This window comes from Xenopus tropicalis, chromosome 5, assembly GCF_000004195.4.
Source record: "Xenopus tropicalis strain Nigerian chromosome 5, UCB_Xtro_10.0, whole genome shotgun sequence".
Taxonomy (NCBI): Eukaryota; Metazoa; Chordata; class Amphibia; order Anura; family Pipidae; genus Xenopus; species Xenopus tropicalis.
In genome coordinates, this window is record NC_030681.2 from 41,567,081 (window position 1) to 41,617,576 (window position 50,496).

At 39.3% G+C, this 50,496-nt stretch overlaps 1 protein-coding gene across 1 annotated transcript; it reads right to left on the minus strand.

Annotated features, from left to right (window-relative positions):
- Nucleotides 1-590: 590 nt before the first annotated feature.
- Nucleotides 591-42,018, minus strand: hnrnpll (heterogeneous nuclear ribonucleoprotein L like). Its single transcript, NM_001127432.1, is given in 13 exon segments — nt 591-2,794; nt 3,968-4,066; nt 4,278-4,335; nt 5,836-6,037; nt 13,857-13,978; nt 16,119-16,336; nt 16,593-16,664; nt 22,970-23,042; nt 23,122-23,218; nt 26,175-26,260; nt 26,364-26,601; nt 29,988-30,106; nt 41,847-42,018. Coding segments are annotated over 13 exon segments (1,596 nt in total). The 5' UTR covers nt 42,003-42,018; the 3' UTR covers nt 591-2,738.
- Between the last annotated feature and the right edge of the window lie 8,478 nt (nt 42,019-50,496).

The window sequence follows — 50,496 nt, forward strand, 5'->3', positions numbered from 1 at the left end:
GCTGCCCCATAATGCAAAGCTGCATATACCATAAAAAAACCACTAGTGATTAGTTAGAGTTGCCAATTAACTTAACATTCCTATAATACTATAAAGATGATAAGCAATAGATTTACATTAATGCAGACAACCACACCAAAGTTTGCTTTATTAATGTAGGAATTAGTTCTGCATTACAACTATGCAGTCCAGACATTTTCTCATACTCTCTAAAGCCTATGCATAAGTCCAGGGATCCCCAATCTTTTTCACTCGTGAGCCACACTCAGATGTAAAAAGTGTTGGTGATCCAAACAAGCATTAAAAAGTTCCAAATAAGGACTGTGATTGGTTATCTGGTAGCCCCATTGTGGACTGATAGCCTGCAGGCTATATGAGAAGAACATATTAGAAGCTTTTAGTCAAACAATACCTAACCTTCAGAATGATACCATTGTATGATAATGGAAAAAAGGTGGATAATGGGAGATTCCAACATAACATGTTATTATTGTCATATAAAAAAATACACAAAACTTAATTAACAGAAGAATAAGAATTGATAGCACATTATGTAATAAAAAAATAATTAAAAATGAATAAATGCAAGGTAAATGTATATATGTTTATTAACATATATAAGTATGAATACAAATTCGTACTTGTATTTATACATGGCATGAAGGGGGTGACGGACTGACAAGTGTCCTTCTATATAATCATTTGTAACGCACAAACTACAGAAACATTGATTCTACTGATTGATGTAACAATATTGACATAACATTGATGTTATTTATTCTAAGATCAGCAGTTGTCCAATTCACCTCACAAATATCTGCCTTCATCCTGAATTTCCAGCATATATGTAAAGTTTTTCATGGAGCCTGCTTACCTCCCATTTCTATGCCACAAACAGCAAATGCCCAGAAGAAACAGCCTTATGCCCTGCATTTCACCTAATAAGTTTCTCCCAGCAATTCCTAGTACACCCCTGCGAGTGGAACTGCTATGATCCACGATGGTGTGGCTAGGAATATGACAGCAGGAGACAAGGCTTATAAGAGGCAGTTTCGAAGAATATGGAATGTATATGGATAAAAAAGGACTTTAGTTGGGCAACAATGACTTGTCTAATGTGGTAAAATTCCTAATGTAATAAACTGGCTTTACTTTCCCTGTTTTCCTTGTTAGTATCTAAGAACCTAATACTAAAATATTACTATAATTGACAGGGATGCATGATTTAATTTACAAGAAATTGCGTTGTAGGTAGTGCTTTTCTAGACAAATACAGTATTGATGGTAACTGAGCTGCATGAATCCATATTGGGGTAAAACAATCCTATTGGGTTTATTTAAAGTTTCAGATTCCAGATCCTGTATACTATAATTCCAGCATATCCACCTCTAGATTCTGTGAAGGTAAAAATAACTCAGGCTGCAGTTTAGCCTTCCCTAGGCTGCCACTGTCGGGCCACTGTCAGACTGTCTTACATGTTACTTCCAACAGGCTTTCAATTGTAATATAATATCTGAAAAAGAAAACAGAAGGGCGTGTGTTCTGACACTGCACTAAGTTTGCCCAGGTGAAGTAACACATAGCCATGAATCTGCAGGAAGTATTTACCAGTCACCTGTTAAAATGCAAACATATTACTGGTTGCTATGGGTTACTGCTCCTGGGCAAACCAAGAACAAGTATGCAGGAACATTTGAAAGTAGGGTGGTTAGTATTATCTGGTTTATGGTGGTGACAACTCCACTCTCTACTTTCTACAAAAAAACCAAGTGCATTCATTTGTGTGCCTTATTATGCCTATAAGATAGCAACGGACTAAAAACAAATCACTTTTTTGTGGCAATTAGAAAAAGTCAGAAGTGGTTGTTCAATATTAGTGGCACATTGGCCAAAAGAAATAAAAAACAATTTGTATATTACAAATACAGAAATTGCAAATGTCCAGATTAACATTCTTAATAAAAGTAGCTGTTCACATTCCATTCAATCAATGCTACAGAAAGTTGCAGTTTGACACTATATTCATATTTAGCTAGTAAGCTCTTCTAAAACAAATAAAAAGAACACTTTGAGGGCCATTTATTAAGTGCAGGGCAGGGTGCTAAGTGTTCTGCATTCCAAAAGAGAGCACAGACCTGCAGTCCACTGCTAAATGCAGGACTGCCTGCTTTTGGTAGCACTGTATTCATGAGAAGTATGCTGGGGAGTCATGTAGGCATCCTGCCCCTCACCCCAAACTTGTGTGTCATTCAGATGCACAAGTTAGGGAATGCCACCAGACGCAGGCCACAACAAGGTCCTGGACTTACCACCTACCATATGGCAGGCAGTAAAAAAAGGCTAACTAACCTTATGCTAGGCTTTTCAATCAAAGCAGCAGGTCCAAAGTAAATGCCCCCCCCCCCCCACCCCTTACTGCTCCTGCACTTGGAGCAGGGGAAGTAATAAATGACCCTTTTTGTTCATTACAGTATAGCTTCCTTGAGTCTCAATTAATGTGCACTTTAAAAAAATACAGACCTCAACTATATTTAAACATGAGCTAAGAATAAAAACTGAGTTTCATTTTAAACATGTAGTGCTGCTTTAACCCTGTCAAAAGGCAAGAAATCCACCCAATGACTGGTATCCATAAAATAATTAAAAAAAACACAACATTGTTACACATGCACATTATGAAATGATGAAAATGATAGAAACACTGTTCAGTTCCCAAGATGCTTTTCCTTGCACGTAGTCACAGATGGGATGAAGTGGAGAAGCAGAGCTTCAGAGTGTAGGGATTAGAACCATCTGCAGGAAAGAAAAATGAACAGACTTTTGTTAACTGGGGACGGAGTAAGAATCATGGGCAAGCATTAGCAGAATGTACAATGTGTTCACATTTTAAAGGAACTGGAAGTGAAATGAGTTTGTTTACAAAAAGTCTGAACAGACAAGAAGACTAGCCAACCCTGGGCAAAGCACCAAGTAATAAGGAAGTAAAGTACACCAACATCAGACTGACACTGGGCTAGATGAGCAATTATTGCTGTCTAAATTCTTGTAGGGAATGATATAGAAAGGATACAACACTACTGGCGAGCGGTCAGCAAGGGACATTGGGGAGCAGTATTTTGCCAGCAAGTGTTGTTGTCTCTTAGGCTGATGCCACACGAGGCGTAGGGCTGATATTTTCGGCAAGTGGAAAAACGCTTGGCGAAAATTCAGCCCTACGCCTGCTACTTGTGCCTGCACCCGAATGAATGGGATACGCTCGGGTGCAGGCACATGTAGCCGATATACGCATGAAAACTGGAGACTTTGCATTCTCATGCGTTTTCATGCGTATATCGGCTACATGTGCCTGCACCCGAGCGTATTCCATTCATTTGGGTGCAGGCACAAGTTGCAGGCGTAGGGCTGAATTTTCGCCAAGCGTTTTTCCGCTTGCCGAAAATATCAGCCCTACGTCTCGTGTGGCATCAGCCTTATCTCGACTGTTATCAGGTGACATTTTCCCACTTTCTCAGCTTTTACAGTTCAAGCGCTAAAGGTGAGGGCACACTGGGCATACAGTCCGCTTCCCCCCACCTGCATTCTGTAGACAGGCTCCTGTGTCTAGCTACATAGGTACAGCATTTGCCTGAGAGCAGCTACACAAAGTGAAGATTGGCCTTAAAGACACAAAAGCATGCATTTTTGGCCTAGTCGCTGCTCTATGTAGCTGCACTCAGGCCGACGCTGTGCCTGTCCGTGCAGATAAATATCGGAGCATATAGTAGTGGATCTGCTTCTCTCCACCTATCTACAAAATGCAGGTGGAGTGAAATGGACTGTACACCAAGTGTGCCCACACCCTTACCTTCTTCCAATCAAATTCTGGGTTTGGGAAAAACAGAAAATATACTATATTTAGCTTCACTAATGTGATTTGTAATTATGCACATATTGGCCAAAATCTGCTCTAAAGAATGAAACACTTACTAGGAACTCTTATTTGGTAGTGATTTAATACTGTGAGTGCTTCTACAGCTTCAGTCTTGGATTCCCACTCTAGCAGTCCAGAGAGTGTTTTAGATGATGCTAGAGGACATAGAAAAGGAACATTCATGACTACAGTTAATAATCAAAATATAAACATTATATAGTTATATATAGTTTATATATATATATATATATATATATATATATATATATATATATATATATATATAGTATAGTATAGTATAGTATATATATATATATATATATATATATACACACACACACACAGACATATATTTGTTTTACTTACGTTTTGCATCAAACACTTTAAATTTAATAAACGTGGAAACTTCATGATCTTCACATAGCTGCAATAAAATGAGAACACCTTTTAGATAATATGACCAGTTTTTATAATAAAGCTAAATTAATGTGCAACTAAGTGTCCTGCTGTATTCACCTATGGGATGTACATGACTGACTATAGCTCAGTTTGCCCTGGGTGCATATATAATCCCCCAGGCACTTTGTGTGACTTTTTTCTTTCAGTAACTAAGGAAATTGTTTTTTTTTTTTTTTTTTTTTACACTAGTCTGTAGTTCTGTTACCCAGAAGTTAGGGGTCTGGGTAAGTAACTGAGCAGAGGGTTTAACAGACTATTTGAATTCAGGCTGAACTGAGCAAAGCATTCTGTTCTGTATTTCTAATGGAAATCCCTTCTCTCAGCTTCTCCTCATCCCTTCTTTATGTCACATCTATGTTTCCTTCAGAAAGTCAATTTCAGATAGTGCTCAGGAACGGAGAGCCATGGGATGGGTTCAGGTAGCACAAGCAAGTAAATATGAGAGTACATTGTCAGCTGTAGGTCAACCAAATTAGGATCATTTATGTTCCTTAATTCTATGTGGGGATAGCAAGGATATTGGGCTTCATCATTTTAAAACTCATTTGTGTGGCACCAAACTAAGCAGTAAAAATTAGCAAGGAAGAAAAGGCAGCTACAGAAAACATAGCCACTTTTAAGAATATATATTACTTATATTAGCCACAGTTTTCCTTTTAGCTATGGCTTTCGCATGGATGTGTAGTATTGCAGTTAACCTGACAGACTCCGGTCACTTAAAAGACTTTTTCAAAGGTTTTCAAGTTGTAGCGAGTATTTCTGCACTGGAAAACAGCTAACAAGTACAAACACATCTGATAATACATTCTGTACACTGGGAAGCATTATAGGCTCTATTAAGCAGCCAATGGGAGCAGTAATGACCACCCCCACCCTAGAACTAAGGGGTAACTACATAAACTCTTGCCACTCAAAAATATTTAGAGAGTTACATAGTTTATTTAAGACATTTTCTATTAAATCAAAAATGACATATGAGTCAATGGTTTTTACACGTTTTGTACCCTTTAGTACTTATTCATAAGGAGCTACAATGCCATAATGATGAAACATGTACAGACAAATCCTAACTATAAGCAAAAGCAGCAGTCATTTGGATTGACTGCTCTAACATTTGGAAAGGTTAAGAGCTCAACAGAAATGCACCCAGACACAGTACATGAACGGCCTCCTGCCTTCTTACTATGCTTTTAACTCTTTATAGGAGTAACATGATTCCCTCCCAAATATGTTTTCAGTTTGCCTCGCAGCGCTTAGCACAATGCTGCAAATAACTGTAGGACTAGGTATTCACACATGGTACTAATTCACACACCAGCAAAGGGCGTCATTTTTTTTGCTTTTGGGTCAGAGCACTCTGGCATTCACTGTGAACCATATGGAGCAATGCAACGCCATGTCAGAGGCTAATTGGCAGACAAACATTCAAATGCCATAGTCTTGGCGTGCCCCTGATCCAATTTACCTTTTGGAACATTTCTTCTTCCACTGACAAGGGAACATTGTAATAATGCAGGACACAAGATGGAGGCTGGATAATATTCTTGGAAGCTTGGCCAGCGCTGGTAAACCGGTTGTTTTTGCTCATAGCAAAATCCTTATAACTGCTTGTACCATCCTCCAATTCAAATATCTGGCTGGGAACAACTGAGTGCTGCTTGGAAACACTAAGATTGTACAAACAAAACAATTACACAACAAAAAATACACTATATATGTTTTTGTACCACAGTACAAAAGTTTTCAGCTGCACGTGAAATATTCAGCATTACTTTTCTAGAGTAATGTTGCCTTGTCAGGCACAAAAACTACCCACCAATAGTGGTGACAGGCAATTTTCATTCATCTTAAAAGATTTGTTCACCTTCACAAAACTGCTTTGTACATACATATTTACACACACACACACACACACACACACACACACTCTGCACTCCTGGCTCTGATGCTTTGAAAACATTATTTGAAGCCAGCTGAGAAGAACCGACTCCTATTATTTTAAGAGGCAGACCCAGAGAACAGAAGGGAATAAAGAAACTGCTTATAATAGTATTTATATTTACATTTAACCCTTTTAAGCATATAACACAGTTTTAACATGTTTAATTAAAGACAGTTCGCTAGCTTCAGATACCTGTTGTATTGTGCCAAAACTGTTTACATAAATGCAGCAAGGAAAAAAAAAGAAATTAACAGCGCTGCGGAATATGTTGGCACTTTATAAATAAATGTTAATAATAATTTTTACCATTTAGTTTCAGTTTTTGCAGAACAGTAACCATTTGCTGCCATCTTATGGCTGTTTATGGTTTTACAACCCTTGCATTCTGTTTTTCTTGTTGGCTTTTTTTAATACATTTTTTTGCAATAAACTCCGTTTCTGGTATTTCTTTTGAGAGATATATATATATATATATATATATATATATACAGTGGCTTGCAAAAGTATTCGGCCCCCTTGAACTTTTCCACATTTTGTCACATTACAGCCACAAACATGAATCAATTTTATTGGAATTCCACGTGAAAGACCAATACAAAGTGGTGTACACGTGAGAAGTGGAACGAAAATCATACAGGATTCCAAACATTTTTTACAAATAAATAACTGCAAAGTGGGGTGTGCCTATTATTCAGTCCCCTTTGGTCTGAGTGCAGTTAGTTGCCCATAGACATTGCCTGATGAGTGCTAATGACTAAATAGAGTGCACCTGTGTGTAATCTAATGTCAGTACAAATACAGCTGCTCTGTGACGGCCTCAGAGGTTGTCTAAGAGAATATTGGGAGCAACAACACCATAAAGTCCAAAGAACACACCAGACAAGTCAGGGATAAAGTTATTGAGAAATTTAAAGCAGGCTTAGGCTACAAAAAGATTTCCAAAGCCTTGAACATCCCACGGAGCACTCTTCAAGTGATCATTCAGAAATGGAAGGAGTATGGCACAACTGTAAACCTACCAAGACAAGGCCGTAAACTCACAGGCCGAACAAGGAGAGCGCTGATCAGAAATGCAGCCAAGAGGCCCATGGTGACTCTGGACGAGCTGCAGAGATCTACAGCTCAGGTGGGGGAATCTGTCCATAGGCAACTATTAGTCGTGCACTGCACAAAGTTGGCCTTTATGGAAGAGTGGCAAGAAGAAAGCCATTGTTAACAGAAAACCATAAAAAGTCCCGTTTGCAGTTTGCCACAAGCCATGTGGGGGACACAGCAAACATGTGGAAGAAGGTGCTCTGGTCAGATGAGACCAAAATGGAACTTTTTGGCCAAAATGCAAAACGCTATGTGTGGCGGAAAACTAACACTGCACATCACTCTGAACACACCATCCCCACTGTCAAATATGGTGGTGGCAGCATCATGCTCTGGGGGTGCTTCTCTTCAGCAGGGACAGGGAAGCTGGTCAGAGTTGATGGGAAGATGGATGGAGCCAAATACAGGGCAATCTTGGAAGAAAACCTCTTGGAGTCTGCAAAAGACTAGAGACTGGGGCGGAGGTTCACCTTCCAGCAGGACAACGACCCTAAACATAAAGCCAGGGCAACAATGGAATGGTTTAAAACAAAACATATCCATGTGTTAGAATGGCCCAGTCAAAGTCCAGATCTAAATCCAATCGAGAATCTGTGGCAAGATCTGAAAACTGCTGTTCACAAACGCTGTCCATCTAATCTGACTGAGCTGGAGCTGTTTTGCAAAGAAGAATGGGCAAGGATTTCAGTCTCTAGATGTGCAAAGCTGGTAGAGACATACCCTAAAAGCCTGGCAGCTGTAATTGCAGCAAAAGGTGGTTCAACAAAGTATTGACTCAGGGGGCTGAATAATTACGCACACCCCACTTTGCAGTTATTTATTTGTAAAAAATGTTTGGAATCATGTATTATTTTCGTTCCACTTCTCACGTGTACACCACTTTGTATTGGTCTTTCACGTGGAATTCCAATAAAATTGATTCATGTTTGTGGCTGTAATGTGACAAAATGTGGAAAAGTTCAAGGGGGCCGAATACTTGGGCAGTCCGGAAAATATTATATATATATATATATATATATATATATAAATAAATGCCCAGGGTGCTAGCAAAAATATATAAAGCAAGACAGTGAGCTGCACACACCAGGACTTGGCAAAAAAAGTTTATTTAAGCAAAGAAATCCAACGTTTCGAGCAACGACAAGATATACATGTCGGGCATCTAAAACATCCTAGTTTGGCATCATTTAACCAGGTAGAAGGACTCTTGACCGGCAAATAACTCCGGAAAGGGTCACTAGTAACCAGCATATCTCTTAGGTTCTTGCCTCTACGATAGCCGATTAACGGGGGCTTCTGGCACAATCTACCCAGTGTCATGTCAGCCTTAACAATCGCCCAATTAGTGCTCAAAGATTTGCCCAGATATTGTGTTACACTATTATACTGGGTGGAAAAGATCAAGTCCCTCTCCTTGTGTTTCTCATTCTCGCCACTTACAATCTTTCTTGCTTTCTCTAAAGCAATCTGCAATGCTTTTTCTCCATAGCCACGCTGTAAAAATCTCTCTCTCATCTCTAACAATTGTTGATCACGTATACAGTGGTGTGAAAAACTATTTGCCCCCTTCCTGATTTCTTATTCTTTTGCATGTTTGTCACACAAAATGTTTCTGATCATCAAACACATTTAACTATTAGTCAAAGATAACACAAGTAAACACAAAATGCAGTTTTTAAATGAGGGGTTTTATTATTTAGGGAGAAAAAAAATCCAAACCTACATGGCCCTGTGTGAAAAAGTAATTGCCCCCTGAACCTAATAACTGGTTGGGCCACCCTTAGCAGCAATAACTGCAATCAAGTGTTTGCGATAACTTGCAACGAGTCTTTTACAGCGCTCTGGAGGAATTTTGGCCCACTCATCTTTGCAGAATTGTTGTAATTCAGCTTTATTTGAGGGTTTTCTAGCATGAACCGCCTTTTTAAGGTCATGCCACAACATCTCAATAGGATTCAGGTCAGGACTTTGACTAGGCCACTCCAAAGTCTTCATTTTGTTTTTCTTCAGCCATTCAGAGGTGGATTTGCTGGTTTGTTTTGGGTCATTGTCCTGCTGCAGCACCCAAGATCGCTTCAGCTTGAGTTGACGAACAGATGGCCGGACATTCTCCTTCAGGATTTTTTGGTAGACAGTAGAATTCATGGTTCCATCTATCACAGCAAGCCTTCCAGGTCCTGAAGCAGCAAAACAACCCCAGACCATCACACTACCGCCACCATATTTTACTGTTGGTATGATGCTCTTTTTCTGAAATGCTGTGTTACTTTTACGCCAGATGTAACGGGACACGCACCTTCCAAAAAGTTCAACTTTTGTCTCGTCGGTCCACAAGATATTTTCCCAAAAGTCTTGGCAATCATTGAGATGTTTTTTAGCAAAATTGAGATGAGCCATAATGTTCTTTTTGCTTAAAAGTGGTTTGCGCCTTGGAAATCTGCCATGCAGGCCGTTTTTGCCCAGTCTCTTTCTTATGGTGGAGTCGTGAACACTGACCTTAATTGAGGCAAGTGAGGCCTGCAGTTCTTTAGATGTTGTCCTGGGGTCTTTTGTGGCCTCTCGGATGAGTTGTCTCTACGCTCTTGGGGTAATTTTGGTCGGCCGGCCACTCCTGGGAAGGTTCACCACTGTTCCATGTTTTTGCCATTTGTGGATAATGGCTCTCACTGTGGTTCGCTGGAGTCCCAAAGCTTTAGAAATGGCTTTATAACCTTTACCAGACTGATAGATCTCAATTACTTTTGTTCTCATTTGTTCCTCAATTTCTTTGGATCTTGGCAGGATGTCTAGCTTTTGAGGTGCTTTTGGTCTACTTCTCTGTGTCAGGTAGCTCCTATTTAAGTGATTTCTTGATTGAAACAGGTGTGGCAGTAATCAGGCCTGGGGGTGACTACAGAAATTGATATTGAAATTGAAAATTGAAATTGATAAACCACAGTTACGTTATTTTTTAACAAGGGGGGCAATCACTTTTTCACACAGGGCCATGTAGATTTGGAGTTTTTTTTCTCCCTTAATAACGTAAACCTTCATTTAAAAACTGCATTTTGTGTTCAATTATGTTATCTTTGACTAATAGTTAACGGTTTTTGATGAGCAGAAACATTTAAGTGTGACAAACATGCAAAAGAATAAGAAATCAGGAAGGGGGCAAATAGTTTTTCACACCACTGTAACTGGGTCAGAATTATTGCGAAACACTCTGCAGAATTGTGAGATAGGCAAAGATCTCTTAAGAGCAGGTGCATGTGCACTCGTAGCGTGCAACAGAGTATTTCGGTCTGTAGATTTCCTAAAGAGAGAATAATCAATAGTCCCTGTACCAATCGTCAACTGCAAATCAAGAAACTGTACCTCACTATCGCAAGTTGAAGTAAACTTAATTTCATCCATACACATATTCAGGTCATTTACCATTAATTGGAAGTCTGTTTTCTCCCCCAACCAGACAATACAGATATCATCGATGAATCATCTCTTATACAAAAGAAATCTATGACCATATTTCGGTAGAATATATCTGTTTTCGAATTGGTACATGAAGAGATTGGCATATGCCGGAGCCATCGATGCCCCCATCGTCGTACCTGTTAATTGCTGGTAATACTGGGTTTCAAATCGAAAGTAATTAAACTTCAAGCATACTTCAAGTAGATCTAGGACAAACTGAACTGGAGGCCCCGTATAGTCACTGTAACATTCAATAGAACTACGGACTGCAGCTAATCCTCCCATATGAGGTATACTGGTATACAAACTTACCACATCTATGGTTGCCAGATATACCTCTCGATCACGTGGTATTATGAGGTCTCAAATGATCTTCAGAAAATGGGGTGTATCCTGAAGGTACGAAAATGTAGACTGCACCACCGGTTGTAGTATCTTATCTATATATACACCTAATGGCTGTAACAAACTGTTCCTTGCTGACACAATAGGTCTCCCCGGTGGTGCAGTCATACTCTTATGCACCTTGGGCAGTGTGTATAACACCGGACATTTGGGATGCAAGGTAGTTAGATAATCAAATAAGGATTGAGAGATCCACTTATTATTCAATGCCCCCAGCAATAACTTATCGATACAAGTCTTAAAGCCCCATACTGGATCGCCATTAAGTTTTTTGTACACCTTATTGTCAGAGAGCTGACTTAAAACCTCATTTCTATAATCCTCATAGTTAAGTAACACTATGCCCCTTCCCTTATCAGCAGGGCGAATAACTATTGAGGTGTCATTGCGTAGAGAATCAATGGCCAATCTCTCAGTCCGGGAAAGATTGCTCCTAATTCTTAACCCCTGGGATGCTTAAGCTACAATGTCCTTCTCCACAGCGCTTTTAAATAACTTAACCGCAGAATTTTGTGTAGGGGGGCAGAATTGACTTTTTAGTTTTAAATTCGCCTCATCCACAGCACTATCTGTCAATTCAGTTCCAAAATAGTCCTTCAAGTTCAATGTCCTAATAAATCTGAAAAAGTCAATGTCCCACTGAAATTTGTTAAACTCACTTGTAGGCACAAAGGTAAGTCCCATACCTTATCGGAGGCTGAGCTAACGGTATTGCAAAAGGGACTTACCTTTGTGCCTACAAGTGAGTTTAACAAATTTCAGTGGGACATTGACTTTTTCAGATTTATTAGGACATTGAACTTGAAGGACTATTTTGGAACTGAATTGACAGATAGTGCTGTGGATGAGGCGAATTTAAAACTAAAAAGTCAATTCTGATGAGAGAGATGAGAGATAGATTTTTACAGCGTGGCTATGGAGAAAAAGCATTGCAGATTGCTTTAGAGAAAGCAAGAAAGATTGTAAGTGGCGAGAATGAGAAACACAAGGAGAGGGACTTGATCTTTTCCACCCAGTATAATAGTGTAACACAATATCTGGGCAAATCTTTGAGCACTAATTGGGCGATTGTTAAGGCTGACATGACACTGGGTAGATTGTGCCAGAAGCCCCCGTTAATCGGCTATCGTAGAGGCAAGAACCTAAGAGATATGCTGGTTACTAGTGACCCTTTCCGGAGTTATTTGCCGGTCAAGAGTCCTTCTACCTGGTTAAATGATGCCAAACTAGGATGTTTTAGATGCCCGACATGTATATCTTGTCGTTATATGACGCCTTGTGCGACTTTTACGCATCTGCATACTGGACGAAGGTTTTCAATACGGCACCGCATTACTTGCACTACAACACATGTTATATATTTGATTACATGCCCATGTGGGCTTTCATACGTTGGCAAGACGGATTTGACGTTGCGCCAGCGTATGGATGCCCACAGATCGGCGATTAATATAGCGTTCAGGGATAATGCTACCATAAAACCTGTTGCTAAGCATTTCCTAGATGTGGGACATCGGTTGCCCACTTTTAGTTATAAAGCCATTGACCATGTACCTATGCCGAGACGGGGTGGTGACAGATCGAGGTTGTTGCTCCAACGTGAATCCTTTTGGATTAAGAAATTAGATACACTCTCGCCAAAAGGACTTAATGAGTATTGTTCTCTTAATTGTTTTCTACCTGTTAGGTGATTTTAAAGTACATTATGCACTGTAATATTACTGGGATAGTTTATGTGTAAATATGGGATTTGTTTACTCTGCTGTGGGCATAGTCTATGTCTGATTGGAGTAGGGAGGCTGGTTGACTGATGCGTCACGCATGGGTGGCGTTAATTATGTATATAAAGTTTTATTGATTAGATTGTGTGTTGAGGGTATAACATTGTGAACAAGGTCCTAGACCCGGACCGAAACGTTGATGTAATAACCATGTAATTGCCTAAAATAAAGACAAGCATTTGGCATTGGAGTGCGCATAATCTGTGGAGTATTTTGTATATATATATATATATATATATATACACATATATATATATATATATATATATATATATATATATATATATATATATATATATATATATATATATAATATATATATATATATATATATATATACATACATACACACACACACACATATACATACATACACACATGTGCATAAATAGTGAATAATGTATTGTATTGTATTATACAGGGAAATAAAGTCACAGAGGAGTACCGAAGGCTTAGTGCTTTTATAAAGGTCATAGGACCCCGAGGTGACTTCCAATATTCATATTTTACAAATTGGTGGAACATTATTTATTATGATAAAGTTTCAGAGAGTCATGTGACAGAAATTACATCACTGCGCACCGATTATAACTGGTTGAATCATTAAGCACCTTTTATATAGATATAGTTTAAAGAATATTCATGGCTCTTTATATATATATATATTTAGATAATATATAATAAATCCAAATCTGAGATCATGGTGACTATATAAATTACCGAGATTACTCATCTTGATTCTATATGCATTATAAATGTATAAGTAGAATTTAGAAGCAAAAATTGATTTACTAAAATTATTCACTAGCTTACCAAACGTTTAATCTCTTTCCAAAAAGTTTCACATTATTTAAGTGCGTTACTGCTCTTTCTACAGCATATTCATCTCCCATTTCTACAAGAGCTGTACCAGGAATGGTCTTCATAAACTTTACCTGTTGGTTTAACAAAATGAATAATCCTGTGTTGCCACATAAGAAACAAACCTACAGCATGTATATGTTAAAGTCATCAATTCAACATATCATTTTTCTAATTGTGCTTTAAGAGTATCAATATCAAAGTCCTAATCAAAATTAAAAGCCCTGTGTGCATACTGAATGTATAAAGCTGGCCATACATGTGGCGATCTGACGATGTTTTCTGCGACCATCGGTCGCACGAAACATCGTCAGATCCGCCACACACCATTCAGGGCTGAATCGGCAGGTAAGGAGGTAGAAACAATAGGATTTCTACCTCCTTCTGCCGATTCAGCGCTGAAGGGAGATTTTGGTCAGCGCCTTCTATGGCGCCCGATCAAAATTTTCAAACTGGTCTGATCGGCGAGTCGGCCGATATCAGCAGCTTCCTGCGATATCGGTCGACTCGCCGACATACCATACACGCACCGAATATCGTACGAAACGAGGTTTTGTACGATATTATCGGTGCGTGTATGGCCACCTTAGGGCTAATTGTCCAAACAAGTAGAAGCAAGCCCTGCTATTTAAGCTAGAGGCTTCAGTAGTGAAGCCAAGGCAATTTATGTTCCAGAAATATTTCTTGCTTCCCAAATCCTAAGGCAGGGATGTCAAACTGGCAGCCTGTGGGTCATGTTTATGCAACAAGTACACTACAGAGAGGGTATGATTTAATCCTCAATTACTGTGGGTGCCAAATGCAAGGCACCCCAACTGATTGCAATCACTTACCTGATATCCTGGGCTGGTAGTCCAGTTAGCAGAAAACTAGACTGGCCCGGGGTACATCTGTGCGATACTCTTTCTGCTTCTTCTTTCTTTGCACGGGCACGCATGCACAGTAGTCTAAAATGCCAAACTTACAAAAGTGCATGCATCAGCCATGGGATTTTGAAGAAAGAAAATGGAGAAGAAGATGATCGTTCTGTGGTGCTCACACAGAGGTATCCTGGGGCCGATGCACTGGACCAAGTTATTGATTACAATAAGTAGAGATTGTCTAACATTTGGCATCCCCCAGTGATTGAAACTTTTCTTCCCCTTTAAAGCAACAATCTGTCAACCAGACACTTAAAGGAACAGTAACATCAAAAAATTAAAAAGTGTTTTTATTAAAGTGTTTTTAGTGGTTTATCTGTTATCTGCTAAGTAACCTGTGCCTTTTCTCAATTGAAAGGCTGCCCCCATGGCTACACAGCAGCTAACTTATATAAACTATAGTAGTCTTTCTGAGGCAAACACACCAGTTGTAGCAATGCAGGGCAACAGTACATTATATTGTTATTACTTTTATACACTTTCATTTTTTGGTGTTACTGTTCCTTTAAGATAAGCTCATAAAAAAGTATATTTTACATTTAGTCACACTATAAATGAATATAAAATATGCCACCCCTTTACAGCTGTACAGAAATATTATGTCTTTAGCAGGGATAGGCAGTCTTTGCCACTCCTTCTTAAGTATCCCCGCATCACCATCTAACTTTATTTCCAAAAGGGGTCACCTCTTGTATCTAGTGACAGGGAATAATACAACTGATAAATAGGCTCCTAACGGACAAAATTGTTTTTAGCAGGGTTTTCTCTGGGAAACCAACTAAAACCAGATACTGAGTATAGAACTAAGAGAGGAGCAATGGCTAAAGATTCAGCAAATGAAACAAGAGGGTAAAGTTGTGGGACAGCTGAATTTAAAAAGGGTAAAAGAAATAGAAAAGCCAGAAATGTAAAGTAATAGACAAGCAGTATATAAGAATAACAGGGAAACCGAAGATTGCAGAAAACAAAAGAAAAGGGGCAGGATTCAAAACGGAGAGATAAAAGGGGCAATGGTGAGAGCAAGAAAAGGAGAAAACACCTAATAAATAAACAGAAAAGAGTATGACAGGAGGATAAGGTGGAGGGACAGAGAGGATGGAAAAAACAGATGTAAAGGGGGATGAAAGAGCATAAGGCATTACTGTAGACATAAGTATATATTCTAATTTGGGAAAAATACATATATCTATGTATGTGAAGGTATCGGCCTTACTTTTATTTGGGACCTGAATAAATATTGGTTTGCAGGTGTAGCTTCAAAGAACCTTGTAAGACTTAATTAGATCTAGTTTACCTTTTCAATGTTGCCATATAGGCAAAATAGGTTGAAAACCCGTGAGCAATTCATCTTTTGCTGATGTAAGCCACTAACCATGGCTACTGAGCCTACAGGTGGGCCCCCATGCATGTATGAGGAGGAGGCCTGGGGTAGAGGATAGGCAACAAGCTCTGGAGTATCTCTTGATCCCATCCTGTACAGGTTAGGCAAAGGCAACAAAGGGCCATGGTTTCCTAGGGAGACAAGAAAAGGGTTAATTAAAAAAAACTCTTATCACCCCCCCCTTACACTTGACACATCTATGAGGAACTGTACATTAATCACTTTCCTGCCATTTAAAACATGTTCAGCTTGAGCTGTAAAGAACCAGAGAAACTGAGGTTATAGTGTATGTGTGGGCAAATGATTCCCCAGTGGCTAAAACATCTTCATATACTGTAAGTCTCTAATAAATACAGGTAGGTAAAAGCTATCTGTTTCTGCACTTACCATAACCATCATATCTGTAGGAAGATGGGTGATCCCCCAGAATGGCCTGTCTCTGACGCCCTTTGCCACGATCTAAGAGGAAAATAATGAGAAAGCAGTACCAGTGAGAAGTCACATTAGACAGAAAATGTAGAGCATAAACTGATGGTTGGCTTGATAGAACTGCATGAGTTCTTAAAAGGGTTAATTCACCATCAAAGTAACTTTTAGAATGTTACAGAACGGCCAATTCTTACCAACTTTTTAATTAGCCTTCAGTTTTTGTTTTTGAGCTATTTTTGCCTTCTCTTTCAAGCCTTCCAATGGGGGTCACTGACCCCGGCAGCCCATAAACTATTGCTATGTGAGGCTACAATTTTATTGTTACTGTCATTGTTTTTGACATTTTCCTTTCTATCAATGCACTCTCTTGTTCATATTCTAGCTTCTCATTCAACCCAGCCTTGTTGCTAGGGTAATTTGGACCTAGCAACCACATGGTGAAATTCAAAACTGGAAAGCTAACAAAAAGCTAAATATTTCAAAAACCACAAAGAGAAAATGAAGACCAACTGCAAATTGTCTCAGAATATCATAATTTAAGTTAATTTAAAGGAGAACAACCGCTTTAATCATAGGAAACATCACAAAACAACCTCAGCGCTAACCAAAGGCCAGAAAATTAGCATGTCCCCAGCAATACCTGCAAACTGATGGACAAAAGCTAAAGTGGAGAAAAAAATATGTGACTAAGCTACTGGATTGGTGTCTGTCAGAACTGATATCTATTGTATCCATTAGTGACGCACCAAACCCAGTTTTTTTGGGGTTTGGCCAAACCCCTAAATCCATGTTAAGAGATTCAGCCGAATACAGAACCGAATTAGCATATGCTAATTAGGATTTCAAAGGGTTAAATGTTGCCGTGCGTGAAGTGAAAAATTTTACACTTCCGTGTTTATGCAGTGACATTAACCCTTCCAAACCCTAATTAGCATATACTAATTAGAATTCGGATTCGTTTCGACACTTTAAAAAATGTTATTTCTTTGATATTCATTACTGCTCTTTCACTTGGGAGAGAAAGTATAATTTTCTGAATCAATTATTTGTCAGTATCATATATTAAATGAAAGAGTGCATGGAGGAATAATTAGTGACTGGTACAAGAATTAATTTGAGGCTGAGCCTGTTAAAACATTCATCTAACTAAGAGTCTCAAGGACATCAAAAATGTCCTAAAAGGGGCTGTTCAGCATTAAACCATGATGTAGAGCAGGAATCCCCAACCTTTCTTACTCGTGAGCCACAGGCAAATGTAAAAAGACTTAGAGAGCAACAAAAGCACCATAAAAGTTCATAGAGGAGCCAAATAAGGGCTAAGATTGGCTATTAGGCAGCCTCTATGCACACTATCAGCTTACAGGGGGCTTTATTTGGTAGTTAATTTTTTTTCAACCAACTCTTGCCACCACTACATTATAGAAAGTGCTATTCTAAGATAACATGCAACTGGTCTTCATTCAGCAGCTGACTGGTTGCTTGGGTCCAATTTAACCTAGCAGCCAGGATGTGGTTTGAAGCAAGACAGGAATATGAACAGGAGAGGGCCTTAATAGAAACATAAGTTATAAAAAGTAACAATAACAAGAGAATTGTAGCATTACAGAGCAATAGTGTTGGCTGCTGGGGTCAGTAACCCACATTTAAAAGCTGGAAAGAGGGAGAAGAGGAAGGCAAATAATTAAAAACCATAAAAAAAAAACATGAAGACTGGTGGGAAAAGTTGCTAAGAATAAGCTATTGTATAACACACTACCACTTAACCTTAAAGAAGAAGGAAAGGTAAACACTAAGTAAGCTTTATCAGAAAGGTCTATGTAAATACAGCCACAAGCACTTACAGTAATGCTGCACTGTCCTCTATCAAAAGAAACACAGGATTTCTTGTCTCTTTTTTTGTAAACATGATGTTCCAGTGTCTGACTCCCTCTCTCAGAAACATCCTTAATTCCCGTGGCCAGAGTATGAGCATCTCTCTCCTCTCTTGCTCCTCCCTCCCACCAAAATGCTAAGAACTCCCCCCTCCCTTAGGAATGTGTGATCTCAGCTATCATGGCTAGAGCTGCAAGAAGGAAGCTACTTAAAATGGCAGCTGCTATCTTAAGCAAATGGAGAAAGCCTCTAAAGCTGTTTACTCAGGTATGGCAATGGTTTCTGCAGAATAAATATAGTGTTCTAGGTGGCATTAATGTGGCAAATCTATTGGCAGTAAAATGCCAAAATGACTTTCCTTCTCCTTTAAGATGAAGCACCCCTAAACATTAAATGCATGGCAATAAGTAGACATAGTGCTATGCAACTGCAGTGGGTTGCAGGAGGATAGGGGTTGCAGCCACTGCACAATCATAAAATGCTGCAGAGCAGCACAACCTCAACTCCTGCTTCCCAATCCTTCTGGTTAGCAATCTTATGCAAATGCTACTTGTTATGTCTCCTTCAACAATCGATTTTGTACAGACTTGCTTTCAAGTCACAGGAATAACATTTTAATATAATCTAAATAAATGATGTGAAAAATTAAACTACATTCCCATTCAAACTGGGAGATTACTTCCTAGAACATAGCCAAAAAATCACTGGCCCATGAAAAATATGACAGTGTGGTCACAGTTCTACACAGAAAAAATGTATGGGATCTGTTATCCAGAAGACTTATTAAGAAAGCTCCAAATTACAGGGAAGCCATCTCCCACAGACCCTATTTTAATTATTCAAATGTTTAAAAACTATTCCCCTTTTCTCTGTAATAATAAAACAGTACCTTGTACTTGATCCCAACTAAGATATAAATAATCCTCATTGGTGGCAAAACAATTCTCTTGGGGTTATTAAATGTTTAAATAATTTCCTAGTAGGCTTAAGGTATGGAGATCCAAATTATGGAAAGATCTCTTATCTGGAATACCACAGATCCGGAGCATTTTGGATAACAATTTCCCATACTGTATTACTGCAATGCAGTAGGAAAATGCACAAACCTATGTTGTAATTTCCAGAACAGTATATTCTACATTACCCGGCAGCTGCACCATTCTACCCAGTTATCCAACTTTTTATTTATAAAGAAGTTCATAATATATCAGTAGAGATAATACAACATATACACCTATAATTTACACTGGTGGCTGTACACTGATGAATTGCACCATACTTTATAAATATGATTCAAAATAATACAAGCTATTAATGCATTATATTGTTGACAATAGCAGACAGTACAACAAAGTTTACCAAGGAGTTCAAAATACTGTTGCATACAACACAATATGTAAAGAATAAAAGAAATGAAAAATATCAGAGCATGTTATTAAGACAGTACCTGGGTCCTACTAATAGCTGCACCAGCAACACACTGGGTCTCCTTTCAAGAGGTTTCTGCATAATCCCAAAATTAGCTGTATAACATGGTTTCATAGTTGGTTAACACAGCAGACAATGTGGAAATATAAATGAACATTCAACTGAGTCGGTTACATGCAAAGAGAAAAATAGCAAGACTGTACATTGCTGTTACATGCTATAAGTTCATAGATTTCTATTTTACACTTAACAAGTTACAACAGCATTACAAAAAAATAATATGTATCCGAAGAGCAATATGTCTGAAAACAGATCTGAAAAGGGACTGATGGTATGTTCAGCAGCCATAAAAAAGGACTTAAATTGGCCATACATGGGTCGGTTAAAGCTGCAGACAGACCCAGCCTGTGTACGGGCCCCTCCAAAGAGCATTCCCGACAGATATCTGGTCAAAAATTGTCCAGATGTCAATTGGGCAGGTGTGATTTTCCTATTAGATCAAGGACCAGATCTGTGAGTTGATGCAGTCCTCAATCTGGCTGCCTGCACAACAGCAATCATGATCCGATCGTTTGGCCACCTTTATCATAATATACTGTAACACTTATATAGTACAAGCAGAACAATATATTGGCAGACCTACCCTGACAACATTCAAATATAGTTCAATGCTTACATTTCCATATTGTGATGATGTGATCAAAACTAAAATATTAGATAGACTTTCTTGCTAGTGAACAGAATAGATGAAAGGAAAAAAAACAATCTTGCTGAATTGTGTTTAGTGGGAAGATATTCCCATATTAGAGAATGTTTTATGAACAGAAGGAGGGGGTTGCTATTCTCTGAAATCTCATACAAATCCCTACAAAATATATAACAGACATAGCTTTTTCAGGTCAGAGAATATGCCTCAGCAAATACAATTGCTTATAGGATAGGTAAACTTTAAAAAAATAAATAAATCAAACAAAAAACAAAATGTTAATCAGGCTGCTATTCTAAGCACTTTTGCAATTTGCATAACAACTGCGCCACCTGCTGGTCAGTGCCTATACCTGTATGGTTGGAGAGATAGCCCTGTCTAGCAGGGTACTTAATAGCCTGGCAGGAAATCTCTCTTGTGGGCGGTGAAGCACCAGACAATATCTGCTCCACATAAATTGGAATCACTGCATGCAAAACAGATTACAGGTATGGGATCTGTTATCTGGAAACCCATTATCCAGAAATCTCCGTATTACAGAAAGCCCGTCTCTCCATAGACTCCATTTTAATCAAATAATTCAGAATTTTTAAACTGATTTCCTTTTGCTCTGTAGTAATAAAACAGTACCTTGTAATTGATTCCACCTAAGATATAATTAATCCTTATTGGGGGCAAAAGAATTATATTGGGTTTAATTAATGTTTTATTGATTTTTTTTTTTTTTAGTAGACAATATATGAAGATCCAAATTATGGAAAGACCCCTTATCCGGAATACCCTTGTACCCAAATATTCTGGAAAACAGGTCCTATACCTTTATATGCAGCAATCCTGGGTAATGGACTGAAAATACATGTAATGTGCTTTACATTTTCCAAAACAGGCAGATATTGTTAGCCGCGTCATTACCTGTGGGCCAGGAGATTTCTTGTCGGATAATAAAGCACCCCCTTGTGTCAGCACCCATATGTTTAGAAGGAAAATGGATAACTGTGCTGATCTGCTCTTGCTCTGCTCCTGAAATAGATCAGAATCTCAGAATACTTTTGCCGTGATTTTTCTGAGCAGAGCAACATCCGAACAGTTGTCCGTTTTCCTCCTGAACATCTGGTATGGCTAGACAGCCAATTGCAATGCTGAGTTCATAACACCTTTTCAGAAGCTAAGGAAAACAGAGCAAGGGAGAAATAATTATACATACACCTATAATGTTTCCATTACAAAGGGAAAATTAATAAGATATAGTGGCCCTTTAAGATAAATATAGTAGAACCTTTCTGTGCTTTAAAAAAAACTGGCAGAAGGGACAACAGTGCATTTTGTGACACACAATTTCCAGCTGGAAATGTACCTCCATTTACTTGAATGGTAATCACCCTGGCCTGCAAAGTGGGGGTGTTTCCAAATGATAATCAATAGGCCCACCAGTGCACCATGTGGGTCCAGGTAACAATCATTCAAGTAAATGGAGAGACAATCTGGAGTATTTTGCTACCTGTCCAAGTGGGAAATTATGCAGGCGTCACATTGTCAATGTTAACGTGTCAGTTTTCTTTGTATTTCTAGTAAATGTGTGCTGTACAGTGTTTCCAAAGAGAGTACTAACCAGTGGTTTTCGGTGAAAAAATGGAAACAAATCACATTGATATATACAGAATTCCTGGAGTCCTTATAAATAAATGACTTACTTCTAAGTCTAACTATTGAAACGAGTGTCTTAATATCCAGTAATGTCTTAACATCCAGAACCCAATACAGAGTAACTTTTAATCCATGCAAATAGGCAGAGGCCTTGCAAGTGTCCTCCTCAGGGAGCCTGTGGTGGTGATGATGCATGCAGAATGCAGTCAAGGTGAATTGCGAGTCTGTGGTTCTAGGAGGGCTTTTCGGAGCTGTTTTGCTTGTGCCGATATGGTGCATGAAGAGGTGTGCAGTCAGCATGTTGAGTCCTCCTCTAGACTTCTCAGTGCTTTTTCCAGTCTTAATGCATGAGAACAAAGTCTCTTCCGTTGAGATGCAGTGTGCAAGCTTACAGTTTTTTTAAATAGAATCCTCCCACTCAATAATTAGAGAGAGAGAGAGAGAGAGAGAGACAAAGAAATGATAGATGTCGAAAGAACTGCTTGGAGAAAAGAAAGTCCTTGGTGCTGTGAGTATGTTTGCAAGTATGAGCTCCTTTTCTGGAATTTGATCAGGTCACCACAGAGAAAGCTACCAGTGTAGCCTAAACAGAAACCAACCAATATCTATGTATACACGTAACGTATTTTTTTCATAATGCGGGCAGTTAGAGGCATTTACTAACAGGAAGGAATAAAAAACTTACCTCGTCTGCTTAAGTAGGGCTTGCTGTAATCCCAGCTATCATTATCATTCCGAATTACGTTAAGGCGTGTGGGCTGTGTAGAGATTAAAGACAGAGCTAATGGCACACTTAGATAAAAATCCAACCTTAGAATCATTTAGATTATGGTTTACCCTGGCATATTCAATCTTTAGCGTGCAGCATCCAGCATATATGTCCGCTCCATTTAGAGAAGATTTAGCCTTTTGGGCACTATGAACGGAATCAAATGTTTAATAGGGTTAAGGAGTAATTTATTCAATGTACATGAATACTATAAGCCACTTGGAAACTTTAGAATAGCAAACAAAAGTGTTCTATGGTTTTCTAAAGCCTGTTACGCTGTATTGTTATTATGTTACGAAAATCAATTTAGGCCAGAAACACAGGTTAATACAGATTTATGTACTGTGATATTAATAAACAGAAGTTCACAACCTAGCTAGTTTAATGCCCCATCTAAGCAATATCTGGATTACTCTGATTTACTGCTGATCATTTACTGATAATTGTCTCTGCAAGTCTCTTAGCAGAGGCAATTCTCACTATTGTCTATGGCAGGATATTTTCTGGGGTTTAGTAGCCGTGACAAGTAGCTGTTACTAAGTAGCTCCGTGTGTCTTTGCCCTAAGGCAGTCTACATACTCTGAAGAGGGAAAATTCATGATTAACAGAAAGCATTTCATGCTCATTCATATCAACATGACAAAAAGTATCCAATATTTTTTCATGTCTGCTTTCCTCTGAAGAGTAGGTGTCTGAGGTCCCCCATCCTGTTGCTTGATACCTGTACGACTTCCAACACCTTGATTGTGACATGTTGCAGTTATTTATGGCAAAGAGCCATGTTGGAAGTGATAACAGCACGGAACATGTAGTGCAGTGTTCCCTAACCAGTGCCTCGCAAGCAACATGTTGTTCACCAGCCCCTTTGATGTTGCTCTCAGTGCCCCCAAACCAGGTAGTTATTTTTGAATTCCTGACTTGATGGCAAGTTTTGGTTGAATAAAAACAAGATTTACTACCAAATAAAGCCCCCTGTAAGCTTATAGTGTGCATAGAGGCTGCCTAATAACCAATCTTAGCCCTTATTTGGCACCTCCATGAACTTTTATGGTGCTTCTGTTGCTCTCCAAGTCTTTTTACATTTGACTGTGGCTCACGAGTAAGAAAGGTTGGGGAAACCTGATGTAGTGTGAATAAACGCACACATTTTGTGGTGTGATCCTGCTGTGCCCAAGTCATATTGTGAACTGAAATTTTTCAAATGAACATGGCTAAAGTTGTCACCACAAAACTATTTACTTCTTGTTCTAAAGAGACACTTCTCTGTAGCTGAAAAACAGTTAGAGGAACCAGGTCCTCCATCCCTGTCATCCAGCAGCAAAGCAAAAGTAAATCCTTTATGGTAAAAACCTTGAAACTGAAACCTTGATAGTGCTGTATTCAATTTCCCCTTCTTGTTTTTCAGGTGCATGCATGCAATTGCAAAACTGATCTGAAGCACAGCCACACAAGTCTGGGTAACTAAGCATTTACACTGCATGCTTATATTGTAGAGAAGTTTTGTCTTTATGGGTTAATTTATTAAGCTGCCTATAATTGGTATTATTACCAAAACCAGGAACCCCAACAGCTGTACAGTTACAGTTTCTATGGGCTCCGTGCTGCTGTCCCAGAAGTTCCTAATTATACTTTTGACCACTTCCACTTTGTATTTTAGCAGACATATTGTGCAGGAAGCCAGGCCAATCTCCCCTGTGGTTGCAGCAAACCACTACCTGTCCCATTAATGAGTGTCTTAAAGGAGATGTCCAAACCAAAAGAAAAGATTATTTTTTTTAGATTAACATTTTATGTTATGCATTTTATAAATTTAATGACATTTACTCTGTTCACAAATCTGTTCTCTCCCAGATGAAGTAGTGTGAATTAGCACAGTATAAGGGGACAGGGCAGACAATGATATCATTGTCACTAAGAGAAACCATTAGTAATGACTCATCTCCTCTGCTAAAAGGATACTACATTCCCCACAATGCATTATTAAATTCACGCTCTCTCTTATGACTCAAAAGCCTGTGACACATTTTGGCTGCCACTGTCATCCAGAGGAGAACAGCAAGGGTTAAAATGCCCCTGCCTGTCTGTCACCAATCATACACAGAGCAGTGACAAACCAACCTCCAAGCACCAAAAGCTCACTTGTTTGCATGGAGGTCCCTCTGTCACCCCTCCTTGTGTGTGAGTCAGGGTGCTTTCTATTAAATAACATAACTAGCAGTGACAGGAGGATAGGGATGATTTATTCTCAGCTGTTTTCCAAACTTTTTTAAAGCATGGAATACACTGTACATGTCTGCATGCTAAAATGAAGCTTTACCTGTAAGCTAAATACTTTAGCCACAAAAAGTATTGGTCAACCTTCAAGTCTAACCATGTCTTTGAATAAGTGACCAGCAAACTTTAGAGCAGGGGGTGACAGACACTTATTGCAATATGCTGCTTACTGCATTATATACCACAGGTAAGGCAGACATTTGCCTGGTGGGCAAAAGATACTGCATCAGAACTCACACAGCTGTGGCACTCATTATTCACATGTATGTGCCCCAACATGGGGACGCCCTCCCAGTGCAGGCAGCATAGTGCTCACCAGTCATACTCATGCAAAAGTGGTATTGCAAAGCATGCACTTAAGTGTTTGGAAGTAAAGCATATCATATCCAAAAATCCACTGCTACAGCTAGCGAATGTGCACTGATTTGCAGCACTCCAGTAGTAGTTCAGATTGGTAGGACTTTCATTATACTTCAGTTAGTACTGGGTGCTCACCAAGCTCCTTGTATCTTCCTCATTACCACACAGCTTCTGACCCTACCTGCAGTGGGTTCCTAGCTCTTTAGACTAAATTCTAATTATTATGATTAATGATGAGCAGCAGAATAAGGAAGCAGGAAACACCCTAGAAGCTTCAATAAATTAAAACTGAATAAAATAAATGAAAATATGATAACATAAAATCTGCCATCACCCTCTTGTGGGTAAAATTCCTGGAATATTGCAAAACCGTCGATTCTACTTCCTTTATTTGACTTTCTAGTTAGAATGTACAACGGCTGGGAATTTTAGAATTTCTTAGAAAGTATATTGTAATTTAAATAAAAAGTAAAATATAAAAGGATATTCAACCATAGCTTGTATTCCATTCCTCTTAAAGATAACTATGCGCTCCACCTTTCCAACTGGATTGCAGACTGAATACAATACATCCTATAAGGGGAAAACAGATGCATTTAAAATGTATTATACACACAAACATATCAGTGTGTAATTAGAAATGCACACAGCCCCAGCCCCCAAAATAATTACTTACGACTGTGATTGGATAGAGAGGATTTTGAATGGAGAGAAGCAGAACTTTATTTCCCCCAGATGGGTCTTCATTATTTGCTGGCCTAGTGATGCGCTTGCTGGTAGAGTAGTTGAAGAAAGCTTGCTGGCCTGCTATGTACACTGGCTCACTGGCAGCAAAAGCCACACATTTTTTAGAGAATTCTATGTCTTCAAATTCCACCAGTGCTTGTCGTTTGAAGGGCATCATCATCACATAACTAGTTCAAAATAAATGTAGCAGTTAACAGTCATCTGTAATTGTTTTCTGCTTGGGTTTAAAAAAGAACTAAACCTTAAAAATGCCATATTTTATATACTGAACTTACTGCACCATCCTAAAGTTTCAGAATCTCTATAACAGTAATGACCCAGGCCCTGTGCACAGGGAGTTACCATCTGGATTTTGTTAGAAGTGCCAGTGACACTGCAGATGCTCAGTGTGTCCTGGGAAGCTGTTGGGAAGCTAAGCTTAGGGGTCATCATAAATTATCAAGCAGAAAGTGAGGCTGGTCTGCTATAGAAGTTGATGCTACAGGGCTGATTATTTAATTCTGATGCTAATTGCAGTGGTTTTGTTAATTGAGAATCAGAATTAATTACCAATCAAACTTGTAAAGTGACTATTATATTCTATACATAAAGTATATTGTGAGTCGGTCTCCAAGCTCAAATAAGTGGCAACAGCACAGAGCATGTGCAGTGAATCAGAAGAAAAGAAGATTGGGAGCTACTGGGGCATTCACAGATCTACACTGCTGAAGGGCTATGGTCGCCTTAGGCTGGTACAACAGCCTTTAACAAAACACGTTCCATGTAACATACCTTAGGGACAGCCAAAAAAAATGATGCACATTGCCTGTTACAGTGACTAAAGTATAAAATAGAGGTATTGGATCTATTATCCAGAATACTTGGGATCTGGGATTTTACATAATTTGCACATCCTAACTTGCTGCACACATTTCCCAAAAACACCCATATATTTGTGTATATCATTTGTTAGGACAGCATGTCTTGGCCCTCTGTAAATTATATAAATGGTATAATTAATATATAACTAATAACCACTTCAGATTACTAAATGGCTTCAGATAAAACTTTTTCATGTACAATCGAAAAAATGATGTTTTTGAAGGTAAGGTAGAAAGGAGAAAAACCTCTCTAAAACACTGTTAAAACATCTCCAAAAACTTCTGAAAGAGCACTTGAACTTTTTTTACATACCATGTCTCAAAGGGACAATATTACTTCTTTCTTTAAGAGCTGCAAATAATATTCAATATAAGCAAAATTTATACACATATATCCATTAAGAATAAACCTCTATCTTGATTAAAATTTGTTTATTATTTCTGCTTTGGCAGCTGATGCTGCAGCATGAAATGTATAAACAAATGTTTAAAAATGAACAGTTTAGAGAGTAGGTGACCCCCTTTCCACCTTACTGAGCTGCTCCTGTAAACACAACTGAACTTAAGTGTTTGGAAGGTGAACTACTAGGAAACCTTGTATAAAATGAAGACAAAAAGGAACACCAAGAGCCCCAATAGTGTAATATGTTTTTACAAGGAGTAATGGTAGAATAAACAAATAAATACTCACAAGCCAGGGTTACCAATAGGCAACCACTGTATAGGCAGGTGGGGAGATTGTCCTGACCCCACTCAGGAATAAGAAGTCGCTCTCTGTAGAAGGAAGAAAAATGGGGATGACACCCCTCCACTCGGGGTGGACTCGGTATAGTGATAAGACAAAACAGAGGCGCCAAAAGGATAAAATTAGCTAAAAACACTTAAAAACCCAATGGGTAATTCAGAGGAGGTAGTAGTAAGCTTACCTCCTCCAGGCAGACACCAACAAAGGTGGTAATTTTCAGTAATAGTTTATTCACAACAATATTGCAACGCGTTTCGCAGGCATTTCCTGCTTCATCAGGCAATGTAGAATAAGCACAAAAAAAACAGTGTCTTTGTATATACACACCAGGAGCCTCTGTTAACAGAGGCTCCTGGTGTGTATATACAAATTACCACCTTTGTTGGTGTCTGCCTGGAGGAGGTAAGCTTACTACTACCTCCTCTGAATTACCCATTGGGTTTTTAAGTGTTTTTAGCTAATTTTATCCTTTTGGCGCCTCTGTTTTGTCTTATCACTACTAGGAAACCTATTCATCCATGGTCATTGCTGCCACTCACAACTAGGAATATGCAGGTATAGACCCCTTACTAAGAAACCAGACATAAAGGGAATTACGGCATTTTTGGCATTTTACTGCCAATAGATTTGCCACATTAGTGCCACCTAGAAAAATATATTTATTCTGCAGAAAGCATTGCCATACCTAAGTAAACAGCCCTAGAAGCTTCCTCTGTGTGCTTAAGACAGCAGCTGCCATTTTAAGTAGCTTCCTACTGCAGCTCTAGCCCTTATAGCTGAGATTACACATTCCTAAGGGTGGTGTGAGGTAGTTCTTAGCATTCTTATGGGAAGGGACAGAGGAGAAAACTGTGCAGACTCTGGCCACTGAAATTAAGGATTTTTCTGAGAGAGGAAGTCAGACACCCCAACAACATGTTTACAAAAAAGGAGACAAGAAATCCAGTGGATTTTTTTTGATAGAGAAGTCAGTGCAGCGTTTCTGTGAGTGCTTATGGCTGTATTTACAAAGACCTTTCTGATAAAGCTTACTTAGTTTTTACCTTTTCTTCTCCTTTAAAGACCTTTGAGTTAGCTTTAAGTAATTTGTCTTCATTTTTTATTATTAATGTTTTATTTTTTTAATTATATTTTTTTGTTCAGCAACTCCCTAGCTTGTAATTTCAGTAGCTACCTGGTTGCTAGAGTTTATGCAGCCAGGTAGTGGGTTGAATGCAAGACTAGTGTATGAATAGAAGAGGACCTGAATAGAAAAACAGAATAATTACAATAAAATTGTAGCACACAGGGCAATAGTTTTTCTGGCTGCTGGGGTCAGTGACCCTCATTTGACAGTTAGAAAAAGAGTCAGAAGAAGATGGCAAATAATAATAACTATTAAAAAAAATTAGACCAACTGAAAAGTTACACAGAATTGGCCATTCTATAACATATAAAAAGTTAACTTTAAGGTGAACCACTCCTTTAAGATACGGAGATCTAAATTATGTAAAGACCCCTTATCCAGAAAACCCCAGGTCCCAAGCATTCTGGAATATAGATCCTATAGCTCTATTACCATTATTAACATGTATTTATAACATACCAGCATATTCCTCAGTGCTGTACAATACAAAGCAGTGTTATGAAACATACAGGTAACTTACATGTACTGACTGACACAGGGCGTAGTGTTTATATATAGTTGTTTTAGTTAAATTTCTCATTAAAGTAACAAATGTAATTAAAGACAAACCAGGAAATCCTCTGGTTTGTCTGTTTTAAATGTAAAGCTGTGCGTTTGATTAATATTTAAAATGGTTTTTCACTCAAGTGGAAATGTTAATTTAATTTAGTGAAAGCTTCGGGGAATTCCTTGCAGTACTTAAATATTTTAGCATTTATTCCCTTAACAGCGAGTCTTAAAATAACTGCAATTTACAAAAGTCAACATATAACACCACATTACCATATCGGCCCAAACTTGGTAAGCGCTTCCACCAAATCAGCCTCCACTACTGATTCACAGAGTCCTCGGACATGGACGACTGGAGACACCGACACCTTGTGATGGTTTCCCCCGCTATCCTAAGAATAAAAATTCCAGTGTCATTATTTTACAGGTATATATTTTTTTTTTCTTTCCTTTTGTAAACTTTTATTGACAATTTCACAGTTATACAGAGAAGTAAGTTTGTTAAGAAGATTGTTTTACAGCAAAGTTTCATAAAATAAACCGGTGATTGATAACCAATTTTGTATCCTGAGTCTCTTTATTAATAAACTACTTGTGGGTAGGCTGGATTCTTTTTACAGGTACATTTTATAGGTACATCCTAACTAGAGGTCTGCCCTGTTTGCTTCAAACTGTATAGTAATACTAAGGTTATTTTTAAAAGTTTTCCAGGTGTTACACATTTTAGGTTACATAACCATTGGGGTTTTTTAAGGATATTGCTCAAGCGCATTGCGTTTTAAGATGTAGCAGGCAGGCCATAAACAAATACAGAGCAATGGGCAAAGCAAAACTGCCACCTGTATCTGCTCTAAGGTTCAGATCAATCAATGTACAAAGTTACGTTTTTACACAAAAAAGCTAACTTGAATTTTAAGTTTTCAAAACTTGAATTTTCAGAATTTATAAAAAAAAAAAACAGGAGATGGTAAAGTTTTATTTAAAAAAATCCCTCTGAGGGTTCTAAAACACATATTCATGTGTTTCCATGGGGGTGCGGAAACACATAAAAAGACAACCAAACTGGAAGGTCTGACTAAAAGCTCAGCTTGTGCATAAAATGCTCATTTAACTAAAATCGATAGTAAACGCTGGTCAAAATCATGTTGAAACAGAGTAGATGAAAGCTTCGCAATAGGGTTGCACCTGTCTGGTTTTGACCCTGACAGCCCAGTTTTCGGAAGGGCTGTCTGGGTCAAAACTGCCTGCCCGGTTTCCCAAGTAAGAAAAACCTGGCATGACTCGTTGCCCACATGACATCACTGCCCCGCCCAGTGACGTCACACCCAGTCCCCCAGTTAGAGAGGGGGAAAGGTGGCAACCCTATCTGGCAAGCAGTAGCTGATAAGGGATGTTGGCTTGATCATGTAAGAGAAACAGATGTGGCAGTCTGCATTCTGCACTAATCCACAAAGAATGAGAGCATAAAACAGCAGGTACAAGAGAGAACACAATCAGTTAGAATTTGATAGAAATTTTTATTAAAGTCTGAAGAACCTTGTGTAAATGAGCATGACAGAGAGAACACACAGGCTTTGCCTCATGTTCCAAAGTTTGAGCACCAGACATGATGCCTGGATGTTACAGGTCATGTACCAAACTTTGCACTTATTATTAAAAAAATTAAATTTTTCAACACTAACAAAAAGAGGCAAATTCCTTCATTTTCATGATTGCAAAATAAAATTAAGACAATGCTCAAGTGCAGTTCTTTCCTATGGCTAATAACAAACAAGCAAACTGGAATGGGTTAATCACAACCGTGCAATGTTGCAAGAAAAAGGTCACGCTGGTCCGTTCGTTTTCAATGAGGCAGAAAATAAACTTGCTTGCAGGTACACTTCCCACTGACTTCTGTAGAATCTCAGCAGGTTTAATGTGCAGCAAGTTTCACTTCAATTTGACATTTTCGTTTTCTTTCATAAATGTAAAAAACTGGCGTTTTAAAAAATTCCAACTTGAATACATGCAAGATTACGTTATTTAGGCTCGATTTTCTTGAATTTTAATAAACTGGCCCAAAGTTGCTCTCTTTGAAAAAAACAGAAAAAAAAAACCAGTAACTGCGTGTTTCATGATTTTACACAGTCCCCTTAAAGCGTAAAAATTTAGATTTAGCTGTATATTTATTTTCTGCCCCCAGTCAAAATCTTTATATATGGTGCCTAATTTTATATTAGATATAGTGAAAAATGTACCCCCAGTTGTTAAATATAGGGATATTATAATCACCGAGGCGTTCCATGACCATATTAAAGCACAAGGCCGAAGATTTATTGAAGATATCAGGTTACATAACAATGTTACCAGCAATGCATAGCATTGTATACAGTTGCATCAATAAACTTATGTTAACGGTAGGTGAAAATGGGAGGGAGAGGAAAAATGTTGAGGTCTTTCTTTCTCAGAGTCCCAACTTACAGGGTAATGTAATGCAGTTAACCGATTGAAAGTATTATTAAGTCACACATGTTCAATCAGTAGCCCTTGTATAGTCAATTATTATGTAAAGCAAGAAACATAGGCACAGGTATGGGACCCATTATCCAGAATGCTCGGGACCTGGGGTTTTACAGATAAGGGGTCTTTCCGTAATTCAGATCTCCTACCTTTAGTCTACAAAAAAAATTATATAAACAGTAATTAAACCCAATAGGATTGTTTTGGTTCCAATAAGGATTAATTATATCTTAGTTGGGATCAAGAACAAGGTACTGTTTTATTATTACAGAGTAAAGGAAATCATTTTTAAATTTTTAAATGTGAATTATTTGATTGCAATGGAGTCTATGGGAGATGGCCTTTCCGCAATTCAGAACTTTTTGGATAGTTACATAGTTAGTTACATAGTTACATAGGGTTGAAAAAAGACCTGTGTCCATCAAGTTCAACCCATCCAAGTAAACCCAGCACACCTAACCCACACCTACCAATCTATACACTCACATACATAAACTATAAATACAACCACTAGTACTAACTGTAGATATTAGTATCACAATAGCCTTGGATATTCTGATTGATCAAGAACTCATCCAGGCCCCTCTTAAAGGCATTAACAGAATCTGCCATTACCACATCACTAGGAAGGGCATTCCATAACCTCACTGCCCTCACCGTGAAAAACCACCTACGCTGCTTCAAATGGAAACTCCTTTCCTCTAATCTAAAGGGGTGACCTCTGGTGCGTTGATTGTTTTTATGGGAAAAAAGAACATCCCCCAACTGCCTATAATCCCCTCTAATGTACTTGTACAGAGTAATCATGTCCCCTCGCAAGCGCCTCTTTTCCAGAGAAAACAACCCCAACCTCGACAGTCTAACCTCATAGTTTAAATCTTCCATCCCCTTAATCAGTTTAGTTGCACGTCTCTGCACTCTCTCCAGCTCATTAATATCCTTCTTAAGGACTGGAGCCCAAAACTGCACTGCATACTCAAGGTGAGGCCTTACCAGGGACCTATAAAGGGGCAAAATTATGTTCTCATCCCTTGAGTCAATGCCCTTTTTTATACAAGACAGCACTTTATTTGCTTTAGTAGCCACAGAATGACACTGCCTGGAATTAGACAACTTGTTATCAACAAAAACCCCTAGATCCTTCTCCATTAAGGATACCCCCAACACACTACCATTCAGTAGATAGTTTGCGTTTATATTATTTCTACCAAAGTGCATAACTTTGCACTTATCAACATTGAACCTCATTTTCCAGTTTGCTGCCCAGTTATCTAATTTTGTCAAATCGCTCTGCAAAGCGGCAGCATCCTGCATGGAACTTATAGTTTTGCACAATTTAGTGTCATCAGCAAAAATAGAAACAATACTGTCTATGCCCACCTCCAGGTCATTAATAAACAAGTTAAACAGCAAAGGCCCAAGGACTGACCCCTGCGGTACTCCACTAACCACACTGGTCCAATTAGAAAATGTTCCATTTACAACCACTCTTTGTACTCTATCCTTCAGCCAGTTCTCTATCCAATTACAAATATTATGTTCTAGGCCAATATTCCTTAATTTGATCATTAACCTTCTGTGAGGTACTGTATCAAACGCTTTAGCAAAGTCCAAGTAGATGACATCAACTGCCATTCCAGCATCAAGGTTCCTACTCACCTCCTCATAAAAGGCAACTAAATTAGTCTGGCAAGATCTGTTACGCATAAAACCATGCTGGCACAAACTAATAGTATTGTGAACTGCAATGTATTCAAGTACCCTATCCCTTATTACCCCTTCCAAAAGTTTTCCTACTACTGATGTCAGACTAACAGGCCTATAGTTTTCAGGCTGAGAACGGGATCCCTTTTTAAATAACGGCACCACATTAGCAATCCGCCAGTCTCTTGGCACCATGCCAGACCTCAATGAATCCTGAAAAATTAAGTGAAGAGGTTTGGCAATCACAGCGCTCAGCTCATTTAATACCCTGGGATGAATCCCATCCGGCCCTGGACCTTTGTTTACCTTTACATGTTCGAGTCTCTTTTGAATTTCCTCCCGAGTGACCCACGCGCCAGTAGCTAAATTACTAGAACTGGGCATATTACAAGGGAAGCCTTCATTATCTGGCTCCTCAGATGTATAGACAGATGAAAAATAAGAGTTCAAAATTTCAGCTTTTTCCCCGTTTTCATCAACCAACGTACCCCCCCGTGATAATAAAGTTCCCACCCCTTCTTGCTTCATTTTTTTACTATTCACATAATTAAAAAATAATTTTGGATTCTTTTTACTCCTAGCTGCAATATCCCTTTCCATCTCTAGTTTAGCTTGCTTGATAGCTTTTTTGCATGCTTTATTTGCTTCCTTGTACCTGATGAAAGTTTCCGCTGTCCCAGCTAACTTGAATGCCCTAAAAGCACGTTTTTTCTTACCAACCTCGACAATAACACTTTTATTCAGCCATAAAGGTTTTGCTTTGCGATGCCTCTCCTTGCTTACTAGGGGGATATACTGTTGTGTATACCTACAAAGCAATGTTTTAAAGATGTTCCATTTTCCTTCTGTGTCTAACCCCATGAAAAGCCTTTCCCAGTTGACACATTGCAGAGATGCCCTTATACTGGCAAAGTCTGCACGTCTAAAATTGAGTGTTTTAGTTACTCCCTTATAGCGCTGTCTCTGCAGCATTATCTCAAAGGAGACCATGTTGTGATCACTGTTCCCCAAATGCTCACCCACACAAATGTTAGAGATAAGTTCATTATTATTAGAAATCACCAGGTCCAAAATAGCGTCATTCCTAGTGGGTTCTTGAACTGCCTGAAATAAAAAGTTGTCATTTAGCATATTTACAAACCTACTAGCTTTTTCTGACTTAGCCACCCCATTACTCCAGTCAATGTCCGGATAATTAAAGTCCCCCATAACAACAACTTGACCCAGTTTTGAAGCCTCCTCCATAATGGGTTTCCCGGATAAGGGTTCCCATACTTGTATAAAGGATAATAACATTGCAACAGATAGAAATGCTGGGCGGCTTGGTGGCTCGTATCTACTTAGTTCTAAAATTTAGAATTCGAAAGTTATAACTCAAGGTGAGGAAATAATCATGCCTTAACAGATCAGTGCAAAACAAAGCAAAGGGGTGCCTCGGCTATCTCACAGAGTTTACGTGTGGGATTAAAGGTGGCCATACACGCTAAGACCCGCTCGCTTGGTGATCTTATTCCGATATCACCACCTACAGGTGGGTGATATCTGGCTAATTCGGTTCGATCAAATTAGACAACGGGTATAGGCATCTGTCGGTTCGGGGACTGCAATCTGACTAATTTTCAAACCTGCCCGATTTTAGTAATGACATTACTAAGCACCGATTATAATCAATGACACCAATAAGCACTGCTTATAAGGATATAATTTAGAAAGATATTCATGGCTCTTGTGTATTATACAACAATAACTAAATATGGCATTGTAAACTCTAGATTATAAATTCAACTACTGCCTGCTACTATCCCCCCCCCCAAAGAATATAAGCACCCTATTCACTGCCCTCCATCAGCCCCACAGCCCCATCTCCCCAAAGTGCCATCCCAACGACTAGAATGTAAATCGCCAGTGGGATGGCATACGCGGCACCACTATTTGCAGAAGTCTTGGAAGTTTCCCCTCAAGGCAACTTCCGCGACTTCAGCAAATCTTGACACCGCGTATGCCATCCCATCAGTGATTTACATTCCAGCCGGTGGAATGGCATTTCGGGGAGATTAGTCGCCCACGACAAGTGAGATTTGTCGCACGGCGACTAATCTCCCCGTGTGTCACAGCCCTTACATAGAAAAGAATCTCAATTTGTGAATCTGACATACAGATGCAAAGCAGCAAAGTGGCAGTTCACAGACATGGAGCTTGTAGGCGCATGTGCAGTTGGAGCTTTAACTGAGCAAGATCCATGTTGGCACACTGATTCAAAGAAAATCAGAAGATACAGAAGATGGCGCCTGTGAACTCTGGTGGGCTACTTTGCATCTATATGTCAGGTTCACAAATTGGGATGCTTTTCTATGTAATAGACTCCATGGAGAGGGAGAATGGAGGAAAACAATAGAGGGTTTTGGATGGGGGCTTTTGTTCACTGGGGGGATTTAGTTAGAATTCTCTTTTTTTTCATTTGCAAATACAGTGAATCCTCATTTGTACGTACCCATAATTTACACTAACACTTTTTATTAAAGTTTTAAACATCCAAATAAAGTTACAGCCCATGGTGCATTAGTTATACAAAGTGGTACAGATTTGCTGTACATAACAGTTTTATATATTACCGCATTTCCCTGATTTTACATTCCCAAGATTTTTACCATTTTTTCTTGTCCCCTGAAAAACTTAAAATTGGGTTCTGCTTTAGTAAACTGTGCTAATGGAACCTGAATTCTACTTTTCTAGCAATTGAGTGATTTGGTCACAGAAAGATTTATATTAAAAGCAACAGATATCACTAATGTATAGGGGAACTAAGGCTAAATAAAGAATTCTGTACAAGACGACAAAAGCTCTTTGGCAGATCTGTTCCGCTAAAAATGCCCACAGAAGTTACCATCTCCTGCTGATTTACAGGACTTGCTCTAGGATGCCCCTGGCTACCTGAGCTCAGGGTACTGATCAGTAATTCAGACTGACATGACATGACATGGCAGCATAGAAACCAGTGCTACATTTCCAGGTTCTATTTCCCCTATGGGAAAAACAAATTGCTGGCAGTCAAAAGGTTAAAATACAGGATTTTCTTTTAAAGATACAAAAAAGTACAGTATATCACAAAGAAAAAAAACTATTTCTGTTTTCCTTTCCAAAAGAAAACTGTGATTTCCAATAATGCCCAACAAAGCGAATAAAAGCCTGCATCTACAACCAGTTGTAGTTCCATTCTAAATGGGAACTAAGACTCTAATATCCAGTGACAATTAACAGCTGTATGATCAATGTCTGCATGGATGGGAAGCTTAGCAGCCTGGCCATACATATGGGTGGATGTACTGCACTGATCACACAAACAGAAATTGCATGTGCTAATACAGACTGAGTAGACTTTATCTAGACATTTGGTACAGATGGCTCATCATATCCAACCATGTCACTCAAATTAAAATATAATTTTAACTGAAACAAACATCCAGACATGCTGTGCTGTGGTGTAACCAACAAAGTCACAACTAAATTTGCCTTGTATATGTTAAAAGAGGCATCAACAGATACTTTCTGCCTGTAGTCTGATCACAGTATAGTAACCATACATGTACCAAAAGGAATGAGACTAAAATCAGGCATCTGATTGGATTGTGCATCTCTTGTGTGCATGGTCGCATTTTATGTCTGTGCCTGATTCTTAAGGTGCAAATACACTGTGTCTACTGACAGAGGCCATTGTGGCTCCAGGTTGTCCCTATGTAAATAGACACACTGTATATAATTCTTCTAAACAGACAGGCACTTTGGCAAGTGCAAAGAACAGCTATATTACCAAGTACCTGTAATGAATGGTGTTGATTCACACAATGACAGAACTAAAAATTGTGTGGTGACTTATTACATGAGCTCTATAATCTCTATGTTGAGTTTCATAATGGTAGAGATTAAAACAACACAAATCTGCCGTGGCCGTAGGCAGTAGCCAATCACCAAGAAAATGTCATTCTCCCACCTGAGGTATACTGATTAACGCTATGTGGTGGTTGATAAGGGTGACTACATTGGGAACCGTGAGCCTAGTGTTAATCTGTTTGCCCCCAAAATAGTTGGGGGAACACTGTATTATATCAAAAGACTAGATAATTACATAGTGGCACAGCCAGTACAGAAGGTGCACCGCATCTAAATATACACAGAACCTACTTATGGGGGATGATTAATGCACTGACTGCAGCTGCCATGGGGAGCTGCTATAAATTGTTAGGTAAACTAAATAGATTATTGTTTATCTTTCATTTTAATATGAAAATACTTTACACAGGGCTACACAAACAGTGATGCAGAAATCCAAACTAGCACTCATTATCCGAAACTCAGTTTTTGAAAGAGAAGTTTCCCGGCTCTCTGCTCACTTGTATGGGAAGTTTTAGCTTATTTATCAAAGGGTAGTGAGAGCTTGTATACAAGTGAATAGAGAGATGGGACATTTCCCGCTGGCAACTTGTGCCAGTAGATATGCCCCTTATGCGAGTGTATTTCTAAGGTGCCACAGAATTTTTATAGAGGTTAATGCAAAATAAGGGCTCTGCATTAATGAGTTTACATCAGCAGATACTTGTTTATATATGGGGATAAATAACACAAATGCACACACATTATTTTATATGCAAGTAAGGCCTTGTGCACACCGGTCTTGATACTAACCCAACATTGTTGCAAGCCAGACCTTGAGAAAGACCATCTGTTTTGCACACATGTATTTATCTATTAAAATGTCAGGAACCCAATTAAGCCCCCCCCATCAACGATTCTTTAGCAGATTCTGGGCCCCCTGCTTCCATCTTTATTCCCGTGACACATGCTGCATGCATTTAATTGACTAAATGTCAAAATCATCAAGTGTTTAGTCATGTGATTATATCGCTACAGAGGTATAACTTTGTTTAATGCAAATTTTGGATCCATTTAGTAATAGGAATCAAAGCAAAATAGCCTAATTGGAAATGTATTGTAAAGAAGATTTCCATGCAACTCAAAAGCACTATAGCTATTCAACATAGTGAGAGTGAGTGCTACAACCATTGGACTAAGTTGGCCAACTGAACTGCAAACTGCACCAAAGGCTCTAGTATTAACTTTGCATTTGTTTAGTGGGAGGACCCGATTGACGCGAGTGCCAGCTCTCTCCCGATGAAAATATATATATATATATTAATATATTGAAGAATCCTATATGGATCGAAACGCGTAGACGTTTTTGTGTAAATAAACATTTTCCTTTTTTTTCCTAAATACCGTGAGTGCTTTCTTAAGGAGGATATGTTAAGTTGTGGCTAGCACCCGGTTTATACTTTTTATTTTGGTGAGTGCCGATTTTGGGACTATATATATATATATTTATATATTGAAGAAAAGACCAGCAACACCGGATCTATTGCAAACAATCAATTATATATTGAAAAATACATGAACAGCCAACGTTACGTTTCGGTCCCCGTCGGGACCTTTCTCAAGGTTGCCTTGAGAAAGGTCCCGACGGGGACCGAAACGTAACGTTGGCTGTTCATGTATTTTTCAATATATAATTGATTGTTTGCAATAGATCCGGTGTTGCTGGTCTTTTCTTCAATATTTAAATTCTTTTACCGTGCACCTGGGACAAGGATTGAAGCGGTGTGCCACCCTTGGTTCGATATATATTATATATACCGTATATACTCGAGTATAAGCCGATCCGAGTATAAGCCGAGGTACCTAATTTTACCTAAGAAAACTGGAGAAACTTATTGACTCGAGTATAAGCCTAGGGTGGGAAATGCAGCCGCTACTGCTAAGTTTCAATAATCAAATTATTTAATAAAAGGACACTCACAAGTGCTTAGCCGACTACCATATTAATAAACACAAGGTGTGGGCTGGAAAATGAGGCGCATCCAACATAAGTTAACCACAGCATGCAAATCCGTTGCCGAGCATGCACCAGAATAAGGAGATACATGTGCATACATTTAGGGGTCCCATTCCTACTGCAGTAAAGCACACACAGGGACATGTTTTCTATTGCAGCAGCTAGCAGCCCTCTGCACAGATGCAGTAGAATATTTATTGTTGATTTTTGCAGGTCAGGCCAACATACAAATATTTAAGCAGACAAATAATAAGCCCATTGCTTCCCAAAGAAGCAGTGTGTAACTGCATAAACTGTAAAGCCTGTAATGTAACCTGTCCTTAGCCATACTGTTTGAGCATCTTAAAGTCTATAATGCAAACGGAGAGAGATGCCAGTGAATCTTATCTACATACTAAAAAGATTTTATATTTAGACAGAAGTCATTATAGAAGTATTCTATGAAGTGGGATGTATGCAAGAATTGCTTTGTCTTTTGTTAAATGTAATGCCCTTTGATCAGAATTGCACAGTACTAACTTGCACTAAGGCACTGCTGGATTACCTGTCCTGTCGGGCGATTCCGTTGCTGAGCATGGACACATCGCGCCCCGCCCCCAAGCCAAGTACAGGCACTGCTGGATTACCTGTCGGGCGATTCCGTTGCTGAGCATGGACACATCGCGCCCCGCCCCCAAGCCAAGTACAGGCACTGCTGGATTACCTGTCGGGCGATTCTGTTGCTGAGCATGGACACATTGCGCCCCCCCCAGCCAAGTACAGGCACTGCTGGATTACCTGTCGGGCGATTCTGTTGCTGAGCATGGACACATTGCGCCCCCCCCCAGCCAAGTACAGGCACTGCTGGATTACCTGTTGGGCGAATCCGTTGGGCAGCATGGACGCATGGACGCCGCGCGCAACCCCACCCCGCGTCGCCCGAGCGCACACGTCGCGCGCGACTGGCGTGTCTAATTTGGAAGTACAGTGCCTGTACTTGACTCGAGTATAAGCCGAGGATTCCTTTTTTAGCACATTTTGAGTGCTGGAAAACTCGGCTTATACTCGAGTATATACGGTATATATATCTCAAACTCAACAGTAGAAAGCACTCACAGCTATAGCGTCAATCAAGTCAGTGATTTATTTCAGCATACCATCTACGCATTTCGATTACGACAGGATCGTCATCAGGATTGAAACGCGTAGATGGTATGCTGAGATAAATCACTGACTTGATTGACGCTATAGCTGTGAGTGCTTTCTACTGTTGAGTTTGATGCATTATTTTTGTCAGCACCCAGCCTTTGCCCCGATATTGGTGAGTGCCGATTCTTTACAAGACATATATATATATATATATATATTTGTACAGACAGATAAATAAAATAAATACACACACACACTAGAGTTACAGTGCCATATATGATGGCCCTGGTGCTCCCAACCAAAAGAAACTTCAACCACCAAAAAACAAAAGTAAACGGAGCACCTGTCAGTTTTTAGAAAAAGAGGAATTTTAACAATATTTATAAAGTCCCAATAATAGTGAATAATGTACCCCCCCCCCCCCCCCACATTGTAAAATATAAGGATATTATGTCACCGCGGAGTTTCATGACCATATAAAAGCACAAGTAAGTGCTTGTGTGTTTTATATATTAAAATAAAGTTTGAGGGGGCTATTTGTGATTTCCAACCCCCAATATAAAGTGGCATGCATCTGTTAAACAACAATAAATTCTAGAGAACGTTCTGCCAATCCAATGTTCAACACAAGATGCACATTCTGTAATGTTGTGGGAATCAGTGCATAGCTGTGCCCCACAGGAGATCAGTTGTGTAAGGCGGACTAGCTGCACCATAAAGCAATGTAGTAGCATGAATGGCACATAATGGGTGCCTAGGCGCACTCTGCTCGCCACAATGAGTGCCAGGGCTGGTGCGTACATACGCCCGGGTGTTTATATGTGCAAGGGACATGCCCACTGGCACAGGCAGACCCGCAGGCTGTACCTCACACACTCTCTGCAGCCCAGGGTGACACAAGCGCATTGATCTCTTACCCCATAGCTGGGTGTCCCTCTGACGGGCTCCGGTGTATCCCTGTCCTGCTCTTCCGACGTGCAGTCAATTTCTCCGTCCTCCTGGCCGCTCTTCAGTCTCTTGGCCATACTCCCATACTCCCCTTCTTCATATTGATCGGAAGAAGACGATGACATGGCTCCTGCTCCTTTGTGCCCCTTCAACAGCGACTAAGGTGACAAACGCGGCTACTCCAAACGGAGCGGGAGGGGCATGGAGACGTAGAAATGAGAGGAGGCGGGGATAAGGGCGTCCTCCCAGCCTATCGCCTCGGAATGACTCTGTGTCTGGGCTTCCACCTATTGCGCATGCGTCCTGTCCGGCTGCCGTGTATCCAGAGAGCGGCACAATAGGAGAATGTAAAAACTATACCGAATAGTCGGATTGCGGACGCATTTTGACCGATGATCATCTAATTATATAACTGTGACTGAACTGCTGCACGGAGCCACTTCGCTACTGGAATATACTGTTGAAAAAAACTATAATTGTTTTGAGTTATCAGTTATAATGTGGTTTGATGGCAGTCTAATTACTTTTAAAATGTAGCATATAATCAGTAATCAAACATTAAAGCAGTGCTTACACTTGTGGGAATACTGAACCTCTGGTAGAACACTTGGTTTTCAGGAGCACTTTTGTTTTCTTTCTTTTTAAAAATATTTAAAGGGAAACTGTACCCTCCCCAGCAGCAAATGCCAGAGGGGCTGCTGTAAAATGCCATTTGGTGGGATGGTGAGGGGCTGTTTGGGCCTATTTTGAATCCCAGTCTGGGCCTGCCCCATGGAAGTTTAGGGCAGTGACACACGGGGAGATTAGTCGCCGTGTAACAAATCTCCATTGTTGCGGGGGAGTAATCTCCACACAATGCAATACCACCGGCTAGAATGTAAATTGCCGGTGGGATGGCATACATGGCGGTGCCGCGTATGCCATCCCACTGGCGATTTACATTCTAGCTGGTGGGGTGGCATTGCGGGGAGATTAGTCACCCGTGACAATGGAGATTTGCCGCACAACGATTAATCTCCCCGTCTGTCACTGCCCTTAGGTTCTAAAGATGAGAGAGGCTAAATGGACCAGTGTCCCCTTTATAACAAAATGAACTCCATCATTTGCAGTGCATCACAGAGAATGTTTAGTTACAATTTGCCACCTTCGTAGGTATTATTCTAATTTCTCTACCAAAGACATTCATAGAGAATACTGCCAATTTCATAAGAAGCTAGTCAACCCAGTATTATATATAAGAACTGTGTAGGGAGCAGAAAAAGCAGAAGGAAACCAAGCCCAGTACTTACAACATGGCCTATGGCAGGTGATAAGGACAGCAGAGCTGCCATCAGGAAATTCATGGCCCCATACTACAAAGTTAGCAGGGCCCCAGTGAGTTATTAAACCAGTGGTCTCCTGGGAGTAGCAACTGCTAACAAGTAGAATGGGATCAATGAAAAAAATGTGGGCAGAACACATGGCCATGATAGTAATCCAGTGTCCAATGTCTATTATGCTGAAACCCAACCAAGATCAACTCCCCAGCGAGCCCCCCAACCCCAGGACACATATATTTCATGGGGCTGCCTCTGAAATGGGGCCCCTGTCTGAATAACCCTCTGTAACACCCAGATGGTGGGACTGGCCTGCATCTGCCAATACTGCACTCTGTGCCTTGTGGATATTTTATTTGGCTGAAATTCTTGACACTTGTCTGTTCACACTAAGAAATGCACCTGGCCGTGTTTTGCCAGTTATACCCAGAAACATAACCTTTAATAAAGCTTGGATATTGAGAGCAAAACAAGCGCATCAGATGCATCTTTTAGTGTGGGCAGGTAGGCGCTGAGAATTTGCTCTAAAAGTGTTGATTTTTACAGAGATCAGGGAGTGCTGTTGATTATTGGGGTGATAGAGGCACTCTGTAGTTGATGAAGAGGCAGACATGTTGTTAACCCATGGTTCACCCTAAGGGGCACATTTACTAACCCACAAATCCGAATCCGAAAAATTCCGATTGGAAAACGAACATTTTGCGACTTCTTCATATTTTTTGCATTTTTTTCGGCGCCTTTACAACTTTCCGGAAATTGTCGCGACTTTTTCGTTACCAATACGATTTGCGTGCAAAAAACGCGACTTTTTCGTAGCCATTACGATGCGCTCGTATCTTGTCGCGACTTTTTCGTATTGAGCGCTTGTAAGCGGCGGGCGAAACTTTCAGACTTAGCATGATTTTGGAAGCCTCCCATAGGACTCAATGGCACCCTGCAGCTCCAACCTGGCCCAAGAAAAGTCACCATACTGAAGCTTGAATGAATCCGAATCTTTCGTACTCGACTTTTCGCGCAAGTAGTAACGCTACGAAAAAATCGCCAGATTTTGCGCAACATTCGGAATGGCAACGAAAAAGTCGCAACAATTTTCCGAAAAATCGCCAAATACCGATCATTACGAAAAAAACGCAATCGGACGCATTCGGCCCATTCGTGAGTAAGTAAATGTGCCCCTATGTGTAGTATCGAGAACCATCTGTTCATACAGTGACAGATGTAATTTATTAAGGAACTGTTGATTGTGCATTATTATCCCACCTCCAGGGGTGGAATATACTTTATTCAGCAACTTGGGTGCACACCAATCCTGCCTTTGATTTCTAGCTTAATGTAACATATGGGTGTTTTAACTTAGCTTTTAAATAGAACTTGTGTTTTAATTTTTTTGGCCAGAGGTCTGAGACCACACTTTTGTCTTGGGTGGTGCATTCTGTGGATCACTTAACTCTTTTTCTTTTTCCTTATCATTTGATCCTGCACACCTTCTGATTCTCTACATATTTTTTCTATAAAATGCTGGTGCTCTCCATATTTTCAAATTTTACTGTGGGGATATGAAGTACAAACAGACTGCACATATAGAAATTAGTATATCTAAACATAAAGAAGAAATGGGAAGTGTTGTGGACGTTCAAAGAATTCTATAAATATAACTTAATCATATCAGAAAAAAGGAAGAAGGGACACCAGTCATGATTATGTCTAGATTTGGTAGTTGCTGGACTTAGCCTTTCCCTAGTGTACGTCATTTCCCCTTGAGTCAAAAAAACGGGAAAAATAAAAACTGACTACATAGTGCATAAACTAATGCAACTCCCTGGTAAAGTCTGTTGTGCAAAAAATCTAAATAAACCTGCCCTGAATGTATGTTCAGCAAACATAGCCCTACCCTACAGGGGCATAACTACAGAGGGAGCAGACCCTGCACTTAGAGGGGGATCCAAGAATGTAGGGGATGGCCTAACAATTGAGGAACAGACCCTGCCTGGGAGACAGGCCTGAACAGTCTAGAAAAGAGAAGTTTATATATAGGAAGGCAATCCTAATTACCAACTACAAATAAAAAACTGCAGTGGTATGGTCCTCTTAAATTTCATTCCTGGGAAAAACATAGTTCTCTCAGACCCACTCACCCTACATCTACTCCATGCAGCAAAAACTCTAACTCCCCGCAATTGGAAATCGGTAACTCCTCCATCTTACATTAAATAGGTTAATCTAGTTGAAGATATAAGAAAAATGGAAGAAATTACTCATATTTTGCATAAAACAAGTGCGCAGTATTGGAGAATCTGGGAACCTTGGCTCAATTTTATTAAATTAAATCCCCCTCAACAAACAGTCTAAAACAGGTAGAGAAGTCACTGATAAGAACGAGATTTTAGAGATAGACGCACTACGTATGCTAGATATACCCTTCTTGCCTTCTGTATCCCCAATTTCAGTGTTGAAAAACCTGCAGTGGTGGTGGATCCTTGTGAAGTGGCAAATGTGACTGAACTGCATAACTTTTGAGAAATTGGTGTGTGTCCAAATGCTAATGATATTTTCAGGATATAGGGTTTTCAGGATAAGGACTCTTTCTGTATTTTGGATATCTATACCTTTTATCTACTAAAAATAATTCAAACATTAATTTAACCAAACGGGATTGTTTTGCCTTAAATAAGGATGAATTATGCCCTAGTCAGGATCAGGTACAAGGTACTGTTTCATTATTACAAAGGAAAAGGAAATCCCTTTTAAAAATTAGACCTATTTGTTTAAAATTTAGTCTATGGGAGATGGTCTTCCCAAAATACAGAACTTTCTGGATAACATTGCTGTTAGGTATCGTAGTCTTGTGCTTTCAGTATATTCTGTCATATATAAGCCCTTGCTATTGGCTATCATTGATCCCATAGTATTTTCTCTGTGCGCCTTGCTTTCACCATTGATATTTCACCTCTCTTAAGTTGCTGGCTATCCTTCAGTTACTATTCCTGGAAAGCAGCTTCATCCATTCTCACTTTACTGCTGTATTCTTGGCACACTTCTATCAGGGGGTGAAGACAAATCTAAAGATATAGTGAAATATAATAAGATAGTGAAGAATACACTATAAATATCTAGTAACACAATGAGCAGATCGATCATCAGTAATTCTGTAAAATCAGAATGAGAGGAAAGGAGCTAGTTCATCATATTTATAAAATATGCAAGTGAAATCATATTCCATTTACAAAGAATGTGATCACAGCTGGTTGAGCAAAGTATAGCAGATTGTACCAGAGTGGTTAAGGTGAGGTTGTTAAAATTTTGATTTTCTCAGACAGTACCTTTCCCTTTAGTCAGCTATAGGAAACTGGAATGGTGGATGGAGCATCCAAGGCTTTGGTCTATTTTGGAATTCTTTTTAGGTCTGGACTGGGATTCAAAATAGACCCTGAGATTTCAAGCACACATAGGGCCAAACAGCCCCTCAGATAAAAATTGACTGTCTATGGTTCTACAAAGTCCCTCTGGCATTTGCCAGAATCCACAGATTGCCAGTCAGGGACTGACCCTTTGTAGTGCAGTGTTCCCTTGAAGCTGTGCCTTCACTACACACAAATCTAATTTTTGATGCCAACACAAGTGTTCGGAAAATGTTATACTTAAAGGGGAACTCCACCCTTAAAACTTTTGAAAAGTAAACATAATTTTAAGCAACTTTGCTATATACCTCAAAAAATATACATTTAATGTAATTATATGTTTTGGAACAGTTACCAAAGCCTGGTCCCATGTTCTCCTGCTGATTTGGCTAACTACTTTGAGTATGTAACAGTTGTCGACTGTCCTCAGCATACCTTCAGCCTGCATTCTCCAAATCCCATAACTCCCTGCACATGTGATGTCAATAAGGAAAGGAACATCACATTGTGGGTTATGTAATTCCTACATGTTGTCTGTAAACTGTGGAGAAGTTGTTACAATTTATAACATCAAAGTTTTAGTCACTCCTTCCCTGCCAGGATTTCAAATGATGCAGAAAGAGAAGAACCTTTTTTTTTTTTTACAAATTTTGGTTCCCCTATAACTTTTGTAACACACAGGTAGCATATTATTTCCTTTGATCACATTATACTGACCTTGAAGTGAGTGTTTTTCATCAAGCATGATAGATTAAGAAATTAAGATACATCCACCACCCTTCCCACATAATGCATACCGTTTCTGTGCAAATAAGTTATTTTTCACTTAGAAGCAGGCTGTCCGTCATCTTCATTTAAATCAACCATAGGATTGCATTACCAGTTCATTCCCATGCACTCTTACCCCGTCCCATTCCACCAGGACAAATGGCATGAGATATGAGCATGACAGCAACATTTGTATTATATTTGTCAAAGAGACAGTTCCTGTTAATGCTGGTGACACCAGAATACCAGCAAGCTGACATGTTCAGGAAGACTTGCTTGTTTGGAAATTGTTGTGCATGATTAGGGAAACTGAACTCAAATGCTACTAATGACGCCAAATAATATAATTCAGATGTTTTAAAAGGTACTAACAGTGGGTGGGCAACTCATATTGCTAAAACTAGACACATAGTAAATCCACATATAGAGGTAATTTGTACATTCTGCACTGGGGTATAGGACCAAAATAGATTCATGCACTATAGCTGATCTGTATGTGTTTGCTCACATTGTAGATTATTAGCAGAACTGTTAATCCATTTTGCTTGGCATGTCAGACCAATGCATAGATATCAACACATTAGGGGCCTCATTAAGGGCTCATACACATGGGCATTTCACCCTGTGGTGCATTTCTTGCATGTTTCATTACACTTGCGTTTCATGCTATTCACCCTTTCTTATCTGCCTGTGCTGACACAGGTGCATTCAAGTGCCGAATGCAGGTTGAAAGAAAGCATTATATGGCACTTTACTGTTCTGTAAGTTGCATAGTGATATTAATAAAGGCAGATTTTCTATAAACATATACTGACCAATACTGCTGTTTTGGTGATAATCCAGTGGAATCTGGCCCCTGAGACACATGCACATGAGCTGACCGTGTTGACTACTGCTACAGATATCTTTTGTATTAGTGTCAGGCAGTCACATTGGAGCAAGCATAAATAACAGTAACTTAGCAGAATGGTCCCTAATAACCCACACAGACACATGACCAATAATGTTTGTATGCTGCTGTGTACAGAATGTTCTCCCTTTTCACAAGAAGCATCTGCCTTCTGGAATGTTTCATGAATGCCTGCTTGTATTTCTTATGTTGAATATTACTGCGGACTGTAGGGGACAGATGGTTCAGAGGATGCATTACCCATTGTGAGCACTGCTATTTCGGATATTGGAAATGGTTTGAAATCAAAGTGCCCTGTTGCTTGTATTAAAAAAAGGCATGACAACTAGGGCAGTGGGTAAGAACACAAACAGAATAAGGTGGGACATGCTGAAAATAGTGTGCACCTTTCAGAAATATCATGCATTAAATGGCAAATTACTAGTTCTTTCACATTTGGTTGTTTTGAAATTGTAAAAGCTGCAGAACAGATAAAATGAATTCCTGTCAATTTGAATGCCTTTCCATAGAAATCCAGACCATCTCTAACAACAGTATTCATTTTTTCACACAAAGCAGCTAAAAAATATTTCTCAGTAGTGGACTACATATGTGCTGCACAAATGCAGCACATTTATAACACATGTAAATAGGCTTCCATGACTCTCAAGCCTGGGCCACATTTTACTTATAGGCAGGAGGCTATGTATAGCCAGGGGACCACAGGTTACACACGCACATCCTGTATTAAAACCATGGCCAATACATGAACCGAAGATACAAGCACAGATATATTTAGTGACAAGCAATGTAGAACAAGAGAAAAATGCCTTACAAATTCCTGTAGGGGTCTATACAACACAGCTACATAAAAACACTATTAAAATCCAAATAACCAGAAATAAAAAAAAAAAACGAGTGCCTACACTGCACTAGTTTTGCTACAGCTGAAAGGGTTGTAAAGATTTATCCTGTCTACTAAAAAAATTCAGGTTTTATCAGCCTAGAAATACCAGACCTCTGGCACGTAGGACAGTTTGATCATCTAAACTTGTAGCCTCTAAACATCCACTGTTCTTAGCAGGTAGTTTCTTATTGTGAGTTACTGAATGCTTCATAAAAAGCAAAGATTATTACCCAAAAACACAATGATGCAGCGGTGCAGGGTAATTTGAGGTTGTTCCCATTAATGTAAGTGTAAAAATGTGGGTATTTTTTCTGTAACAACCCATCTGTCTTATCTTAATTAACATAACTATTCCCATTTTTATTTCTCTTAATCCCCCCAAGCACACCCCTGTGTGAACAATAAGTGCCTGCCAGCAGTGCATACATAACTGTGCGCAATTCAATTCTAAGGGTGAAGACACACAGAGCTACATAGTAGCAGCTACTTGTCACGGCTAATAAATGCCAGAAAATACCCTGCCATAGACAATACATAGAGAACTGCCTCTGCTAAAACACACGTAGAAACAATTATCAGTGAATGATCAGCATTGCCTGTTTCTGTAGCAACGACAAGTAACTGCTACTAGTAGCTCTGTGTGTCTTAACCCTATAAGCAATAGAGGGCTAATTTGCGAACCCAAAAGCAACATATAAAGTGCAAAAAAGGCCACTGTTGGCTATTTTTTAGCCCTTTGCATGCTCTGTTTGGGTGTGCACTGATAGCCGCAGGGCAATATGTCCTCTAAGCTGTGTGCTTGTGCGCACACACAAATTTTGTATTTATTTTGACCTGAGCACACAGTTTTTAAAAATGTGCACACAAGTTTAAAATGTGTGCTCAAAAACTTTATTTGGCCCACATAGCCAAAAAGGAATTAGAAGGAACATTGCTGCAGGTGCCGTTAAAGGAACGGTTCAGAGTAAAATTCAAACTGGGTAAAATGGATAGACTGTGCAAAATAAAAAATATTTCTAATATAGTTAGGCAAAAATCTATAAATGCAGTCTATAAAGGCTGGAGTGGCATGTAAAGGCCCGGGTCTTTGTGGCCTTGCCACAAATCCAGGCCTGGAAATGCCTTGAATAACCTAGAATCCTAGTACAGTTGAAAGAGGGGACTGTGTTAACCTTATAATATGAATGTATCTGATATCAATATTTCTATGAAGATTCTCATTCATCCAGGTCATGATATACTCATCCGAGTGGCTTCTTCAGTTCAAATGACTGGTAGGGAATTCCCCGGTATTTAAACTCTTGATGGTAGTACAGTCACAGACATCCAATCACAATGGTT